General features: G+C 35.8%; 1 long non-coding RNA gene across 2 annotated transcripts; it reads left to right on the top strand.

The window, feature by feature from the left end:
- The first annotated feature begins 22,326 nt into the window (after positions 1-22,326).
- LOC110144427 (uncharacterized) lies at positions 22,327-65,159 on the top strand. 2 transcript variants are annotated; one of them, XR_002315887.2, is made up of 4 exons: positions 22,327-22,843; positions 50,623-50,724; positions 64,333-64,461; positions 64,967-65,159. It is a non-coding gene; the product is annotated as an uncharacterized lncRNA (long non-coding RNA). The 2 variants fall into 2 exon arrangements; XR_002315888.2 differs by lacking the exon at positions 50,623-50,724.
- The last annotated feature ends 6,930 nt before the right edge of the window (positions 65,160-72,089 follow it).

Here is a 72,089-nt window from a genome sequence, read left to right as displayed (position 1 = left end):
TTTGGAAATCATTGCAAGAGCTTATCACAGATGATATTTCTACATATGTATGTATCTATCTATCTAATGTATCTGATATACAAAAACATGTACATGCACATGTGCCATACATGAACAAAAATAAAAATGAAGCTGAAATATCAGGACAACTTTATTCTCAGCTTATGTACAAGAATACTTTCCCATCACAGGTAACCAAGGTGGGAAATAAGTATAAACAGAAAAGGGAGCAACTTGTCCTTATGTGTTCTATACACTGAGTTAAAGTGTTATTTGAACATAAGCTGTGTCATTTCCCTTTTACCATGGATTTCATATAGCAAGTTTAACATGATTGTGAAAATAAACACTGTACAATGATTTTTACCATCTGGATTTACCTGAAGGAATGGATGAATTAACTTACATGTAAGTTGAGAATTGTATGGGGCCTCTGCCATTTAGAGAATAAATATTTAGTTCTTTACCTAATAAATACTTATAAATTGCCTATTAAATGCAAGCCTGTCAATAGGCATTAGGGATAAAATGATGAAAAAAAAATATATGTGGACTTATTCTTAAGGAATTTATTACTTTGTAGGAGAAACAGGCATTAATAAGCATAAAAATAAGTGCTAGCAAGAAACACATAGAACAGTGTAAGAGAAAAAGAGAATCCAGCCAAATTTGGAGGAATATGGATAGCTTCAAAAAAGAAGTGACTGAGATAAAATGAGAATAAGTCAGTTAGTGAGGTGAAGCATGGGAGGAAGATCATGGCAGACAGAGTGCTCAAAATTTCTGGAAAACAAAAAGAGTACAGTACACAAAGAGACTGAGCGTAACTCATTACACTCATGAATGAGTTAACTCATTAACTCCATTACGGCTGGAGTTAAGAGAGAAAAAGCGATACTGATGTGTGCTGACACTTAGGAAAGTACAGAGACGCGACCCAATGGGATCTTGTGGGTCACAATCAGACTTGCATGTAGATGGAATGCAATGGGTTAATGCTATGGATCAAGCTATTTCATTCATACCTTGTTTTCTCTGAAATGTATAATTAATATGGTAACCAATTCAATTAGCTTTAATGAAGTTCTGTCATTGTTCTTATTGATATTATTATTGCTGCAAATTCCTCTACAATCTGCTGGATTGTCCTTGCAGTTAATTCTGTTGTTAGTGGCTATCAAGACCACTTGTTCTACTGATTTTCATCTTGGGACATACTGCCTAACATATGGTCTGTTTAAAAAAAAAGTGCAACTTTAGCAAACATACACATTTTAAAAATATGATGCTTTCCTTCATCTCCAGGATCTGTTGAAATGTAAATTTTCAACTTTAAGTGTTAATATGATTTTAAAGTTTCATGTGAAAAGTAAAAAATTAAATACTTCTCAGATTTAAAAATATATATATTTATAGGTCCCTTTTATAATTATATTCTGGCTCAAGAATTAGGACATTTCATCGGTGATTTGCCTATGGAAGTCTGGTGTAAACACTTTTCCTGACTTTTCCTTTCTCTTCTTTCCAGTCTCTTTAACAGGACCAATGTTTGTTAACTGTTACAGGCAACATCAGTTATAGTATATGATCTAGGATTTGGCTTTTGAAAGCTCTCAGGCTTTGCTGTAGACAATTCTAGAATTTGTCCATCTCACTAAATACAGTTTTTAGGAAAAAGAAATACTATGAATGATATCAATAAGTAATGCTTTGTCTCACTTTTTGACTGAAGGAAAAAAATCTTAAAACATGTGATTTCATTAGAGTAATTAGTAACTCTAATATAGTGTCATTATTTCCATTTTATAGTCCAGAATGTTGAAGGTCAGAGGCAAAGCTCTTTGCCAAAGGACCTCCAATAGTTGACCTATGGTGAAATCCTTTTGTCTCTGTTCCATTTCTCATTTTCCTTCCATCGCTCTATTACTCTTCATATATACATTAAGCCTGTAATATTAAATTTGTAGATGAGTACATTATACATTTAGTCACACATGGAATTATATATTTGGCAAACTGGAGACATTATCCCCCAACTTTCAGTATCAGGATCTGTGGCAGCAGAAAGTATCCAAGGAATTGAGCTCATCATTTCCAAGTAATACCTTTCCGCTTTGACATCTCTCCCTGTGTTTTCAATTATCTTCTCAATTTATGGATATTCTGAGCCTGAGTACTCATGATTTTTTTTTTCAAAAGCTGAAATTATATTATTTTCCTCCAAGCATCCTTTCTTCTTTATTCCATCTTAGTTTTAATAATGGACCTATTCTTCGTGTCACTGAAGATGTCAGCCTCTGTGATTTTTGAGATTCTTTCTTAATTACCTTTGACTTACAGAATGGATTAATCCAATCGCTCTCTCTCTCTCTCTTTTTTTTTCTGACAAAGTTTCCTGATGCTGTCTCTACCTCTTTCCTTTCTGAAGAGCTATCTGCAGATAGATATTCAGCTTGCATATATCTATGTTCTCAGGAAAAGACAACATCAGAATCTCCAACATGCCGACTCTTAGTTTGCCTTGTAATGGTCACACTTTCCCATCTCATTGTAAAGGTTGGGATGAAGTAATTGAAACAGTTAACCAATTTAATTTATGGTCAGAATGTTGTCATAAAATGAGAAATCTTATGTAAGGGGATTTTTCTGGCTACTTTAAATATATTCCTTTTACACCAACATTTTTGTATTAACTACTTGCAGTCTAAATTTACCCAAGACAATGAGATATCTGCATTTTACAGACTCCTTTATCCTACCTTCTGCTGATATCCTATAGTTCTAGCCACTCATTCTGTAGTTTTCGACATTAAATTCTAGGTATCTCCAGAAACATTTAACATAGTTTTGATGCTGCTCGAGTGGATGCTGCATTCTTCCTTGAAGTCTATTGGAAAGTGCCATATCTCCTGCCCCTGGGACTGCTTTTCACTGGCTGTCCCCTGACCCTGCACCATTGGACTCCAACATTTTTGCCACATGGTGACACCACTATGCTATTACCCCTAGAGCCCAAAATGGGCTTTGCCTTCTCCCCTTTCTGTAGCCCCAGTCCCTGCTGGGGAGGGGGTAGGGGTAGATCCCACTGGTTATTCTATTCTGGTGTTTTTGAGTATTAAAATCTTTACTGATGCTCTTCCAGGGCCTCACTGATGGCTGGCTGCACGTTCATTGTGCCAAAGCCCCAAGACAGCCTACAACAGAGAGGGGAACCCTAAAACAATGATATTTGCATTGAGAGTTCTATATGGCTTCGCTGAAATAACTTCTTCAAGTTTTATTTATTTTGCTTATTTTGTTTTGTTGCATCTTAATTCCAGGCCATTGATTTAATCACTTCCATCACTAAGTCCTCCTCAAATTTATTCATCCCTTCATCTCCATTACTCACTTCCATTCCCTCTTCACAGTTAATAATTCTAATGTATATAATGCATATTCTTTTGATCTTGTAACTATGTCTTTGAAATGTATATTGTTATTTTGAACAAATGTCATTTTGGACCATATAGTCCAACTATTTATTTTTTCCTAGTCACTATGCTTTCACGTTTGCTGTATGTACATCTAGTCTGTTGTTTCTGACTGTTGCATGGTACCCCAGCATGTGTAAACACAGCATTTTGCCTATCCACTGCCAGTGGCAGATATACAGACTGTAGCCAACTCATCACCATCCCAACTAACACTGCTTTACAGGATGGATCACATCCCCTTGGGGTCCTGTGTGGGGATTTATTTGCGCCAGCTTCCTAGTGGTTCAGATAGTAAAGAATCTGCCTCTAGTGCAGGAGACCAGGGTTCAATCCCTGGGTCAGGAAGATCCCCTGGAGAAGGGAATGGCAACTCAGGCCAGTATTCTAACCTGGAGAATCCCATGGACAGAGGAGATGCTGGGCTACAATCCATGAGGTCACAGAGAGTCAGACATGACTGAGCAGTTAACACTCTCACCTAGAATTGCTGGACAATATACACACTTAACTTTAAGTATATGCTTCCAGATTGTCCTTTAGATTAGCAGTTCTAGTCTGCATTCCTGCCACCACATGAGGCTTTCTCTCTACATCCACACTAACACTTGGAATTATCTGGCAAAGTACAGATGTTTACCAATCTTTCTGCCTCTCCTCTTTATAGGCATAAGGTAGTGCTGTACTTTCACACTCCTTCAAGTTAGATGTGGCTAAGCAGTTTGCAGTGAGCAATGGAATATACAAAGAAGTGACATGAGTGGTATCTAGGTTGCCACGTGAAGCTTATTGCTGAGTCGGCGTGCTGTACCTGGCTACATCTTTCTTTGCTTACTGCTCCGTTATAAGAGCTCTCTTTTAGTGTGTTAACACGTGGGATTCTTCTAGCATTCCTCAGACATAACCAAATATCCTTGAACCTCTATCTTTGACTCAGACCTGGCTCAAGACGAGAACCTTGTTAGAGATGTCTACCACAGCCCACATTTTTCTGCCTTTTTAGAGGACAGAATTTATTGAGTATTTTCTTGATAGCTTAGTCCATCATTTACAATGTCAAATACTACAAAATATTGTTTTGGAAAATGTGCTTAAGAACTCCTGACACATACAGGTCAATGTTACATTAAGCTAAAAGAGCCAAGAATATGATGCTACTTGGAATCTTGCACTTACTTCGCTATAATTTTCTTTTCCCTTTCATCCTGTCATTCTGCAGGTTCCTGCAGCTATCCTAACAGGCATCCTGTTAGTATCCTTGCGCCTTCGGATGCTCTCGTTTCCTCCATGAAAGCAGTAGCAATAGCTGTTATCACTTCTGCACACTCACTGCATGACTTTCTTACAGTATGTGCTTAGTTTACCTTTTTGTATTTGCTATTTTGAATCTAATATGATTGCAGAGTATGAGAAGTGAGATTATTATAACAGCCTGAAACAACTGTAAATATTTTTTGAGGGAGGGACTGAGGGATCACCTATGGATAAAGTGAAGCAGTTTAATGTTAGTATTTAATGAGCTAATTTTAGTTCATTAAGGATACTTGTACTACATTTTTTTTAAATTCATGTATAGTTGACATATTATATTTGCTTCAAGTGTAAATCATAATGATCAGTATTTGCATGTATTACTAAGCGATCACCATAATAATCTAATCAACATCAGTTACCATTCATAGTTACAATTTTTTTTCCTTGGGATAAGAACATATAATATCTACTCTCTTAGGAATTTTCAAGTAGGCAATACAGTGTTATAAACTGTAGTCATCATTCCATACATTACATTCCCAGGACTTAATTTATAATTGGAAATTTGTACCATTTGATTCTAGTTTTTTAAATTACTGATTCTCAAATCTGTTTCATTAGTTGAGGTTATATAACAAATGTTCTTTGAAATAACTATAATTATGTTAAACTTTTTAAAATGTTCGCTAAGTCAAAAGACCAACACTTTTGAGGTACTGAGTATAAAACGCCTTCAGGGAGGACATGGGAATTTTTTTTCTCATCCTGGGTTTTCCCATTTATAACATAAAATATTTACATTAGATTATCTTTTAGTCCCTTCTTCCTCAGCCATGTGATATTGCTTCAACATCTCTATGTCAAAAGCTTTTAATTTTTTTTGACAGCCTAAAGTTAAATATTTATGAACATGTTTAAAATATCCAGACACCTAACTTTTAGTTTTATAGATAAAATATCCAAATAAGTTGGTACCTAGGGTCTACTTGGGCGGGGGGAAATAAGTCTTTATTCTAGAAAAAAAATTGGTTTTACAGAGCACACAGCTGAATGCATTTTAATGTACAAGCAAAAAATATTTTAAGATAATACTTGTTTACCTATTTGGGAAACACTACTAATTTCATATTCTTAGAACTATGAATCATTATTTCAAACGTTGGTCCTTTTCAAAGTCTCACTAGTGTGTTTCTATCTCAAAATGCATTCTTTTGTTTTTTAACAATTTCAAATCAGGCATCAGGAGACCAGCTAAAGGGTCGGAGGTACTATATGAAGCCAAAAATGTTTTATTTTTAAAAGTGCATCTTTCCCTGTTTGACCTCATATGGGGCAGTGCTCAGTGGAGGAGCAAGGTAAGATGACATTAGTCAGGAGCAGGTGACTGAATTTGCTCAGATCTGACAATAGTGTGTGGGTCATCTGTGCACCCTCCTGAGCCCTGAGAATGGGGAAGAACTTGTGCCAATGACAGCCAGTGACATATACAGTATGGCTTTCAAGGTGAGACGTGTGCTCGCAATAGTAGTCTATTCTGACCTTTAAGGGATAAACAAGGACTCACAATGGACTGAGGAATTTAACCAAGGCCAAAGAATTCAAAATGAGCCAAGACTAGAACTCACATTTTGCTTCCCTCTCAGAGTTTCTTTCTCCACAGCACACTCCCTCTGGGTTATATCTTATATAACTTTTTTTTTTTTTTTACTTTCTAGAATAATTTTATATTTGCTGCTTCCTCAGACTCATTTCAAAACAGTTTTTTTTTTAAAACCTATATTCATCTAAAATGAATTCAGAAAGAAAGAAGCCTCGTTCAGAGAGAATTCTTTAAGGGACATTGTTTAATACCACCCATACTAATATTTGACTAGAAATTTCCATAGCTCTAGTCTGTTATATATTTATAATAATAACCAGAAGTGTTTGCTAACTGTTATATATTTATAATAATAAGCAAAGGTGTTTGTCACCTTAGTGCTTATGCAGGCAACAAAAGGATCCATTAAGAAAAATGAACTCTATATGAGGGACACTATATGGGGATCTAAATGAACACTACAATGAGGAGCATATGTAGTTTACAATATGTTGCTCTTGTTCAGTCTCTCAGTAGTGTCTGACTGCGACTGCATGGACTGCCGCATGCCAGGCTTCTCTGTCCTTCATCATCTTCCAGAGCTTGCTCAAACTCATGTTCATGGAGGCAGTGATGCCATCCAACCATCTCATCCTCTGTCATTCCCTTCTCCTCTTTTACAATACAGAATGTTCTAAAATACATGCCTGGTTTTCTGAGACCATTCTCCAAGTCTTCTTCAATAAACAGAGGAAGATAACACGTGACCAGATTGGCCATCAATATTTTCATTTAAGTTGAGAAGATCTTTCATGTGAATGAAGCTTTCTTTGTCTCAACTCAGAGTAACTCTTACCAAGTCTAATTTTTCTTTTTAATGCCTAGTCTCAAAGTACCTACTTTAAATGCAAAATTTATATGTTTTGCTGTCTGCTGGAAGTTTCACTTCCTTCCAATATATTCTGCAAAATGTTGCAAAGACTGTGAGGCTTCAGCTTTCTGTTTCCCTGAGAATCCTGAGTCTGTTTCCTTTGCTGGCTGCATTCTCTTGTAGGTTTACTACTTCTGATGAGAATGCTATTTTAAAGTTAATTTGCTTGGAAGAGTTCCCTCCAAAAATGAATCCCCTCACTGTGCAAAACATAGCCACCATAATACTTCCTCTATAGTACAGTAGCAGTAGTTCAGAAGCAGCTCCAGGAAACTGATGGTTTAATCATTCCTTATCCAATATCAGGTGAGTTACACTAATATAATTGTTTTTCTTTCAGATGGACTCGTAACATAACACTGTGTTTCAGTAGCTGCTTCTAAGGCAGTGTCTATGCAACATACATTTGATTAAAGAGTAGAAAAATTATCATAAAACAAAAAGTCATCAGCTTTATGTTTTGGAATTATGTATGAGTTTATATACTTTCCTAAGTAATAAAAGGTTAGATAAAAAATATACATGGTGATGATTAATTTAAGATAATTGGATTTAGTGAGCATAATATGACCAAAAGGACTCAATTCAACAATCATTCTTCAAGTGTGTACTAAGTGCAAGGCATCCCTGGAGACACAGTGATAAACAAAATCCATTTTTTTTCCCCTAATGAATCTAAAGCTAGAAAGGATAGAAAGTTATGTATGTAAAAAAAGCAAACAAAGGTACTAGCCATGGCCTAGCTTCTGCTTACTGCTGTGTTTTGAACTTCCTTGGACAGTCAGAATGAATCAACAGAAATTTTTTGCACCACTTCTCTTGAGGAACTGGGACTGAAGCGGAAGGAAGGAGCCAACTTGGGCTCTCACATTGAATTAGGTGGTGATGAAGTGGGCTGGGCTGGCATAGAAGCCTGCACTCTATTTCAAAGATTCGTCTCCCTGACTGGCCCCTTGGACTTTAAGATAAAATCTCATACATGACCATTTTACTTTTTAAGAGTCTATTATATTCAAATAATTTCATACACATTCTACTGAATCCTCTCAATGCAGGGAAGTCTTTCAGATTTTGGTTCTACAGTGGTTCTCAAACTATGTAAGAAAAATGAAATAAGTTGTCTGACACACTAATGTACTAGATTTAAAAGATAAACAGACCACTTGTAACCAAAACACAGAATAACTTTAAATATCTCTAATACTGTTCAAATATATATGCTTGTTTCTTGTGAAAGTATCTTCGTTACTTACTGTCAAAAGGCTATCACTTTAGCTATATGGAGACAGGAAGTATATTATGAAGGATTCTATGATGTGTATTGATAAGTCACCTACTTTTGTGCTTACATGGAAAAGTGTGACCTGGGAATAGGGATATTTTCCTGTTTGGACCACAAATGATTTGGGAAAATCAATGCTGTTTTGGCATGGGAATAACTTAAAGCTTTGGAGGAGTCAAAAAAGGATCCAAAAAAGAATATGGCCAGGACCACATGATAGTGAAAATGACAATTTGTGGGTCAGAAAATCTTCTGGAATTCCTAAGATAAAACTGGAGAAGAAAAAAGAACAAGATGGCAGAGGAGTAGGTGGATGCGGAGTACGTCTCTCTCCACAGATACATCATAAACATACCTTCAGACAGAGAAGTGCATGCAGAACACCAGGTGAGAGTGGACAGGAGTATCTGACCAGTGGAAAAGAATATATAGAATCACACAAAACTCGAGATCAAGCCCTGAGTCTTTGGAGTGGAAGCACTGACTCCAAGATCCTAGACTATCAGAGAACTAACCCTGGGGAGTATCAAACAGTGAGCACTCACACAAAGGAAACCACCTGAATACAAGACCTGGTATCACCCAACCACCAGTAGCACCCTGTGCAGGACGCCTCAACTAAACAACAAACAAAACAAAAATACAAACCCAATCATCAACAGACAGGATTACTACCCCACTCAGCCTTGCCCATCAGAGGAAAAACAAACGAAAACTCAGCACAAATCTCACCCTGTAAGACACTTACATAGACCACTGGACCAACCTTAGGAGGGCAGAAACCAAAAGGAAGAAAGAATTCAACCCTGAAGCTTGGGAAAAGGAGACCTAAAACACAATAAGTTAAAAAAATAATGAAAAGGCAGAGAAATACTACATAAATAAAGGAACACACTAGAAACACAGAAGTCCAAATAAATGAACAGGAAATAGGCAAAATACTTGAAAAAGAATTCAGAAAAATGATAGTAAAGATGACCAAAAACCTTGAAAACAAAATGGAGAAATGCAAGAATCAATTAACAAAGACCTAGAAGAATTAACAAGTAAACATACAAACAATACAATTACTGAAATTAAACATACTCTAGAAGGAATCAATAGAAGAATATCTGAAGCAGAAGAACAAATCAGTGAGCTAGAAGATAAAATGGTGGAAATAACTTCTGAAGAGCAGAGTAAAGTAAAAAGAATGAAAAGAACTGAGGATAGACTCAGAGACCTCTGGGCCAATCTCAAACACACCAATATTCAAATTATAGGGGTCCCAGAAGAAGAAGAGAAAAAGAAAGGGTATGAGAAAATTTGTGAAGAGATTAGCACTGAAAATTTCTCCAACATGGAAAAGGAAATAGTCAATAAAGTCCAAGAGGCTCAAAGAGTCCCATATAGGATAAACCCCGAGGAGAAACACACCAAGACACATGCTAATTAAACTAACAAAGACTAGACACAAAGAAAGAATATTAAAAGCAACAAAGGAAAAACAACAAGTAACATACAAGGGAAAACCACATACACTTAACAGCTGATCTTTCAGCAGAAACACTGCAGGCCAGAAGGGAATGGCAAGAAATATTTAAAGTACTGAAAGGAAAAAATCTACAACCAAGATTACTGTACCCGGCAAGATCTCTTTCAAAATTGATGGAGAGGTAAGAAAAGCTTTTCAGACAAGCAAAAGTTAAGAGAATTCAGTACCACCAAACCAGCTTTACACCAAACATTAAAGAGAATTATATAATCAAGAAATAAAAGAGAATAAAAAAGATCTACAAAATCAACCCCAAACAATTAAGAACATGGGAATAGGAAGATATATATCAATAATTACTTTAAATGTAAGTGGATTAAATGTTCCACCCAAAGACACAGACTGGCTGAATGGATACAAAAACAAGACCCATATATATGCTGTCTACAAGAACCCACTTCAGACCTAAAGACACACATAGACTGAAAGTGAGAGGATGGAAAAATATGTTCCATGAAAATGGGAAGCAAAGGAAAGCTGGAGTAGCAATCCTCATATCAGACAAAACAGACCTTAAAGAAGATTACAAGAGGTAAGGAAGGACATAATAATGATCATATATAATCATAATAATGATCATACATAATGATGAAGGGATCAATCCAAGAGGAAGACATAACAGTTTTAAATATCTATGCACCCAGCATAGGAGCACCTCAATACATAAGACAAACACTAACAGACAAAAAAGGAAAAATTGACAGTAACACAATAATAGTAGGAAACTTTAACACCTCACTCACCCCAATGGTCAGATCATCAAAACAGAAAATTAATAAGGAAACACAAGTCTTAAATGATACATTAGATGAGATGGATCTTATTGAAAACTTCAGGACATTCCATCAAAATACAGAAGAATACACCTTCTTCTCAAGTGCACGTGGAACATTCTCTAGGATAGACCATGTCAAACCTCAGGAAATTTAAGAAAATTGAAATCATATCAAACATCTTCTCTGATCACAATGCTATGAAACTAGATATCAATTACAAGAAAAAAAACTGCAAGAAACACAAGCACATGAAGATTAAACAACATGTTTCTAAATAACCAACAGGTTACTGAAGAAATCAAAAGGGAAATCAAAAAATTGCTAGAAACAAATGACAATAAAAACATGACAACTCAAAATCTATGGGATTCAGTAAAAGCAGATCTAAGAGGGAAGTTTATAGCAATACAATCCTACCTTAAGAAACAAAAAAAACATCAAATAGACAACTTTACACCTAAAACAACTGGAAAAAAAAAAACCAAAAATTAGTAGAAGGAAAGAAATCATAAAGATCCGAGTAAAAATAAATGAAAAAGAAATGAAAGAAACAATAGTAAAGATTAATAAAACTAAAAACTAGTTCTTTGAGAAGACAGACAAAATTGACAAGCCTTTAGCCAGACTTATCCAGGAAAAAAGAGAGAAGAATCAAATCAACAAAATTAGAAATGAAAAAGGAGAGGTTACAACAGACAAGGCAGACAAAAGATTGTAAGAGACTATTATGAACAACTACATGGCAATAAAATGGATAACCTGGAAGAAATGGACAGATTCTTAGAAAAGTTCAATCTTTCAAAATTGAACCAGGAAGAAATGGAAATTATGAACAACCCAATTACAAGCACTGAAATCAAAGCCATGATCAAAAATCTCCCAAAAAACAAAAGCCCAGGGCCAGATGGCTTCACAGAATTCTATCAAACATTCAGAGAAGAGCTAATGCCTATACTTCTAAAACTCTTCCAAAAAATTGCAGAGGAAGGAACACTTCCAAACTCATTCTACGAGGCCACCATCACTCTGATACCAAAAACCAGACAAAAACAACACAAAAAAAGAAAACTATAAGCCAATATCACTGATGAACACAGATGCAAAAATTCTCAACAAAATTTTAGCAAACAGAATTCAGCAACATATCAAAAAGCTCATACACTGTGATCAAGCTGGATTTATTCCAGGGATGCAAGGATTCTTCAATATACACAAATCAATCAATGTGATACACCATATTAACAAATTGAAAGATAAAAATCAATGATCATCTCAACAGATGCAGAAAAAGCCTTTGACAAAATTCAGCACCTATTTATGATTAAAACTCTTCAAAAAATAGGCATAGAAGGAATCTACCTCAACATAGTAAAGCCCATATATGATAAGTCTACAGCAAACATTATTCTCAATGGTGAAAAACTGAAAGCATTCCTCCTAAGACCAGGAACAAGACAAGGGTGTCCACTTTCACCACTATTATTCAACATAGTTTTGGAAGTCCCAGCTACAGCAATCAGAGAAGAAAAAGAAATAAAAGGAATCCAGATCAGAAAAGAAGAAGTAAAGCTCTCACTGTTTGTAGGTTGACATGATACTGTACATAGAAAACCCTAAAGATAGTATTAGAAAATTACTACAGCTAATCAGTAAATTTATCAAAGTTACAGGATAGAAAATCAATATACTGAAGTCACTTGCATTTCTATATATTAACAATGAAAAATCAGAAAAAGAATTAAGGAATCAACCCCATTAACCATTGCAACAAAAAGAATTAAATATCTAGGAATAAACTTACCTAAGGAGACAAAAGAACTGTACACAGAGAATTATAAGACTCTAATGAAAAAAATCAAAGATGACATAAACAGATGGAGAGACATTCCATGTTCTTGGGTAGGAAGAATCAATATTGTGAAAATGACTATATTACCAAATGCAAACCACAGATTCAGTGTGATCTCTATCAAATTACCAATGGTATTTTTCACAGAACTAGAACAAAAAATGTCACAATTCATAAACAAACACAAAAGACCCTGAATATCCAAAGCAGTCTTGAGAAAGAATGGAGCTGGAGGAGTCAACCTGCCTGGCTTCAGACTATACCACAAAGCTACAGTCATCAGGACAGTATGGTGCTGGCACAAAAGCAGAAACATAGACCAATGGAACAAGACAGAAAGCCCAGAAATAAGCCCAGGCATCTATTGGTACCTTATTTTTTACAAAGGTGGCAAGAATATACAATGGGGTAAAGACAGCCTCTTCAATAAGTGGCGCTGGGAAAACTGGACTGCTACATGTAAAAGAATGAAATTAGAACACTTCCTAACACCATACACAAAGATAAACTCAAAATGGATTAAAGACCTAAATGTAAGACCAGAAACTATAAAACTCTTAGAGGAAAACATAAGCAGAATACTCGATGACATGAATCAAAGCAAGAGCCTCTATGACCCACCTCCTAGAGTAATGTAAATAAAAATAAAAGTAAAAAAGTGGGACCTGATTAAACTTAATACCTTCTGCACAGCAAAGGAAACCATAAGCAAAGTGAAAAGATAACCCTCAGAATGTGAGAAAATAATAGCAAATGAAACAACTGACAAAGGATTAATTTCCAAAATATACAAGCAGTTCATACAACTCAATGCCAGAAAAACAAACGACCCAATCAAAAAGTGGGGAAAAGATCTAAACAAACATTTCTCCAAAGAAGACATACAGATGGCTAACAAACACATGAAAAGATGCTCAACATTGCTCATTATTAAAGAAAGGCAAATCAAGCCCATGATGAGATATCCCCTCACACCGGTCAGAATGGCCATCATCAAAAAGTCAACAAACAATAAACACTGGAGAGAGTGTGGAGAAAAGGGAATGCTCTTGCACTGTTGGTGGGAATATAAATTGGTACAGCCACTATGGAAGACAGTATGGAGATTCCTGAAAAATCTAGGAGTAAAACCACCGTATCCCAGCAATCCCACTCCTAGGCATATATACGCTGAGGAAACCAAAATTGAAAAAGACACATGCATCCCATTGTTCATTGCAGCACTATTTACAATAGCTCGAACATGGAAGCAACCTTCATGTCCATCAACAGATGAATAGATGAAGAAGCTGTGGTACCTATACACGATGGAATATTGCTCAGCCATAAAAAGGAATGCATTTGAGTCAGTTCTGATGAGGTGGATGAACCTAGAACCTATTGTACAGAGTGAAGTGAGTCAGAAAGAGAAAGATAAATATCATATTCTAACACATATATACAGAATCTAGAAGAATGGTACTGAAGAACTCATTTACAGGGCAGCAATGGAGAAACAGACATAGAGAATATACTTATGAACACTGAGAGAGGGGAGGAGAGGGTGAGATGTATGGAAAAAGTAACATGGAAATTTACATAACCATATGTAGTATAGGTATGCAACAGGAATTTGCTGTATGTCTCAGGAAACTCAAATAGGGGCTCTGTATCAACCTAGAGGGGTGGGATGGGGAGGGAGCTGGGAGAGAGGGGACATATGTATACCTATGGCTGATTCATGTTGAAGTTTGACAGAAAACAACAAAATTCTGCAAAGCAATTATCCTTCAATAAAAAAATAAATTAAAAAAAAAACTAGAGAAGACTGAAGGGATCACAACAGTCTGCTAGCTAGAAAATGGCTAATGTGATTATTTTCACTATTAGAGTGGTACCTTTTATATGCATAGGCTGTGAAGCCTTGTAAGAACTGCTTTATGTATCCAAAAGATTAAAGGTAAAATCCATAAGAGTAAGGTCCCAGCCTGCATGTTTATAACCACTTATCCAAAAGATACAAGGATATCTGGGGAAAGAAATATTTCCATTTAGGTTCTATACTAAGTATGTGGAAAACTGTAGTGGGGATAATATTAGAATGAACAGATGAAGACAGAACATGGAGAACAGTAAATGTCAGTGTAAGGAGTTGAGCTTTATTCTGAAGTAACTAGTTATCCTTGAAGGTGTTGAACTGGAAGGTGATGGTAGAGAGCTGGTTTCCTTCCATCTACCACTTCTAGAGAATATATCTTGCTTCATTCTGCATTGAAATGTAAATAAATGCACAGAAGATGGAACTGAGTATTTCAGTCATGATGTATGTACTACCTTGAGGGACTTTTTTTTTTTTTTTAACCTTAGTCATAGGTACGGGAAGAGCTAATGTCAATTATCTTACTTCATCCTGGTGAACAGAATGGAGCTTTAAAAGAGAACCAAGACAGTGCCAAAGAATGCTCAAACTACTGCACAATTGCACTCATCTCACACGCTAGTAAAGTTATGCTCAAAATTCTCCAAGCCAGGCTTCAGCAATATGTGAACCGTGAACTTCCAGATGTTCAAGGTGGTTTTAGAAAAGGCAGAGGAACCAGGAATCAAATTGCCAACATCCGATGGATCATCAAAAAAGCAGAGGAGTTCTAAAAAAACATCTATTTCTGCTTTACTGACTATGCCAAAGCCTTTGACTGTGTGGATCACAATAAACTGGAAAATTCTTCAAGAGATGGGAATACCAGACCACCTGACCTGCCTCTTGAGAAACCTGTATGCTGGTCAGGAAGCAACAGTTAGAACAGGACATGGAACAACAGACTGGTTCCAAATAGGAAAAGGAGTACGTCAAGGCTGTATATTGTCACCCTGCTTATTGAACTTATATGCAGAGTACATCATGAGAAACGATGAGCTGGAGGAAGCACAAGCTGGAATCAAGATTGCTGGGAGAAATAGCAATAACGTCAGAGATGCAGATGACACCACCCTTATGGCAGAAAGTGAAGAAGAACTAAAGAGCATCTTGATGAAAGTGAAAGAAGAGAGTGAAAATTTGGCTTAAAACTCAACATTCAGAAAACTAAGATCACAGCATCTGGTCCCATCACTTCATGGCAAATAGATGGGGAAACAGTGGAAACAGTGGCTGACTATTTTTCTGGGCTCCCAAATCACTGCAGATGGTGATTGCAGCCATGAAATTAAAAGATGCTTATGCCTTGGAAGGAAAGTTATGACCAACCTCAACAGCATATTGAAAAGCAGAGACATTACTTTGTGAACAAAGGTCCGTCTAGTCAAGGCTATGGTCCTTCCAGTGGTCATGTATGGATGTGAGAGTTGAACTATAAAGAAAGCTGAGTGCCAAAGAATTGATGCTTCTGAACTGTGGTGTTGGAGAAGACTCTTGAGAGTTCCTTAGACTGCAAGGAGACCCAACCAGTCATCCTAAAGGAAATCAGTCCTGGGTGTTCATTGGAAGGACTGATGTTGAAGCTGAAACTCCAATACTTTGGCCACCTGATGTGAAGAGTTGACTCACTGGAAAAGACCCTGATGCTGGGAAAGATTGAGGGCAGGAGGAGAAGGGGATGACAGAGGATGAGATGGTTGGATGGCATCACCGACTCAATGGACATGGGTTTGAGTAGACTCTGGGAGTTGGTGATGGACAGGGAGGCCTGGCGTGCTGTGGATCATGGGGTCGCAAAGAGTCGGACACGACTGAGTGACTGAACTGAACTGAAACATATCCTCTACAGTCCAAAGGGCTTCGAATTCCCACATACGTTCTAGGTATGTGGCCCTGAAGTCTGGAATTTTGCTAAATGATAGAATGTCCATAAACTCCTTGTGACTCTGTGGACTGTGGCCCACCAGGTTCCTCTGTCTATGGAATTCTCCAGACGAGAATACTGGAGTGGAGCGCCATGCCCTCCTCCAGGGGATATTCCCAATCCGGAGAGTGAACCCACGGTTCCTGCATTGGCAGGTAAGTTCTTTATCACTAGTGCCACCTGAGAAGCCCCAAAGAAGGATGAACACCAAAGAACTGAGGCTTTCAAACTGCAGCGCTAGAAAAGACTCTTGAGAGTCCCTTGGATTGCATGGAGATCAACCTGTCAATCTTAAAAAGGAAATCAACTCTGAATATTCATTGGAAGGACTGATGCTGAAGCTGGAGCTCCAATACTTTGGCCACCTAATGCGAAGAGACAACTCATCTGAAAAGACCCTGATGCTGGGAAGAGGAGAAGGGGTTGACAGAGGATGAGATGGTTGGATGGCTTATCACCAACTCAATGGACATGAGTTTGAGCAAACTCCACAAGATAGTGAAGGACAGGGAAGCCTGGTGTGCTGCAGTTCATGGGGTAGCAAGGAGCTGGACATGACTTAGAGACTGAACAACAGCAACAAATGTAGCCAATCAACAACTGCAGAGAACAATCGCAAAGCAGCCTCAGTAGGTACAGAAACTGTACCTTTGCAGCTTCCAGGCTCAAAATGATTTGTTTTGAAAATTTTCAAATATAGAAATATTAAATACAACCATCATCCAAGATCCCATTTTGCATCAGTTGACTTTGTTGACATATTGTATCTATATTCAACCCTCTTGTGTTTAAAACAAAAATGGATTGCTTATTCTAGATTTTTCTCTCCTAGTTTGTTTTATGTATTTATTTAAAATCTGAATGTGTATTAATTACGTTACATGTATATGAAAGTGCATCAACTTTGTGTCAGAACAGTCAACTTAACTGTGAAAATTAGGCATGTTAAACACTAGGTTATGTTGGTTAAGGCACATTAACTGGGGAAGAAAATGATTGTTCATGTTCAGCCTTTCCATGTGAATTTGAGTACCTATGAGCTGTGGGTCTCTGGGAAACTTATTTAATTTATCTAGGCTCTAGAACATCTCTTATAAGACTGAGATAAAAATGCAAGAAAAACAGATTTTCATGATGAATAAATAAAATATGGAAACCCCTCATATAGCCTCTAGACAAATTAGTTGTCATTTTGTTCCCTTTCTATTCTACATCAGATAGTTGTTTTAAATAATATTTTTAAAAAGAATGTTATTGGAGTCTTTTCTTACCAACATTTATACATTGTGTTGTTTATACTTTGCTATCATCAAAACGAGAGGCAATTTAAATCATTTAAAATTTAAATTTAAAATCAGGAAACACTACTAGAGATTTCCTAAATTAACATATGGAATACATTTCATCAGAAAGATAAGAAAATGAGTGGTATGAATTAATAACTGAAATTCTTCACCATAGCTTTCATAACCATACACTAAGAAAAACCCACTTATCCATGTTTAGTTCACATTTTATAATATCAAGCATTTTTTGCTCCAACCAAATAAGACCACTCAATAATTCCTATATAACTCATTTACCTTTTTTTTTCTATCTGAACTACTTTTTCCTCTTCTCCAAACCTTCAATAGAAGCTTAGGTAAAATGCTAACCTTCTTCATACACACTGCAAAGTCTCAGGTCTAGATATTTTATTTTCTTTCTTCCCCTCCTCTAAGTCAGTCTTTAAGAACCACTAGCAATATTTTCCTACTCAACCCTATTTGTTCACCTGTCTTAGCCTCTCTTTTCCCCAACAGTGGCTAACACACAGATTGGGCCACTAACTCTGTCTCCTCTGAAACACGCAGTATAGTTTCTTCTCTTTTTCATTGTTCATCATGTATTACTAAAGTTGTACTAAATAGAAATATGATACAAAATTATTCTCTTAAATTTCTTGACAACTAAAAGGAAAAATATGGTTAAATAATTTAACTGTCCATTAAATAAAGCACATAAAGTTATTTGGAATAATTATATATTTTACTCAGATTTCTAGGATAAATGTATCTCATAGATCATAATATAAAGTTTTCCACATGATAATTGGACAAGTGAAAACAGTTTCCCAAAAGATTTTTAAAAATCTTTGTTAAAACTAGACATCCAAAAAAAAAAAAAAAACTAGACATCCACAAGCAAAAAAATAAATCTAGACACGGACCTTATTCTCTTCACAAAATTTATGAATTCATGAACTGCAGACCTAAATGTAAAATGAAAAACTATAAAACTCCTAGAAGATAACATAGGAGAAAACCTAGATGACCACGTGTATAGTGATGACTTTTTAGATATAACACCAAAGTCATGATCCCAGAAAGAAATAATTAATAAGCTGGATTTCATTAAAATTAAAAACTTCTATTCTGCTAAAGATATTGTCAAGAGAATGAGAAAACAAGTCACAGACTGAGAGAAAATATTTACAAAAGATACAATTGATACAAGACTATGATCCAAAATATATAAAGAACTCTTAGAACTCAACTATAACAAAAAACAACCTGATTGAAAAAGGGGCTAAAGATCTTAACAAACACCTCACCAAGATATACAGACAGAAAATACACATAAAGATGCTCCAAACTGTATGTCATCATATGGGTATATTGAAGTTATGTGTATACTAAAGTGAAGTGAAAGTCGCTCAGTCACATCCGACTCTTTGAGACTCCATGGACTGTAGCCCACCAGGTTCCTCTATCCATAGGATTTCCTAAGCAAGAATATTGGAATGGGTTGCCATTTCTTCCTACAATATGTCATCAAGGAAATTCAAATAAAAACAATGAGATACCACTATGTACCTATTAGAATGGTTAAACCCAGAACACTGATAGCACCAAATGCTGGTGAGGATTTAAGGCAACAAGAGCTCTCATTCGTCGCTGGTGAGAATGCAAAATCATACAGCCATTTTGGAAGACAGTTTGGTGTTTTCTTATAAAACTAAATATACACTTACTATATGATCCAATTAACAGAGTTTCTTGATATTTACCCAAAGGAGTTGAAAACTTATGTTCATACAAAAACCTGCATGTGGATATTTCTAGCAGATTTATTATTAATTGCCAAAACTTGGAAGCTACTGTTTTTCACTAGCCAAATAAATAAACCAACTGGTATATCCAGACAATGGAATATCATTCAGCTCTTAAAAAAAAAAAAAAATGACCAAGTCATAAAAGGACATGGAGGAACCTTAAATGCCTAAGGGCAAGAAGTCAGCTTGAAAAAGTTACATATGATTACAAATGTAACACTCACTGTGGGATGTTGAAAATAGAGGAGGATATGTGTGAGGGGAGGAGGAATATAGAGAATCTCTCTACCTTACCTTCAATTGCTATAAACCTAAACAACACATATATATATGGGGAAGCTACTGACAATAACAAAGAATCTTTGTTAAGATAATTTTTTTTTATATTACTCATACTCCAATTTTAACTTCAGGAAAATGAATGACATTATTCAGCAATATTGTGTGCTGATTTTAGTTCTTAACATAGGTCAGAGCTTGGAGAATATTTAAGAGTAGCTGGTTATCTTGTCTCTTTATATCATCTCATGTTCAAGTAAATTTTGACAAGACCTGGTGATTTGCAGACAATTTGTGGTGTGACTCTGAAGAGTGCCCAGAGCACAGATATCTGTGTTGCTGATTAAAGAACACTACAGGCATCTTACATACCAGATGTGCAGATGGCAGACTTTATAAAATCTTCTGGAATGTCTGGAGTCTGTTTTGCATTCTCACCCAGATAGAAAGCCATATAATTTCCAGAAAGCATAATGATGGGACACAGGAAGAAAGGTATGTGTGTGGGCAGAGTAAGAGGATATGGGGACAAAGCAGGAAAGGGGAGTAAAAGGGGACATTCAAGTCTGCTCAAACAATTTGTAAAACACTCATTAGCTAGCTGAGCATTTTATGCTTCAAAGTATGGAAGCAAAGATTATATTTTGAAATACTGCTTTTATGATACAATGAAAAAGAATGCAAATTAGCAACTTACTGCTTTGACCTTAAAACTACCACAGAGTCACCCTGAAGTAACAGGATAGCTGCTTTTGAAACAAATGAAAACAACAACAAAAATCTCTTTTATTAGTAATAGGCAAATGCATTTAATTGGACTGAATATTTTAGCAAGAATGAAGACCTACAATCCATGGACTCTCTTTTCTTTTCTCCTTTCCCAGTACTACATGTTATACCAGATGCCTTAAAATTAGTAGAACCCCTGAAGACACAAATCTTCCTTTGCTCCGTCCTTCCTTTCTTCTTTCCTTCGTACCTACTACACTGGGCATGATGTAGTTCTTTTGTGAGCAAAGTCCCACACAACCCTCCTTCTCTTATTGGAGCTTATCATTTAACTTCTTTTATAGTACTTATCCGTTTGCATTATTGTTAAGAGGTTTGTCCTAGCCCACTAGCTCGGCAAAGAATAATAGAGCAGATGTGGGTATCCATTTTATGGCAACAAAATCAATACATATGACTGAGCCCTCCTCACCCTAATCCCTTCCATTCCCACCAGCTACTTATAAACATCTAGAGGACCACAGGAGTCACTAACATTCTTTGTTACTCCAGTTGCTGAGCCCTCCCACCCACTATGATCCATTCTCTTAAGCTAACCCCAACTGCTGAGGGAATCAGCAGCATTGAAACACAAACCGCTTTGGGAAGATTATTTTATTTATTGCTGTATTTAAACATAAGTTTCCTGAGGAATTCCCTGGAGGTCCAGGGGTTAGGACTCTGCACTATCACTTCTGCACTATTCCTGCTGAAGTTTCCTAACTAATCAGAAAAGCCATTAGCTTAACCACCCAGTTCTCAAACACAAGCAGAATTTGATTACACATCTCAACAGTTCACTATCACTGCCCATCCTCCCCAGAAAACATGCCAGGTGCACACCAAAGGCAGTCTCTTCTGCCCTTGAGAAGGCATAAGATATTATATCTTAGTATATAAATTGTTACAGTTCTTCCTGATTCTTGTTCTGATACCCCAACCTCTTCCGATGAATTGCATGATCTGTGCCACCACCTCAAACCTTTTAGAGGACCTACATTCTGCTGCCTTCTCTGAAAGGCCACCTACATATCCCAAATTTTGTACATTTTCCCTGCTTTAGGCATCATAAAATTTCTACAAAAGAGTTCAAAATCTCTGGCATAATCTTAAGAAAGAAGCTAGCAGGAGATGGACTCAGAAATTGGTGTCCCTTAATCAGGGGCTTTCTAATTAATGAGGGGGAAGTATTTGTTAACACCCGCACTCATAACAACATTATTTTCAGGGAGAAACTTGGTTTGTTGGGGAAAATAACTTTTAAGCACTTGAGATAAATGTCTGTTTCTAGTAATTACTGAATAATTCAAAACAATCCTCCTGTTGAGGAAACACTAGAAAACCTGGGGGGGGGGGTGGGGTAGGGGAATGAACAAAACAATCTATGTGAAGGTTTAGAAGAACTAAACAGTTAGTGATAGGTGGTGAGAAAGGGTTCCACAACCAGTATGTATCCGAAAGCGAATTCAGGAGTCCTGAGTCAAAAATTTAATTCTTACACAGGCTTTTTGCCTGCCAGCCTGAAAGGAAAGAACAACGTGACGTTTCTACTTCTTCTCTCAACCAGGCATCACAGATAGGGACCAAGGAGGGCTGACTTTGGTAAGAATTCTTACCGTTTGCTGGCGTCTGTCCGTCTCCCCAGGACTCTGCTGGTTCTGGAGCCAGTGGGGTGTGCCAACGGGTCTCATTCTGGTCCTGAGAAACTGAAGAGGAGGAAAAATTTTTTTCCTCTACGCTTTACAGTGAGCGCTTAGGTGAGACCCCTCTTCTCTGAGGCGTCCCCTGAATAAGGATAAACTAACCTACGTGAAAAGATCTCCGTTGTGGCCGCTGTCATTCAGGATTATCTTTGGTAAAGTTAACATGCTTGTTCGGCCTTAAAACAAAACTGTATTCACCTCTTGCTGGGCCTAGACTGGCTTAAGTCGGAACCAGTTTGACCGGGAACCAATCTGGTTTCTACCCGTGCGTGGTCCAAGCCTCCACCCGGTCGGCTTTCTAAGTAGGACCCCATAAAACCTCAGACCCTGTTGGGTGACTACGTTGGACCACGGCTAACTCCCCGTCGTTTCCAGAACCAGTGAGGAAAGAAATTCTTAAATAAAGCCTAAAAGCTCTTCAGACAACAGGCGCGGAGACTCTGACTGACTGACCCACCAGTTCCTAAGGCGACAGAGGCCCTAAGTTCAGGGCTCAGCAGGTACCAAGTCTGGTTGCTGGTCACTCATAGAAATGTCAAGTTCTCCTTCCTTACCAGCTTACTGTTATAACAGAACTGTTAAAAGCTAAACTGAGACATACTACGATTTTTAAGAGTTTATTTGAACAAAGATCGATTCCAATCGGGCATCATCTAGTCGAGCAGTTAGAAAGGAGCTCCGGGGAGCTATTCAAAATGAAAGACTTTTATAGACAGAAGGGAGCAGGAAAGAAAAAAAATAAACTAGGCTGAGAAGCGGTGAGTTAATGAGAAGTTACTTTCCTTCAGCGATTGACAACGGTCTGTCAGGCAGATGACCCCGCTAGTGCTGATCAGGAGATTCTGACTGGTTTAAGGTTCCATTTCTGAGAGAACCGAAACTTTAAATAATTAAGTTAAATCTACTTTGGTGACATGGTGCTTAGCATAAGCAACTCCATTTTGGGCCTATTGTCTTGTTTTTAACAAGATTTCTAAAACTTAACACTGTATGATATTGGGCCCACAATTACAGTTGACCAAAGCAAGAAGAAAAAAAAATCTGGAAACACAGCCACACATTTTCAGGCACTTGATTTGTTACAAAGCTAACATTCCCTGTCTCTTTTCATTAAACGTTGCTGAAGCCTTTAGATATCTCTGTTTTTAAAAATTAGCACTTAAAGCATTCACAAAAATTTAGGTATATTTAGATTTCTGAATATGAAAGGCACAATAATAATGCTTCTAGAAAAAAGACCTAAGATATTAATTTAAAGGCCTTGAAGAGAAAATTTCTTAAACAAGATACTATGATATTGTGATTCATAATAAGAAATATATATTTGGTCTTCCTCTAGTCCCTGGCAGGTAGGTCCTTAAACCTGGTGCCACAGAATTGTCTGGTATGAGAACCCCTATCCCCACCCATACACACACATCTGGTGACCAAAGTACAGCAGCATTCAAAGTATTGTGTACAGTGCAAAGAAAAATAATAGTATGTGTTTTTACAGATATAAAAAGAATAACAAAAGAAAATATTTTCAATTGTTCATCAAAAGTAAAGGTTTCAGCTTAGTAAAGGTACTATTTAGAAAGCAAAACAGTTAACTCAAGAGCAGGAAAAAATATTGAAAAATATATAGCTTTCAAAGATCATGTATTTGGGAATCACACAGGAATGTGAGAAAGATAACCAATATGCAAGTCTGCAAGTCTTGAGCAAATACTTTAGGAGAGAAGATAGTAAAATAAACAGATAAAAGGGAGCTCAATTTCTTCAGTAATCAAGCAATTGCAAGTTAAAACCATAATGAAATATTGCTACAAACTCACCAGAAAGACTAAATTTGAAGTATAACAATTCTAAATATTGACAAAAGTAGAGCTACTTAGAACAAGCAGAAATTTGAGAGACATGTTCTTTGTTACCTCTTGCCAAAGGCAAAAATGATACTGGCTCAAAAATATCAATTTGTTTTTGAGTTTAATGACTAAGCTATAATCTTTTAAGTTTTCTAACAGATATCTTTTTCAATGGACAGATTGTTCCATAAGCATAATTGGTTACGGACAGGTTGTTCCATAACCACCCATAACACAGAATATTCCATAACCATAATTGATATTTTCAAACTGGTGCTGGGGAAGACTCTTGAGAGTTCCTTGGACAGCAAGGATATCAAACCAGTCAATCCTAAAGGAAATCAACCCTAAATATTCATTGGAAGGACTGATGCTGAAGCTGGAGCTCCAATACTTCAGGCTACCCGATGTGAAGAGCTGATTCCTTGGAAAAGACCCTGATGCTGGGGAAGATTGAGGGCAGGAGGAGAAGGGGGTGACAGAGGATGAGATGGTTGGATGGCATTGTTGATTCAGTGGACATCTACTCAGTGATTAAAGCTGTTTCTAGTTTTCCAAAGCATCACTGATGATGGGGCTAGCAGTTATTTCCAGTGTCAAATATCAGTGATATCAGAGACCAGCAATAGAGTCTCTGCTGAGAGATGTCAGCAGTAGTGTTTGAGCAAACTCTTGAAGATAGTGAAGGAGAGGGAAGCCTGGCATGCTGCAGTCTGTGGGGTTCCAAAGAGTTGACATGACTTAGTGACTGAGCAACAATAGTGATTTCATCTAAATTCTGTACAAGTCTTATGAACAACTGTAGGTTTTTTAAATTTTTTTTTCATTTATTTTTATTAGTTGGAGGCTAATTACTTTACAATATTGTAGTGGTTTTTGTCATACATTGACATGAATTAGCCATGGATTTACATGTATTCCCCATCCCAATCCCCCCTCCCACCTCCCTCTCGACCCGATCCCTTTTGCTCTTCCCAGTGCACCAGGTCCGAGCACTTGTCTCATCCATCCAACCTGGGCTGGTGATCTGTTTCACCCTAGATAATATACATGTTTTGATGCTGTTCTCTTGAAACATCCCACCCTCGCCTTCTCCCACAGAGTCCAAAAGTCTGTTCTATACATCTGTGTCTCTTTTTCTGTTTTGCATATAGGGTTATCGTTACCATCTTTCTAAATTCCACATATGTGTGTTTTGATTATTTTTGTTCATTCGCTTCTTTCTAGTTCCCATCAGACTTTGCAAAACTAGAGGCAGGATTTCCAGATTGCTCCATAATGGTTTAAGTCTGACAATTTGTTGTTATATAGTTAGATTAAAGGCATATCCCCAAAACACAGTTTGTACAGAGTAGAGAAATTTTGACTTAACCTTCCTATCCTCACAATCTCATCAGTCAACAGTATTCAACAATCAGAATATTGAATGTTATTTAATTTTCTTCCTTAATATGGGTGCAAGTAAAGGAAAATGAATTATTCAATCATCAATGATACTAATTTTTGATTAGGGGCATAAATGAGGTTTCCCCTAGACTTATCCTATAGATGGCCATTCAGCATTATTACATATCTACTAGTTCAGCTTGATAATATTTACTAATTGGCTGTTTGTGTGGTTTTAAAGATAATAAAGAGGGCAATATCATCCTTTTTTTCTAGGAAGCCAAGTAAAAATAAAAGAAGAATAAGAGATGGAAATATAAATGATATCTCAAATGAAACTAGAGAAAGATCTAACTTATTCAGTAATTATATAAAATGTTATATAAAATCTTATTAAAATTGTTATCAAGTGACTTATATGCTCCAAATACTGACTGGGATATATAGCAGTAAACAAGAAAAAGTTGCAAAATATGTGAAAGGGCTAAATGTAGTAACTATCATAAAGAAAAATAGGAGACTATCCAGAAGTAATGTACATGGCTGAAGACTTCAGAAAAAGCTGCCCCATTCACCAAATTAAATAGCCGAAAGCTAGACTTGGGGGAATCTGACAACTCGTGGTTTGGACCCAGCTTAACTTGAAAACTTAAAGAACAAAGGAAGATTGAGCTAAACCCAGGATTATGCACAGACAAATTATATCTGGCAGAAACCACATTTCAGAAAGGCAAAATGGAGGAGAGGAATGATGCGTGCTGAGCATCCTTGCAGCACCAGTCTTAGTTGGCTCAGAGAATCAAAAACTAAATAATTTACACATGCAATCCTATGGAGAACTATTGATGGCCCGCAGACATGATGGTGGCTGTCCCACAACACAAACTATCTGAAAGTAGTTGGTTTGGGAAGGTAGTACCTGTTTGATAAAAGCAAGTCATAGTTATTAAGAACAATTTAGAATATCTTAGGAATGGTTTGCCATAGTGGTTAAAGCCATTTCTAGTTTTCTAAAGCAGCACTGATGATGTGGCTAGCAGTTATTTCCAGTGTCACATATCAATGATGTCAGGGAGACCAGCATTAGTATCTCTGCTGAGACATGTCAGCAGTAGTGTCTTCATGGAAGCAGTTCTACATGTGATTTTTGAAGCTGTTCCTAGCAGTATATCCCCCATCCCTACTCCTCTGTCCCACCAGGTTCTGGGAGCCATCCATGGGCTTTAACACATTCTGTTTCTCTTAAATTAGACAGAAATAGGCTTTGGCTGGGATTTTGGAGTAAGTATGGTCAAGTGAAGTCCAATTCTTAACCTATTTATGCTTGTACCTGTGGAGTAAATGTGACTGGAAGAAGATACACACACATACAAACTGCTTGGTCACACTTGAAATTTATCACCTCAGTTATCCCACTAATTTTGGGAATAGTTCTGATTGTTTTATAGTAGATAAATTATAGTTTATTTAAATAATTTCACATTTTTGGACCTACAGATGGTTTCATTTTTTACTGGTCGAAAAATTGCTATTATAGATTATCCAGGTAGCCAAATCTCGGTCACATTCATAATTATTTCCTTTGAGCAATTTATTTTCTAGAAGTGAAGTTCTGATTCCAATCATGAAGGAGTGACTTGTATTGGACTAACGTTTCTGCTGTTACAATTATTAATGCTGAACAAGATGTAAAATACAACTGTTTGAAGGCACTGGAATACAACCAAAGTAGTTAGAGACAGGAGGGACTGCAATCATTTTAAGATGAAAAGAACACAAGATTTCCATATTTAGCTGGCTTATCTTCTGAGGGTAGTAGTTAGAAAATTTCTGCCATAAGAGGCAATAGAGCCAAAGCAGGAAACAAGAATCTTAAAGGACTAAGGAGACAGAAATCAGAATTTAAGATTGTGAGAGAGAATACAAATAGAGTGGCAGTATCTCAGATTATCTCAATTTGGAGACATCAGAGAAGTAGAAAATCTTCTACTGGTTCTCTTCAGGATGTTGATGGATTCCTAATTATACATGCAGGAAAACCTAAGGAAAACACTAGCTGAAAGAAAAAAAAAAAAAGCAGATTTCCATATCTACCTACTTCTAAGGAATAAGATTGAACTTCAAGTTCCACCAAATCAGAAGAACTTACTAAATACCCAGGGCTTTTCTCTGAGTTACCAGAAAAGCCTTGACAGAATAACAAGGACGAAATGGAAACATACTAATCTTTAAAAAAAAAACAAAAAAAAACGAAAATCAGCTCCTGAAAGGATGAAAGTCATCTTCTGATACTCTATCTGCCTTCCATCAAAAAAAAAAATTGTCTTTGGAAGAAGATATGTTATTCATACACTGTATAATTTTAATTACTATTTCCAATAAGAAATTAAAAATTAAAAGCATGCTAAAAATAGCACCAATTGAAAACAAACAAAAAATTGAAATAGACCCATGGGTGAATCAGATACTGAAATTATCAGATATTTAAAAATAACATAATTGATATAATTCAAGAAAATAGGGAGAAGAATGGGAAACTTCAGTAAACACCTAGAGTACTCCCCATACACATACAACCTATCAAATGGAAATCTACATCTGAAAAATATAATGACTAAGATGAAAATTTTACTGGTGTAGTTTATTAGCATTAGGAATAGCACCACCCCCTCCCCAAAAAAAGAGAAAAGAATGAATAAATCAGATCATAGGGAGGTAGAAAATATTCAGAGCAATGCACAGGGAGAAAAAACTCAGCAAAACGTGTTTGAGACATGTAGGGCAGAGGGAAAATGTTTAACAGGTCTAATCAGAGAGACAGTAATTGAAGAAATAGTGGCTTAGAATGTCCTAGACATGCCTAGATATCAAGTCACAGATTCAAGAAGGTCTACAAGCCCCACAGAGTATAACCAGAAAGAAAATTACCCTTAGATACTTCCTAGTTAAGCTACTGAGAACCAAAGATAAAGTGAAATCTTTATAGAGTAGAAAAGTATAAACTTCCAGTGAAAAGATCAGTAATTACTCAGAATGTAATATACAACATGATAATTAACACTGCTGTATGTTATATATGAAAGTTCTTAAGGACATAAATCTTAAGAGTTCTCATCACAATTTTTTTTATATTTCTTTAATTTTGTATCTATATGAGATGATGGATGTTCACTAAAATTATTATGATAATCATTTCATGGTACATGTGAGTCAGACTATGTGGTACACCTTATACAGTGCTGTATGTCAATTATATCTCAATAAAATGAGAAGAAACAAAAAACAAGAGTTAAATCTTAAGCGGTGTCAAGAGGGGGGGGGATGTTTAAGAAATACAATTACAGAGTCGAACATTTTGAGATTTTTAAATAATTAGATGTGGACTCTTAATCTGTTCTCCAGAAAATTTGCACCTTTCCCACACAGACTTGTAATTACTGTCACAAATCTTGATAGGGCTTTGGCATTCCAAGTAGTGGAATATTTAAACCTCTTTAACCTGTTGTGGTTTCTGAATGGTGAATGAAGCTGCTGGACATTTTGGAGAGAGTCAGCCTTTCTGAAACTATTTATGAACTTTGGTCTGTTTTTATTTTGGATTAAAATACAGTTTTTAATACGGATATTACTAAGATAGTGTTCCCATGCATACGTATGCCAAAGTTTGCCTACACATATGTACATAAGGTGGATATTGTATAGGTTTTATACTTTTCCAACATTCACTCTTTTCCATATCAGATAACAAAATCACAGGGGTTCTTCTTAGTGTTTGCATTACTTATATATTGTTTTTTTGAAAAAAATTTGAGTTACACTCCCTCATAGAATATTTTATACATTACAGCTAATTTCCTAAGTAATTTTGATTTTATTGCAGTTCTTGGTTTCATAGCATGCGTTCAGGTGTCCTTGAAAGAAGTACTTTCATCTCTGTGGGTTTAAATGCCCTCCTTGGCTTCTATGGGCAGCAATTATGGTGTCTCGTATCATCTGGTCTCTTTATATGGTGATCCCTATGAAGCTGAGATGCAAAGATTCTACCCCAGTGATTTAGGTCTGGCCTCATTCCAAACCTTAATTGATGGAGACTTTTTCCTGTATTTACTATTCAGCATAGTGCAAAGCCTTTCTCATGAAATGGTTGCAGGCAATGAAAATGCCTAGTTATTGTGAGCCTCACAGCAAAGCAGAATTGCCTTCTAGACCAGACCTGAGGCTCAGTGCCTTGCCCACCACTGTCTCTTACCAAGTAATTTCCTAAAATACAAATTAGACTGCTTTTGAAAATATGAAACTCTATTACATATATATAAAGTGTGAAGACAGGGAGCAAAATATTATGTGCACACATTAGAATTGTAAACAAAAAAATTAATAAAAGCATATGAAGAAAGCCTGGAAGGAACTCCACCAAAATAATAATAATGGTAGTTTGAGTACAGTAATAATAGGTAATTGTTTTACTTTTTACCATTTTACATATTTCCTAGATTGTAGTTATATTACTTTTATAATTAAACAATAAATTTCCTTTAAAAATGATGTTAAAATAGCTTCTCTGATAAAGATTTTGACAACCTACATTTATAATCTCCTCTCTTTAGCAATAGACCTAGGATTATAATACTGAAATGTCATAATTAAGATCATAACATGTTAATAACCCAACTGGAGTTCTTAACATTATGGTTTGCTTATTTTGTAGTACACTTCTTTTTAGTACCTGTACAATTCAAACCTTCTAATTACATTTTGCATCACTGTCAGGCAAAGTAATTGCAACCCAGGTTTTGTATATGTGTTTTTCTTAAGCTTCATTTATAATAGCAATCCAAATGTACTGGGAGCACTGCATTTAACCAAGTAGAAAGACAAAGCAGTAAATGTGATTTCAATCTAAGTCATCAAGAGTGGAATTTTCCAGTCACTTTTTTAATCTTCTAGATAACTTAACTGCCAAAATTAGGATTAATTCATCGAAAGTAGGTAAAAATGTCACATACTCTCTAGCAAATCTTCTAGACTGCAAATTGGGAACATATGAAAATCAAAAATTAATATGAAATGTTCTCCTTGCACATGTCTTCTTCCCAGGGGCACTGGTGGTGAAGAACCTGCCTTCTAGTGCAAGAAACATAAAAGCCTCAGATTCGATTCCTGGGTCAGGCAGATCCCCTGGAGGAGGGCATGGCAGCTCACTCCAGTGTTCTTGCCTGCGATATCCCATGGGCAGAGGAGCCTGGTGGGCTACAGTCCATGGGGTCGCAAAGACTCAGACACAACTGAGGCGACTTAACATAAAACATGAAATATTTTTCTTGCATGTCTTTTTAAAAATTTTTTTTCCATTTATTTTTATTAGTTGGAGGCTAATTACTTTACAGTATTGTAGGGGTTTTTGCCATACATTGACATGAATCAGCCATGGATTTACATGTGTTTCCCATCCGATTCCCTCTCCCACCTCCCTCCCCATCCCATCCCTCTGGGTCTTCCCAGTGCAGCAGCCCTGAGCACTTGTCTCATTCATCCAACCTGGGCTGGTCATCTGTTTCACCCTTGATAGTATACTTGTTTCAATGCTGTTCTCTCTGAACATCCCACCCTCGCCTTCAGAGTCTAAAAGTCTGTTCTGTACATCTGTGTCTCTTTTTCTGTTTTGCATATAGGGTTATCATTACCATCTTTTAAAATTCCATATATATGCGTTAGTATACTGTATTGGTCTTTATCTTTCTGGCTTACTTCACTCTGTATAATGGGCTCCAGTTTCATCCATCTCATTAGAACTGATTCAAATGAATTCTTTTTAATGGCTGAGTAATATTCCATGGTGTATATGTACCACAGCTTCCTCATCCATTCATCTGCTGATGGGCATCTAGGTTGCTTCCATGTCCTGGCTATTATAAACAGTGCTGCAATAAACATTGGGGTACATGTGTCTCTTTCAGATCTGGTTTCCTTGGTGTGTATGCCCAGGAGTGGGATTGCTGTGTCATATGGCAGTTCTATTTCCAGTTTTTTAAGGAATCTCCACACTGTTCTCCATAGTGGCTGTATTAGTTTGCATTTCCACCAACAGTGTAAGAGGGTTCCCTTTTATCCACACCCTCTCCAGCATTTATTGTTTGTAGACTTTTGGATAGCAGCCATTCTGACTGGTGTGTAATGGTACCTCATTGTGGTTTTGATTTGCATTTCTCTGATAATGAGTGATGTTGAGCATCTTTTCATGTGTTTGTTAGCCATCTGTTTGTCTTCTTTGGAGAAATGTCTGTTTAGTTCTTTGGCCCATTTTTTGATTGGGTCATTTATTTTTCTGGAATTGAGCTGCAGGAGTTGCTTGTATGTTTTTGAGATTAATCCTTTGTCTGTTTCTTCATTTGCTATTATTTTCTCCCATTCTGAAAGTTGTCTTTTCACCTTGCTTATAGTTTCCTTTGTTGTTGCACATGTCTTATTTGAGTACAAAACAGGTGTATACATAGAATTAAAGATTTTGTATGCATTTAATCTTTGTTCTTCCAAATATTGTCCTCTTATATTAACTCTATTTAATTTGAATTACTATAGACGATATCCATAGCACTTTGTTAGCATGACTTTTATTTTTACCCACATTACTAAAAATAACCCAGTTATCTTTAAGCCGAAATAAATTTATTGAGAAATAAATTGCACATTAATGTTCCTTTCTTAAAGGTACTGAAATCAGGAACCATGGAAACAGCTCCCATTGAAACATGATAACTGTATGGTTACATCATGGCTGACTTCTTTCTATGTCTTCCTGTGGTAAAGTCTGTTTCCCTACGTGGCAGACATGCCAGTTTCCAAGCTGACTTTGAATCCCATGATATGCATTTCAAATGAAGATTTTTCTTGCCTGCATGACTATGGCCAAGGAGCATCCTGTTTTGTGCTATTTGCTCACTGTCACAAATCTTGTGACACTTCACTAAACAAAGTTGAGCAGTTAATGTCAAGCTGAGTATCAGAGCAGTTTCATATGACTCCAACCTCATGCTATGCCTTGGAAGAGAATGTGAATTAACTTTTGCTGCTCTAGGTTTTTACAATCATGAACTATTTCACGTAGAGTCAAAAGGAAATTCTAATCCAGTGGCTTTAGAGTTGAACTCCCTTTTCAAATATCAATCTTATGTAGCTGCCCAAAACATAAAATGATATAAGTAGAACTCCTCCATTGATTGAGTGAGAGGCTCCTGTGAAGCCCCTACAATTCACTTGTCTTATCCCTTCTTTCTCTGTGGGAGCTGTTGAACATCTCAGCAGAACACAAGAGCCCTCAGAACAGATTGCAAACCACAAATCTAATTCCAGTCTCTCTCAAGTTACCCACAAATCAACAAAAGCCTAAGAGATGAAGTTACTTATCCAAAGCTATAGAACACAAAGTCTTGCACACGTTAGGTCTTAAAATATAAATTACATGTTAGTTGTTATATTAGCAAAAGAGGCAAACCTAAAATATATGGAACTTTTTTTCTCACCAAAATTCCTGTTGTTTAATAGGTTTGGCCTTTTTTTTATTTTCATTTGTCTGGAAGTTCTTCATTTGTCTGTAAGTGTTAAAGTATAAAAGGAAAGTGTTCATTACGAAAATCAACCCCAAAAAGTCTAGGGGTAGGTCAAGGTTGTATAAAAAAATATGGAAGAGATCTCAGAATGTTATCCTGAGGGAACAACAAAATATTCAGATACTCAGTTCAAGTACCACTACTGCACAGATCTGGTGGGACCCAGCTGTTACTGGTACCATGAATGCTTCATTTTGTACAGAGAGGTATTTACAGAGAAGTAATTTCCTAAGAGCAAGAGCTCTGGTCAACTCGGATTGAGTTGAAGGCATGGTATATCTTCAGCGTAGAGGATCTGTTCAATAAAACACAGAGTATAATTGAGGTTCATAATGTCACAGAAATCATAAGGCGCAGGTTGCTCTAGGACTCCTAGATATTCTGATTGCTTAAAATGTGTACTGTGATGTAATATTCTCACTATATATTAGGTAAAATATTTTGTTTAGTCAAAGGGCTGATATTTTGCATCAGAAGAAAGCACTTTCCCTCCCTACACTTTATTCAGGTGCCCCATAACTCAAGAGTTATATCAGTATTTCAAGAAATACAAAATAAATTATCACAGTATCAAACAGTTATGTTTATTACAACAGCCATGAGAGGTCTGTATAGAATGCAATGAGACTTTTGCTGGTTCTCAGAATTTCATATGAAGTCTGAAAGCTGAGACAGTGAAGGGCAGGTTTTGTTACTTCTCTAAAAAAAAAAAGCAACAGACTCATCTCCACTTGGCCAGACTGGTCCAACTGTCATCATTCCCAACAGTTAGTGCAAGGAAAGTTTATGGAGACTTGCTGAAGAGCAAAATCAATGAAGAGATTAAATAGGTATATATATGACTATCACATTCTCTCTTCCCTCGAGTAAAGTAAAGTTACCTCCCAGTGAACACTCAGAGATTGAAATGTCTGTAGAAGAGACACACTAACAGAATCCCAATTCCTTGCCAAATGCTTGTTAGCTGCACAAATGCATAGGTTTGCTCATGCTATTATGGAACAGATACCTCCTGCTTGGCAAGTGTTCCCTGCAGTTTCTGCACGCAGAGAATGGTGCTTGTCTCTTGCCCAGAGAATTCCAAATGCTGGAGGTTGCCTTGAGCAGGTCTCATTGCAGAGCAAGAAGAAAGCATGCAGCGAACTGGCCTCACTCACAGAGCATGTCAGGGCCAGGTGGTATGCATTTTCATGTTGATCCCTTGGGATACCCAGAAAAGTAACCAGTCTTGAATATTTTTGAAAGGACTCAGGTGTCTGCCAAGAGGAAAAATGGACCATTTTTCTATACTGCCATGGGAGTGGAAGGCCTTTGTAGTCATCCAAAGGGTTTAGAACCTGTGCCATGAGATCATGTGGTGCAGAGATACACAGTAAGGGAGTAGAAACTTTGCTATTTTTCTGTGCACCCCTCCCTAGCTCCTGACCACAGAATAGTTAGAAGCAAAGTGAGGAGGAAGTAAAAGAAAGTTCTATTTGAAGTCAGCCGGGAGAGAAAAGAATAGAGTGATTTACTCTATTTAAGATAGATTGTTTAGTAGACTAGTTATATCTTTCTAAATTTGTTTTACAGTAGAGGAAACTGGAAACCACAAAGTTAATTGGCCCAAAGGCACAGAAGTTGCAGGTGACAAAACAGTAGCCTTTAATGCCTTGAGAGAATGCCACCTTCCTTTTATAGAGAGTTTGCAAAGAAATCGAGCATAATATTTACATAATACTCTGTGCTACCTTTCTCTTTGGCATTTTCAACTTAGATCCTAGAAAGATTCGATTGAAAAACTGTGAATGAGCATTCTGGGACTACCTAGTAGTACTGGAGCTTCCCTGGTCGCTCTGATGGTAAAGAATCTGCCTGCAATGTGGGAGATCTGGGTTCGATCCCTGGGTCAGGAACATCCCCTGGAGAAGGGAGTAGCAACTGACTCCAGTATTCTTGCCTGGAGAATTCCATGGATAGAGGAGCCTGACAAGCTGCAGTTCATGGGGTCGGAAAGAATCGGACATAACTGAGCGACTAACACACACACACAAGTGAATAAGTTGCTTCATTTACCTAAGCCTCCTTTTTTCTCATTTACAAAATGCAGAGTTTGGACCAACTGAGCTCTAAATTCCATTTTAGATTTTATAACACAATCATAGCTCAAAAAGACAGAGAGGAGGAAAGAGGAGAGGAGAAGAAGGGAGGGGAAAGGAGGAAAGGAGCATGATGTGAAAGAGTAAGATTCTGTATTCGTTGTATTAGACAAAATTTTCTACTTTAAATTTGTACTTTTCAGAAGAGTCAGAGAATTCAATTAGAAATCAAAAAGTGGCTTTATATTCTCCCCCTCCTCTTTCCCATCACTTCTTTTAGAGTAATTTCTAAGATGATTTCAAAATAAAAAAGAAAACATAGTTTTAAGAGATGGAAGCATTTTATCCTCTCTGAAATGCTTTCAGTTGTAGGTAGTAAAGAAAATTCTGCAACCTCTAAAAGCTGCCCAGTGACTGAATTCTCAGGAGAAATGATGGGATGGAGGTTTGTTTTGTTTGTTTGTTTTTTAAACATGACGGGAATGAGACTGGGGAATTGTAACTTCAGATGGGTTTGTTGCTGCAGCTTTCAATCCTGTCACAATTGGTGTCATGAAGATGAATAAAGTTGGTGCCATCTTCTGTTTTCATTATCATCCAAGGGGCTGGGATCGGAAAGGATTCGTTTTGTGCCACCGTCATTTCTCATTACTGTCTTTGTCATGAGAGTGAATTATAACAGCCCTCCGATGCCAGCAATGGCTTTGCTCTCGTCACAGACTTTCATTCTTGGGACAAAGACGGTAATAAGAATGGAATGTCGTGTGAAAACAGAGCTCACTTTCATGACAGTTGGAAATTGGTGATGAAAATAGAAAATGGCAGAAAAAAATTAATCCTTTTTTTGTGGCAAAAATGGTCCTGCAAACAACATTGTGCACCAAAGGTATCCCTCACTGTTTCAATGACAAAGCAAAGCAAAGGCAAACAATTAACAGCTTTTGGAGCAAATGAGGGATTCTGAGGCATCCATCTTGCTTGGTGCTTTGGAAATCTCTCTCTTAATCCTGAATAATGTAACATCCATTTAGCTCCAAAAGTAATGTGATAGGCAATTAGGAGGCTCTCTGTTCTCCCTTCAGTGATGTGGGTATCTCTATTACATACTGCCAGAAAAGCATTACCAAATTTATGGAAGACATTAGAATTTCTATATATGATACTTTACACACACACACACTCACACTCACACACACGCACATATATGTCTCTGTGTATGTGTTCATATATATGCAATTCTAGAAAAGTATTTAGCTGACTCAAAAATAGTGGTGATGAAAGGAAAAACTTCCACTTTCTATTTTATAAATTCCAATATTGATTGATTTTTTTAAGCCAGGGCATTTACCACAGAAAATTGCAGAAATGTTAGCCCTCTCTCCCACCAAAATAAAGGTAATACCACTGAATCACCTTTACTACTGGAGTCTAATGTCACCTCTTGATCCATATTCTCTAATTTTAAAATGGCAAGGGGGAAAATACTATTTATATATATATATATATATATATATATATATATATATATTTTTTTTTAAAGGGATTAATTGCTTTCTTTATAGATTCTTTTTCCCACCATATTCCAACTATGATGTTTCACTTTTACACTCAGAGGTTGTATCTTTACAGAAGGAGAGTTAGAGCAAGCTGATGGTGGCAAGAACTTGTGAAATGATCCTTTCATTAGATTTCATTTAAAGCATTCTATTTAAGTTTATCATTTGCCAATATACATAACATATTCAATATTTTCCATTTTCAACACATGGCATTGTTGGGAGGGAAAATAAGCCTTTTAATATGCACATTGAGCACAGACCCTTTTATAAGTTGGTTATTGAGTACAGAAACATTTATTCTGTGCATATTAGTGCCTAGCATAATTGAAGGTTGCTAAATGTTGACAGAGTTGCCTATAGTATATGTACTAGCCAGGAAAAGTCAAAATGAGAGACCACTTGTATTGATAGGAAAAGAAGGCAATTATGCTGTAAAATATCACCTGAGTTCACTTGATTTCTTTTACTTTGAAGTGGTTCTTGGCAAAGGCACATTTTAAAGCCCAAAATGTTTTACAGTTTAACAGGCAGAAGAGAAGGGAATAAAATGGTAATTGTTAGGGAAAAAGGGGGGAGAAAAGATTCTTCTAAACTAGTAGAATCTTAACATAGAAAATATGCTGGAATAATTTTATATAGCTCTCCCAAGTCATTGACAGAGTAGTCTCAATTAAAAATCTAAAAAGTAGATTACCCTAAAGCTTTCTCTAGAGTGTTTTGTGTAACTGAAAAGATTGAAAGTGTAGAACTCTTCAAAACCATATAAGGAAAGCTCATTTTAGAGCAAGGTTACTAACCATCATAGAAGACCCATGAGTCATTTGTTCTTTGTTTTGTTTCTGGTTTTTATGCTTTTGACTTCTCTACTGTATTTTTTTTTTTAAGTATAATTGACTTACAATGTTATTTTAGCTTCAGGTGTACAAAATAGTTATATGTAAAGTTATTATAACACATTGGCTATATTCTCTGTGCTATATATTATGCCCTTGTATCTAGGAGAGATATCTTCACTGCCATGCTCATTGCAGCATTATTCACAACAAGCAAAGAATGGAGGCAACCTAAGTGTCTGTTGACAGATGGCTAGATAAAGAAATGTATACACAGTTGGCCCTTGAACAACATGCATTTGAACTGTGCAGGTTCACTTATACAAGGTTTTTTTTTTTTTTTTTCAATTAATACCACAGTACAACAGCATCCATGGTTTGTGGAATCCACTGATGTGGAACCACAGATATGAAGGACTGGCAGTAATGTTACACTCTGATTTTTTACTGCACGGAGTTGGTGCCTCTATGCCAGAATTGTTCAACTGTCAATTGTATACACAATGAAATATTTTTAGCCTTAAAAAGGAAGGAAATCCTGCCCTTTGCAACAACATAGATGGACCTGGGGCTTCCCTGGTGACATAGATGTTAAAGAATTTGCCTGTGATGTGGGACACCCAGGTTCAATCCCTGGGTTGGGAAGATCCCCTGGAGGAGGGCATGGTAACTCGCTCCGGTATTCTTGCCTGGAGAATTCCCAGGGGCAGAGGAGTCTGGTGGGCTACAGTCCACAGAGTTGCAAAGAGCCGGACACGACTGAGGAGCTAAGCACTGCCCTGGATGAACCTGTATAGCACTGTGCCAACTCATACATGCCAGACAGAAACAGATATTGCATGGGATCTCTTACCTGTGGAATCTAAAAAGGAGTTGAACTAGAAACAGTACAATTATGGTTACCAGGAACAGAAGGGAGATAAGGAGAGACTGGAAAAGGGTTTCAAGTTTCAGTTATAAGATAAATAAGGTCTGAGGCCTAACATATAGCATGGTGACTATAGTTGAGAATTTATTTTTCTTTAGTCCCTAAGTCATGTCTGACTCTTTTATGACCCCCTACCCCGCCCCAGACTGTAGCCCACCAGGCTCCTCTGTACATGGGATTCTCTAGGCAAGAATACTGGAGTGGATTGTCATTTCCTTCTCCAGGTGATGTTCCTGACCCACAGATAGAATCTGTATCTCCTGCATTGGCAGGTAGATTCTATACCACTGGGCCACCAGGGTAGCCTGCAACTGAGAATACTGTAGTATAATTAAAACTTGCTGAAAGTGAAACTTAAGCATTCTCACTGAAAGAAAAAAAATGTTAATAACTCAATCCTAGGACTTCTTTCAAAATATATATATATATCAAATGATCATGCTGTAAACTTTAAGTATCTTACAATATCTGTTTGTCATTTATACCTCAATAAAGCTGAAAAGAAAATAAATTGGTTTAGAATCCTAAATGCTTTTTGGTAATCTGATTATTTAATCCTGAAAATACAATGTTTACAACAAAAAGAACTTTCCCCTTAAAAATCATCACTTTATTTACTTTTTTTAATTTCTTTTTTCTTTTTCTTTTTTCATTTACTTTTATTAGTTGGAGGCTAATTACTTTACAATATTGTAGTGGTTTTTGCCATACACTGACATGAATCAGCCATGGATTTACATGTGTTCCCCATCCAATCCCCCCTCCCGCCTCCCTGCCATCCCATCCCTCTGGGTTTTCCCAGTGCACCAGACCTGAGCACTTGTCTCATGCATCCAACCTGGGCTGGTCATCTGTTTCACCCTTGATAATATACTTGTTTTAATGCTATTCTCTCTGAACATCCCACCCTCGCCTTCTCCCACAGAGTCTAAAAGTCTGTTCTGTACATCTGTGTCTCTTTTTCTGTTTTGCATATAGGGTTATCGTTACCATCTTTTAAAATTCCATATATATGCGTTAGTATACTGTATTGGTCTTTATCTTTCTGGCTTACTTCACTCTGTATAATGGGCTCCAGTTTCATCCATCTCATTAGAATTGATTCAAATGAATTCTTTTTAATGGCTGAGTAATATCCCATGGTGTATATGTACCACAGCTTCCTTATCCATTCATCTGCTGAAGGGCATCTAGGTTGCTTCCATGTCCTGGCTATTATAAACAGTGCTGCAATGAACATTGGGGTACACATGTCTCTTTCAGATCTGGTTTCCTCGGTGTGTATGCCCAGGAATGGGATTGCTGGGTCATATGGCAGTTCTATTTCCAGTTTTTTTTAAAGAATCTTCACGCTGTTCTCCATAGTGGCTGTACTAGTTTGCATTTCCACCAACAGTGTAAGAGGGTTCCCTTTTATCCACACCATCCTCAGCATTTATTGCTTGTAGGCTTTTGGATAGCAGCCATTCTGACTGGCATGTAATGATACCTCATTGTGGTTTTGATTTGCATTTCTCTGATAATGAGTGATGCTGAGCATCTTTTCATGTGTTTGTTAGCCATCTGTGTGTCTTCTTTGGAGAAATGTCTGTTTAGATCTTTGGCCCATTTTTTGATTGGGTCATTTATTTTTCTGGAATTGAGCTGCAGGAGTTGCTTGTATATTTTTGAGATCAATCCTTTGTCGGTTGTTTTGTTTGCTATTATTTTCTCCCATTCTGAGGGCTATCTTTTCACCTTGTTTATCCTTAGCAAAATTCTAGCAAACAGAATCCAACAACATATCAAAAAGATCATACATCATGACCAAGTGGGCTTTATCCTAGGAATGCAATGATTCTTCATTATCCACACATCAGTCAGTGTAATACACCACATTAACAAATTGAAAGATAAAAACCATATGATTATCTCAATAGATGCAGAAAAAGGCTTGAGAAAATTCAACATCCATTTATGATAAAAACACTCCAGAAAGCAGGCATAGAAGGAACATACCTCAACATAATAAAAGCTATATATATGACAAACCCACAGCAAACATTATCCTCAATGGTGAAAAATTGAAAGCATTTCACTTAAAGTCAGGAACAAGACAAGGGTGCCCACTCTCACCGCTACTATTCAACGTAGCTTTGGAAGTGTTGGCCACAGCAATCAGAGCAGAAAAAGAAATGAAAGGAATCCAGATAGGAAAAGAAGAAGTAAAATTCTCACTGTTTGCAGATGACATGGTCCTTTACATAGAAAACCCTAAAGACTCTACCAGAAAATTACTAGACCTAATCAATGAATACAGTAATGTTGCAGGATGTAAAATTAACACACAGAAATCCCTTGCATTCCTATACACTAACAATGAGAAAACAGAAAGAGAAATTAAGGAAACAATACCATTCACCATTGCAACAAAAAGAATAAAATACTTAGGAGTATATCTACATAAAGAAATGAAAGACCTATATATAGAAAACTATAAAACACTGATGAAAGAAATCAAAGAGGACACAAATAGATGGAGAAATATACCTTGTTTATGGATTGGAAGAATCAATATTGTCAAAATGACTATAAAACCCAAAGCAGTCTACAGATGCAATGCAATCCCTATCAAGCCACCAATGGTATTTTTCACAGAACTAGAACAAATAATTTCACAATTTGTATGGAAATACAAAAAACCTCAAATAGCCAAAGCAATCTTGAGAAAGAAGAATGGAACTGGAGGAATCAACCTGCCTGACTTCAGGCTCTACTACAAAGCCACAGTCATCAAGACAGTATGGTACTGGCACAAGACAGACATATAGATCAATGAGACAGAGTAGAAAGCCCAGAGATAAATCCGTGTACCTATGGACACCTCATCTTCAACAAAGGAGGCAAAGATATACAATGGAAAAAAGACAACCTCTTTAACAAGTGGTGCTGGGAAAACTGGTCAACCACTTGTAAAAGAATGAAACTAGAACACTTTCTAACACCATACACAAAAATAAACTCAAAATGGATTAAAGATCTAAATGTAAGACCAGAAACTATAAAACTCCTAGAGGAGAACATAGGCAAAACACTCTCTGACATAAATTACAGCAGGATCCTCTATGATCCACCTCCCAGAATATTGGAAATAAAAGCAAAAATAAACAAATGGGACCTAATTAAACTTAAAAACTTTTGCACAACAAAGTAAATCATCTGTTTATATTTAAGCTCAAAATGACGTTTAAGTTGCATGTATACGTACTTACTACATCAACAGTTTTTAATCATTTTTAATCATCAGTATGTCAATTTATATCAAATCAATGCTGCAATCAATACAGCCATCAGATGTTTTTATTCATGATAAAATTGCTTTTAATGCAATGGAGTGCTTTTGTGTTTATTGTGTGTTGGCTAATTTTTTTGTATGGTTCATTTGTATAGCCTTAGACTTATTATTTAACCTTAGACTTACTATTTAAATTCACAACAGAAAAAAAGAGCTGAGGAAAATATTTCACCCAGGTGATTGGTGACTGAAACTCAGTTCATGGAATGTTGGTTTGTGAATGGATACCTCAGATGCAGAACAGACATTGAGAGTAGGTTAAAGCACAAAAAGGAATCAATAAAAATGGGAGACCATTTACATAAGATTTTATTTCTAATTCCATACTTTCAACTATATCAACTGTAGGGGATGGGAAGTACATATATATTTGGTCAGCCATTATTTAACAGAATAACTTAAATAAAATTGAATATGACTTCCCAATTTCTTTAATTTATATTGCATCATGACTTTTTAATTGTCTTTGGCAAGCTTCACATTTATTTAAATTCTAAATCAAGATGTTGACTAAATCTTAATTGCTCACTGGTTGTTAGATCTTAAGTTAACTTATACACTATCACCATTTAAATAATGATGTAGTAAACATCTTTATGGGTATAATTTTTTAATATCTTATTTTCTTTGGATGCTAGAATGGAGTTGTATGGGTGAAATGTAGGCACATATTTAAGACTCTTGACACATAATGCCAAATTGTTTCCCGAAAAGCTTCTGGCAATTATAACTAAAATCTGTAAACTCAGCAGCATTATAATGTTGATTTCCTTTTTTTTTAATTTATCTTTTTCATTATTGTTAATTGAAACATAGTTGGTATACAGAAAAATTTGCTTTTTGTAGTTGTACACTTTGATGACTTTGACAAATGTATACTGTATCCACAATAGCAATCAAATTATATAATAGATATTTCTGTACTCTATGAAGTTATACTGTAAATCTCTGTAGTAAGGTAGGTTTCATCTATCTTCATCCCCTACAAACCACTAATTTGATTTGTTGGTATACTTTTGCTTTTTCGAATATATCATATAAATGGAAATATAGGGTATGTGACCTTTTTTGACTAACTTCTTTTACTGAGTTTAATCCTGAGAACATCATGTTGTTGATGCATCATTAGTTTATTCATTTTTTGCTTAGTAGTGTTCTATGAAAGGATGAACCACAATTTATGCATGCATTCACCAGTTAATAGAATTTAAATTGTTCACAGTTTCTTTGTAATTATGAATGTTCAGATACAAGTATTTGTGTGGAGATATTTTCAACACATGTAAAAAAATACCTTGAAATGGGACAGTTGGTTCACATGGTAAGTATATATGCAACTGTGTACCTCAGTGCCAAATTGTTTATTAAATGGGCTATACCATTTTCCATTCCCTTTGAATCCTTACCAGTTATATATATATATATATATTGGTAAGGTTGGTAGGGTGAAGATTTTAGCCAATCTGGTAGTACAATGTAGCAATATCTTGTTGTGCTTTTAATTTTCCCAATGATTAACAATACCAAACATCTTTTCATACATTTAATATATAAAATTTCTTTGTGTGTGTATGAAGCCTCCATTTAAACATTCATCCATTTATATTGAATTGTGTGTCATATGAATATTGTGCTTTAAGAGTTCTTTTGAGAGTAGAAAGTTTTAGTTTTGAAGCATAAATTCTCGACTTTTGTTTTGTGGTTTGTACTTTTGTGTGCTAGATGAGAATATTTGCCTACTCCAGATCACAAAGATTTTCTCCTATATTTTTTCCTATGTTTATATTTCTAAGTTTCACATATAGGTTTCATGATCCCTTCATGTTAAACTTTTCTTTGTTAACACATGTATGAAAAGAAGAAATGAAATCTTTTTTCTCCCACTAGCACACAATTTGTTGAAAAGAGTAGACTTTCTAGAATTCCCTTGAAACACTACATCTGTCAAAAATAAATTGACTATAGAAATATTGGTCTATTTTTAGACTCTCTATTTTGTTCCATCAGTCAATATCACTAAAACCACATTCTCTTGATTACTGAATATTTATAGTAAGCCTTGAAATCAGGCTTACTATAGCCTGATTTATGTGTCTTTCAGATTTGTTCTTCTGACTCAAAATTTGTTGGACTATGTAGGCCATTGCCTTTCCACATAAATTATAGAATAATTTTCCCAATTTCCAAAACTGTTTTCTTAGATTGTGATTAGTATTTTTTGAACCTATATATCAATTTAGGAGAAAGTGACAACAATGTTGAGATTTCCAATCCAAAAACATAATATAGCTCTCAATTTATTGGATCATTTTGTTTCTCTTGTCAGTTTTTTTATTCTCAGCATAAAATTCTTGCACATATTAGATTAGTTGGCTCTAGATGTTTCATGTTTCCTTTTTTGTGCTATTATAAATAATGAAGTTTTTAAAATGTGTATCAATATCCAAATTTTAAGTATTAGTATATAAAAATATAATTGATTCTTATAAGTTGACTGTGCATCCAGTGACATTTCTAAACTCATTTACAGATTCTATGAGGTATTTTGTAGATTCTTTGAAATTGTATTCATAGATAACTGTGATTTTATGAAGGTAATTATACCCATGTTTATTCCTTGCAAGTCTGTAATGCACTGGTTATGACCTCCTCTACAATGTTGCATAGAAGTGGTGAGATTGGATGTCTTATTATTTACTTCATTATGGCAAAAGTACTATTATTTTTCATTTAAATATGCTGTCAGTTATGAGTTTTGTTAAGTGTACTCTACCAAGTTAAGGAAGCTCCCTTCTATTGTTAGATTGCTGAGAGATTTTTACTTTAAATAGATGTGACTTTTTTATTTTAAGTAGATGTCGCTGATTCTTATACCATTCTTTTTTGTTATTGTTTCTAAATTAGACTTGCTAGGAGTTTCTTAAAGAATTTTGCATCTATTTTAAGGTGGAAGTAATGGGTAATGCTGTTTGTTTGTTTGTTTTTAATACTGTTTTTGTATTGGTCTGTTTTTGCTCTTCTCAGGTTTTGGTACCAACAGGTCTCATAAAATGAGTTGGAAAATGTTCTCTCACTTCTGTATTCTAAAGGAATTTATTCTAAAAGAGTAATTATTTAAATGTTTCATAAAATTTATACATGCTGCCACTTGGGCCTGAAATTTACTTTGGGGGAAGATTTTAAGTTCAAAATTAATACTACTGTATAGATATCAGTCTGTTTTAATTGTCTCCTTCTTCATGAGTGATATTCAATTGTTTATTTCCAGAAAATTATCCACTTTATCTAAGTCTTAAAGTGAATCATCATAATGTTGTTCATAATATTCTACCATTATCCTTTTAAGATCTGTAATTATGTTCTCTTTTATTCTTGATATTTGTGATTTTACCTACTTTCTTTTTTCCTCAGTGCTTTGGGTAAAACTTTATCAATTTGATTGAACTTCTGAAAGAACAAGTTTTTAGATTCATTGATTTTATTATTTTTAATGGAAATACAGTTCCTGTTCAACACTAGACAAGTTACATGTATACAGCACAGTGATTCACAAACTTTATAGGTTATACTTCACTTATGCGTGCTGTGTATGCATGCTTATTCACTTCAGTTGTCTGACTGCGACTCCATGGACCTTAGCTCACCAGGCTCCCCTGTCCATGGGATTCTCCAGGAAGAATACTGGAGTGGATTGCATGCCCTCCTTCAGGGGACGTTCCCCATACAGGTATCGAACTTGCATCTCCTGCATTTCAGGTGGATTCTTTACCATTGAGCCACCAGGTAAGCCCCATTTTGCTTATACTCATTACAAAATATTGGCTGTATTCTTCTTGTTGTACCACACTTCTGTGTAGCTTATTTATACATAGTGGTCTGTACCTCCTTTTCCCCATTGGTAACCACCAGTTTGTTCTCCATATCTGTGAGTCTTTCTTTTCTGTTATATTCACTAGTTGTATCTTTTAGATTCCATGTGTAAATGATGCCATACAGCATTTATCTTGCTTTGTCTGACTCATTTCACTCAGTATAATATCTTCTGAATCCTTCCATGTTGCTACAAATGGCAACATTTTATTCTTTTTTGTGGCTGAGTAGTGTTCCATTATGTATGTATGCACCACATCTTCTTTATCTATCCATCTGTTGATGGACACTTGGGTGGCTTTCTTACCTTAGAATTTGTAAATAATGCTGCCATGGACATTGGGGTGCACACATTTTTGAGTTAGTGTTTTTGGTTTTTTGTATATATACACCAGTGGAATTGCTGGGTCAAAGGACAGTCCTATTTTTAGTTTTTTGGGAGACTTCTATACCATTTTCCACAGTGGCTGTACAAATTTACATTCCCATCAACAATATACAAGGATTCCCATTTCTTCACATTCTCACCAATGTTGTTATTTGTGTTCTTTTCAATGACAGCCATTTTGACAGGTGTGAGCTGGTATCTCATTGTGGTTTTGGTTCATTTCCCTAATGATTAGGGATGCTGAGCATCTTTTCATGTGCCTGTTGCCCTCCTGCATTTCCTGTCTCAAAATAAGTCTATTGAGTTACACTGCCTATATTTTAATCGGGTTGTGTTTTTCATATTGAGTTGTATGAGCAGTTTATTTATATTAAATATTAATCCCTCATCAGTCATATCACTTGCAAATCTTTTCTCCCATTCAATAGCTTGCCTTTTCATTTTATTGATGGTTTTATTTGCCATGCAAAAGCTCTTAAGTTTAATTATGTCTCATTGTTTATTTTGTTTTTGTTTCCTGTGCAATGGAAGATAGATCCCCAAAAATATTGCTGCAATTTATGTCAATGATTTTTCTGCCTGTGCTTCCCTCTAGGAATTTTATAGTACCTGGTCTTACATTTAGGTCTTTAGTTCATTTGATTTTATTTAGCTATATGATGTTAGAGAATGTTATAATTTCATTCTTTTAAATGTAGTTGTCCAGTTTTCCCATCACGATTTATTGAAGACTGTCCTATTCTCATGATATATTCTTATCTCATGATATATTCTTATCTCATGATATATTCTTATCTTATGACAAATAATCTTTGTCATAGATTAATTGACCATAAGTGTGTGGATTTATTTCTGGGCTTTCTGTCCTGTTCTACCTATCAATCTATGATCTGTTTCTGTACCAGTACTATCCTATTTTGTAATACAGTCTGAAGTCAGGGAGCATGATTCCTTCAGCTCTTTTCTTCTTTCTTGAGATTGTTTTGGCTATTCAGGGTCTTAAGTGTTTTCATACAAACTTAACTTTTTGTTCTAGTTCATGAGACGTGTCATCGATATTTTGATAGGGATTGCATTAAATTTACTTATATTCTTTATTATTTTCTTCTATTTTCATTGGTTTTAATTTTTCTCTTATTTTTGTATTTTTTAATGTAATGGCTTAATTTACTGATTTGAGATTTTTTTACTATAATTTTTGTTATAAGTGTCTCCAGGTACTACTTCAGCTTTGTCCCCAAAATTCAGTATATTGTAGTTTCATTTTATTCCATTGCAAAATATTTTATCATTCCCCACTTTGAATCACTAGTTATTTTGAATTATATTTTTTACATCTAAATATTTCAGGGTTTTCCACATTTTTTATACTATCAGTATCTATTTTGACTCCATTGTATCTGGATAAATACTTTTGTTTGATTTGTGTACTTGTTTGTTTTATGAGTCATAGTATGATCTATATTGGTGAATATTCTCTGCATATGTTAAAATAATGTTTGTTCTGTTGCTTTGGGGTCCAATGTTCTATAAATGACATTACAAAAAAGTGTTTGATAGTGCTTTTCTTTTACATCCTCTATATCCTTAATTTTTTTCTATCTTCTTGTTATATTATTAGAAATAAATTTTATAGTCTCTAATTATGATGGTTGGTTTGTCGTCTTCTCCTTTTAGATCTGTCAGTTTCTGTTTCGTGTGTGTGTGTGTGTGTGTGTGTGTGTGTGTGTGTGTGTTTGCATGCTAAATCGCCTCAGTTGTGTCCAACTCTTTGTCATCCTGTGGGCTGTAGACCACCATGTTCCTCTGTTCGTGGGATTTTCCAGGCAAGAATACTGGAGTGGGTTGCCATGCCCTCCTCCAGGGGATCTTCCTGACCCTGGGATCAAACCCACAACTCATGTCTCCTGCATTAGCAGGCAGGTTCTTTACCACTAGTGCCACCTGGGAAGCTGTTCTGTTTCATATATTTTGATAATCTGCAAGTGAATATATGGTTAGGATTGTTATATCTTCTTGACGAATTGATTCCTTTATCAGCAGAAGGCACTAATTTCAGATATTCTGGCAGAAGACACAAGACCTTGGAATCAGAGATAAAACTTTTTATTATTCACAGCACAGGAAATAGTATCAACTCTTCCTTTCCCCTAACTCTTATGAATGCAAGACAAAGTGTAAACTCAGGCAGATGCTGTACCCACAATGGGTTTGTGTTGAGTTGAGAAACCCTGACCTTGGGAAATCCCAATCCTATAAAGAAGGCTGCTAGGAGACCTGCCCAACCTTTTCCCTGGAGGACATTATCTTTATTATCCTAGACAGCAAACAAATCTGCCTTATGCCCTGGAGATGAAGGCAGACACAATTTTTAAAAGGATTATCCATAATAAATGAAATCAAAAGATGTGAGGATATATTAGAGACGCATGGAAAATTGTTTTCCAACTATATCTCATCTTATGCTTGAAGATCTTTCTATATTCTGTTTTGCGTATTATATAGTCACTTGCCTTTCCTTTCAATCAGTATTTGCTTGGTGTATATTTTTCCATATTTTACTTTTAACCTATCAGTATTTTTATGTTTAAGATGGGCTTTATGTGGGAGGCATTTTATCTCAATTTTTTTATCCAGACTGCCATGCTCTACCTTTTAGTTGAGGAGTTTAGGCCATATTTTAAATGTAACTGCTAAATAAATTTAAATCTACTAACTTGTTATTATTTTATATTTATACTATCTCTTCTGTTACTTTTTCCTCTATTTTGTTATTTTTCTGTGGTTTAGGATATATTCTACCTTTAAATTATATTCTCTCACTGCAAATTATATTATTCCATTTCACTTTATTTTACAACTGTATACTTTCACATCTTTCCACTTCCTTACTTCCATCCATTTTGCTATTTTTGTGCTATATTTTGCTTCTATATATGTTAAACAACCCATAATATTTTGCTACTATTTTTTAAGAGATATTTAGCTCTTTAATAAAATAAGAAAAATAACTTACACAATTTAGTTTATATGATTTCTAGGATTAATTATATAAGTTCAAATTTTCATATGTATTCTAATTTTCTTCTGCCTGACATTCACGCTTTAACATTTTTTGTAGTATAGGTATGTTGGCAATGAGTTCTGTAAGCTTTTGTTTGTTTGAAAAAGTCTTTGTCTGTATGGTTACTTTTCTTCTACTTACCTTAAGGTTAATTTACTCTTGTCTTTACACACACACACACCCACACACAGACTAAACCCAAAGCCTGTGTACAATACACTAGTGAAACACTTTTTAAACACTTCATACATAGTGTGGTAGGAGCAGTGGGAGGCATAAAATCGAAGTGTGTAGCAGCATTCTGAAATTGAAATCAGCAGCAGAGTGATCCTAGGTAATGCAATATGGCTTAAAAACCAGGCATCAGTAGTTTTAATTTCCATATAGACTCTGTTAAGAAATGCTACACCAACATTCTTTTGGTATAGAGAATGATATCATGTGGGAAAACATGGACAATGATGGCTCTGACTCAGAAATTGATTAAAAAGACAAATTCTGAATAGAAAGACATTTTAGGAGTACTTTAATGAGTATCATTTGCTAATTTATGTAGATAAAAGATAAATATGGTCAAAATTATGTTTAAATGTCTAAAAACGCTCTTTTATTACATGAAGTTTAAAAGTCTAAGTGATAAGAAGTCATTGTGTCACTTGACTGGCTGAATTTTTTCTTTCTTTTATATACAGAAAATTAGATGGCAATAATAAGCAATGGTATGAGAATCACTAAAATATGATCATTGATAAATGTTTTGTTTATTTGAAATAATTTTAACAATTAGCTTTTAAACTCACTTCTATTTTTTTGTGTGAATTCTTTTTCTTCTAAACTGTTTATTGCAATTTAAAAATGTGTTAATTCCCTCATCATGTAGATATTTATTACAGTTTTTAAATATGTTGTTTAACCTATAATCATCTAGGTATTTTTCCTGTGTAACAAAACAAAATTCCTTCATTAATTCCAACAAACATTAAACAAATCAGAGATCAGCAAAACAGGAAAAAAGAAAGAAAGAGAGTAAGACAGGCTGACATTTGTTCTTTAGAGCAGATTTCATTATTTTGACATTGCTATAGAAATTATATTTATCAATTATTCAAAACATTGATATCAACGTATAAAAATTATAAGAATAGATGATTATGGCTTTAACAGAAAAAGTAACTTCATAGATAAACTTCTGATGTAAGTATCATTGCACTGTGCTCCCAAACTGTGATAAAGACTTTCATGGTCAGGATTGAAACTTTGGACATTATTTATTTTCATTTAGCAATTTGCTCCCTCTTTACCATTTTTTTTTTAAGAAAAAGATTTCTTTCTCTAACTTGTCACAGTTATTCTTTTGATTTTTTTTTATTGCCACTCTTGTCCAGAATTGTGGAGGCGGAAAGGCGGTATTGGAATGGCCTTGTCTATGGAGCCAGGATGGGGAGTTGGTTTCTAATTTCTGTCACTTACCAGCTGAGTGACCTTTGGTAATCACCTAACTTCTCTGTTCTGATTTCTTCAGGTGTAAGATAGGGATTAAGATAATCATTATATCTATAGCTAACATTTATAGAATATTTCTTATTCAAGTAATGTATTAGGAACTTTATACATACCATTCCATATAATCTTCACAAGAAACCTCTGGAGACAATATTATTATTATCTCCATTTTATACTAACAAGGCCACAATAGAGTAAAATGAAATAGCACTTACTATGGATGGAAAGTAGGCACTCAGTATGATATGATAATGATGATAATGTCGAAGATAATGACAAGTGGTAACTGTGACAACAATGACAAATGTAAAACTTCTATGTATTAGCATTATGCCATTATCTTAAATAAATATGCTTTAAACTATTGGACATAGTATCACAGTTTATTTCGTAAATATTTATTGACACCCTTTTATGGCCAGACTCTGAAAAATATAAAGGTATATAGTGCTATTTTCAAGGAGTCTCTAGATTAGCAGAAAAGGGAAAATATGATCAAAAGAGGAAAATATTAAAGGAAGGAATGACGAGGAGCAAAGGAAAGAAAGAAGAAAATAGGAGAAAGTGAAGGAATGATAGAATGAGAAGAGAAAGGAAGGCAGGGTAATCTTATAGGAAATGCAGTTTGCTTTATTTGGATTGCACAATAGGAGGTATAGTCCAGTCTCTAATACATGCCATGCATCAGCGCCCAAGTGCAGAATCAGCTGCTGGGAAGACACATGTAAACACAACAGCGCATTTTTCTTCAGCATGTGTTGTGATGCACACCGCCTGTCAAACCGGAATCTGGTTTTATGCAAAGACAGCGGCCGGATCACGGTTCCTAAGTCAGTGTGCCATCCATTAAAAGAAACACTGTAGCACATGTATGTACCATTGGTATTACGAAATGATGTTAAATTATAGAATCATGTGAGGACAAGATGGGTTTCTTTTTCATTCACGCTGTGATCAGTTTTTCTTTTTTTCTTTTTTCAAGCATGCCTATCTAAGGATTATGGGAGGGTGGAGAAGGATATGGAGAGACAGACAAGTGGGAGGGGAAAGGGGCAGAAACATTATAGTAGTTTCCAGCTGCTTCAAAACTCTTGGAAAGAGGTTTGGTATAAATTATATCAAGAAGATAGGGGTGTTCAATAGCTTTAGATACATTTTTTTCTGCCCATCCAGTTAATATGTCAAAATGTTCTGCTTTGACAGAAAAGCTTTGCCGCATCACAAAGGGGCATCTTAATCCCATCACTCCCTCGTCACCCTCCAAGAAAGGAGCATTATGTAAGCATCTGATTTGCATCAGGGGGCAGCCTTGATTTCAGAGAAAGCTGTTTGCAATTCAATAAGCTTCATGCACTATGTGGCCTTTTATATGATTCCTCACAGTGTGGTTGATCATGATCTAATACTTTTTTTTCCCTTAATGTAGAACACCGAGGCAGTGCTGCAAAATCACTCTTGGTCTCTGAAAGTCAGAGGATATATGAAGGTTGAGAGAGATGAGCCTTGATATTTTATGACCTCTGACCTGGATTAAGACAGTTTGCAAAAGGCACTAGGTTAGGTAAAGGAGAGGCTGAATTGATGGCCTAGAAATAAAGACTGGACAGTGTGAAAAGTGAGGGAGGGAGAAAAATAGAAAGATAAAAAGCGAGAGGAAGAGAGACAGAAAAAGAGAGAAAAAGAGAGAAAACAAAGAAAAAATGGAAGTTGCTTGGGAGACTGGATCACAGGGTAGGAAAAACATTTGCAACCCTTGAAAAGGTCATAAGTTCATATGAAATTCATCAAATGCTCTGCTCATTTCCCTAATTCATTCCTCTTAGCTTTTTGAGTGTTCTGGTTATGCCACAGCATCTTACAAAACCTAAGGTTTTCTTTCCATTTCCCACTTTGAGTAGTTAAATAACAACCATCCTCTTTATCGTCTTTTAAATCTTAATTCTATTTTCAACAGAGCTGAGTTGTTAAACAGTTAATAATTTAGCAATATTTCCTGCTTTGCCTGAATTCCTCTTTGACAGAAAACATTTGAGATAACCTGTGTCTTAATGTGATAGACATGGCTATGGGTCACTAACTTGGACTTTCCAAATGAGATGGCCTTGGTGTTGGAAGCAATCTTAGTACACAGATATTTCTGTGAATGTGATTTATTGAGAGAATATGAATATGAGAATAAAGAAGCAGAAGTAGCAAAAATAACAACTGTCAATAACAAGGACCTCAGAAACAGGGTCCATGGATTTTGTAGCAACCACCACAGAGTCTGGTACATAACATTACACAGAAAAGATGCTCCATGTTATTGTTATTCATCCAAGACCATGAACTGATTGCCCTGGTGAAAACAAGAACAGAACACAATTTCTAATCTCAAATTGCTTCAGGTCAAGCAGAAGTGACACAGGAAATCAGTAGAAGAAACATGAGTATCTCGAACACATTATCCTCACATAACTTTTGTGTTCCTGATTTGTTCAAAATGACATGCAATATTTTGAAGATACAAAGATTATTATATGAAGTGAAGTTTCTTGACACTGACATTTTTTTTTTATGTTTTTTTTTTCATTTATTTTTATTAGTTGGAGGCTAATTACATCATTACAGTAGTTTTTGTCATACACTGAAATGAATTAGCCATGGATTTACATGTATTCCCCATCCCGGTCCCCCCTCCCACCTCCCTCTCCACCCGATCCCTCTGGGTCTTCCCAGTGCACCATGCCCGAGCACTTGTCTCATGCACCCAACCTGGGCTGGTGATCTGTTTCACCCTAGCTAATATACATGTTTCAATGTTGTTCTCTTGAAACATCCCACCCTCGCCTTCTCCCAGAGTCCACAAGTCTGTTCTATACATCTGAGTCTCTTTTTCTGTTTTGCATATAGGGTTATCGTTACCATCTTTCTAAATTCCATATATATGTCGACACTGACATTTTGAGCCAGATAATTTTCTCTGTGATGTAGGCTGTTCTCTTATGTATTGTGGGATGATTAGTAGCATCCTCGACCTCTTATGTGCTAAATGCCAGTAGCAGCCCACCCCCATTTGTAACAACTGAAAATATCCCCTGACATTGTCAAATGTTCCCTGGGGAGACAAAATGTCCTTAGTTGAGAAACACTGCCAGGGAGCATTCAGGTTTTTTGGAGTTTTTTTTCTTCTCAATTACTCTTTGGATTTTTTTCCATTTTATGTTGTATATGTAGTAAATGTGGCAAGTTTATGGACTTCCCCTGAAAACCATTCTGTCCTTTCTCTTGGTAATGGGTGTACACGTCCACTCCATTAAAGACTACCTATACCAGATTCCATTGCAGATTGATGTGCACTTGTGGCAAAGCTTAGTAATGAACTTACGGGGAGTGGTACTTCAAAAGCACTGCGTTAAAATAAAGAGTGAATTCTTTTATATTTTTCCTTTGCCTTTTACTGTGAGCTAGATCACAGAGATGATCTAGCTCCAGCAGTGCAAGAAAGGCAACATCCCGCAGGACAGGAAAACAAGAGGATGGAATAACTTGGTCAGTGACAATTTCCCTGAATTTCTTTGTGGAACAAAACAATGTCAATGCACATTAGTATTTTATACACATGCTCACACACATGTGATCAATGTGCAACATTTTGGTCAGGCAAAACATTTATGAAGAGGGAACATATAAGTAGGTGTCATGTACCTATGAGAATACAGGTATAAAAAGCTATAGGACCTTAATTTAATGGTGTAATTAAGTCTGCCAATGTGACTTCTGGGCCTTAAATGATGAATAAGAGTTTATCAGAAGGATTAATGAACCAATGAAAGACTGTTCTCTAGTTTCACAACTTGAAAGGCTCTCTCCAGAAAGAGCTAGTGGTAGCTCTACAGAAAGCAGCAATGATCAGCCACATCACTGATGGATATTCTCTTTTAGTCAGATCACTTAGCTACACTCCCACCTCACACCAAGAAGACCACCAGACTTCTGGAAGTGACGAGTGCTTTAGTACAGACAACTGACTCACCTGTACCCTGTGTGTTTTGATTAAAAGAACTCTAGGTTTTTGTTTTTTTTTTTCTTTTCTGCATATAGAGTCTGTGAAAAAATACTTGAACAGAATTTAATGGTGCTTTTAATGATTCATCTAAGTGTTCTTCCTCTGTTTTCTAATGATTACAATTATATAGCACATGGATTGCCCTCTCCTCTGAATTGAATGCTGCCTTCTCAAACTGCCAACCAGGAAACAAAGTTACATTTGATTATATACTTATGAAAAACGACATGATGATTCAAATCAGTTTTCTGAAGTTAAACTTACAGTCTCATGAAATCAATATGCATGATGTCAGCTTATTTGCATTACTGAAAAAATTAACTACCTGAAAAAGCAATTGAAACATCCTAACATTACTTTTTTTGGGATGGGGGGGAATTTTTATTCCCTCATACGAGAAAAGGCCATATCACATTTTAAAATTTTTTATTGGAATATGGTTTATTTAAAATGTTTTATTAGTTTCAGGTGTAAGGCAAAGTGAGTCTGTTATACATATATCTGCTCTTTTTAAATTCTTTTCTCATATAGATCATTGCAGAACATTGAATAGAATTCCCTATGCTATACAGTAGGTCCTTATTAGTTATCTATTTTATATATAGTAGTGATTTTATGTCAATCCCAATTGTCTGTCACAATTGTTCAGTTGCCCAGTCGTCTCCAACTTTACGACCCCATGGACTACAGCACTCTAGGTCTCTGTGTCCCTCACCATCTCCCAGAGTTTGCCCAAGTTCATGTTCATTGCATCGATGATGCCATCCAGCCATCTCATCCTCTGACGCCCTCTTCTCCTACTGCCATCAATCTTACCCAGTATCAGGGACTTTTTCAATGAGCTGGCTATTCACATGAGATGACCGAAATACTGAAGCTTCAGTTGTCACAATTACATCTCACTATAAATGAATTCCAACATTCCTTATGCTAAACTAGAGAAATTTCTCACAAAGCCTTATCATGCTTACCTTTTACCAAATTTTTCAAATATAATTATGTTTTCCCAGTAAGCTGTACTCTAAGCTCCTCTTGTACTTGACCTTATATAATATCCTGATGAATCTGGATATCAACTTTTCTTATTTATTTCTTTATTGTACACTACTGGGTCTCTTTAAAAGAAAAAAAAATTGTGAGATGTTTGATTGCCCCCCTCTTTAAAAACATTATTCTCTGTCCTTTTCTCTTGTTTGATAGTTGCAAAAGATACTCTCTTCGTTTAGTCTTCTCTTCTAGCAGCAATTCAATACTGTTCATTTTTTCTTTTCAAGAGGCTATGTACTTCTGTTGAATTCACATTTAACTCTTTCATGGATATTGTAATGAAGCATTTGCACTCCAGAGAGTTTACTTGTAAAAATATATCTAATTTTTTTTTAATTTAATTTAAAAATCTGCCAAGATATCCCATAAGCCCTAATAATGCAATTTTGATGCTAACTATCCAAAATCTAGCACAGAATTCTCAGATTAAAGAAACAGTCCCCATGGAACTCCCCTTATGTCAGCTATCAGCCAAATTTAGGGGTACCCAGGCCCTCTTATACTTCTGATCAACTGGCTACCAGTTTGGAGATTTCCACTAACACCTCAGATTCAGTAATTCATTGAAAAAAATAATTCACAGAATTTAGGAAAATGCTATGTGTTTTTACATATGATTACACTTTTATCATAGCAAATGGATACAAATGTGAACCAGCCAAAGAGAGAGGCACAGGGTGAAGCCTGAGAAGGTCTCAAATGTGAAACTTCTGTACTGAAAGTGGAAAACAAAGTGGTGATAAAGGTATAGGTTGTTTATCTTTGTGATCGCATGGCTGACTGGGAGTTCCAACTTTCTGTTGCTACCCAGCAACTTGAAAGAATATTGTACCACACATGGCTAGCCTGGGAAAAGATCAAAATTCAAAGTACAATTTCTATGGGATGTGTATTGCTTTCAAACTACCGTAAAATTGAAAAATCTAAGTCGAACCATCAGAAGTCAGGGAGTTGAACATTTGAATATTAGACCTTGAAGGGATTTCAGATATTCTCTACTCCTATGTTACTTTTCTTTAGAAACAAATAGGTTAAGAGAATTAAGTGCTTTTCCCAAGGTAGAAAAGAAAATTAACTCTCAAATGGGAATGAAATTTAAATTTCCCAGCTTTTCCCATCATGCACCTTGAGTATTCCTTTGGAGCCTGCCCCAACTCATCATTTAGGGCCCACCCCCTGGAGATTCTCCAGCCTTCCCTCTTCCTTTCTCTATCACTTGGGAGACTTCATGACATTAAACTCTCTTCTTTCCCAGCTGTTTCCCTCTGCCTCTCCCCCTCATCACTGAAACTCCAGTGGGGTAAAAGCTGAACTGCAAATTCTCTTCCCTATACATTCAGATTTCTGCAAACTGCAGGGGCAGAAATGTGCTAATCATTCATTTTTGGCTCTTCTAGGTATCATGATAGCTTAATTCTGTTTCTTAAAATTGTCCTTCTCCATTGGTATGAATGAAGGGGATTTCAGAAAGGAGACACTTGGCTATTCTGTGTACATAGGTAGATTTTTCTGCCACAGAGGGCAGAATCTGAACAAATACAAAGAAACTCTTCTTTGCAGATCAAGTGTGCTGCTTAATGTGATAGAGGAATCAGAATAACAGAAGCGCCTGCTGACTGATCCTCTTATGGTGCATCTCCTATTCTCCTCCCAGGATAACCTTTCTAAAATGCAAACCTTACCTGAAACATGGGGCTGACAATGTGTCAGTGCTCTCCATAGCCTTCAGTCCCCTTAGTTTTGCATGTAATGGCTTCCTTCATCTGGCTTCAGCCTGTCTTCAATCTAATCTCCAGCCTTTCAGCCAATATCCTATTGTACCTCCCCAACCATATGATGCTATTCCAATGCTATTCCATTCCTTCCACATACTGTTCCCTCTGGCCGAAATGCACTCCTGCTAATCCTTCTGGGCCTCTTTAATGCATATGGGTGAATCCTTGAAAAACCAGCCTAAAAATGACCTTTCTTTGAATATTTAATACTCAGATTTGATTAAAGTGCCCCTGTTCCAGTCTCTTTTAACAATCTCTAGAAAGCCCTGAGTTAGCACTTTTCATGCGATAATCTTTATAATGAGTAATCTGTCTTTCTCTCAAATGGATTATGAATTCCCAAAAGGCAAGGACTATGTGTGCTTGATTTTGTATCCTCAGAATGTGGCATATAGCATGAGCTAAATTAAGGTTTGATGAATGAATGAACATGAATGAACAATGTATATCATTGTCATCCCTATCCACCTTCATCTTTCCTAGAGCACATTGGAAAAGGTTTTTAAAATGTGAAATAATATCCACATCAGATTTTGGAGGAATCAGTATCTTCAATAAAATTGTGTGTGTGTGTGTGTGTGTGTGTGTATAAACTCTCTCTCCCTTCCCCTCCTCTTTGCTTTAAATTCCTCAGTGTTCACAAGATGCTATTTCAAAATTACATTTCACATTATGAATTTTTTTCCAAGAGAATATGTTATGATCTTTGTTTCCAATATAAATAGTAGCATTTCAGGGCTGTGGTGAAAGGTAAATGTTAGAAATCTTTATTCTTTGCAGTGCTAAATATTTCAAAAGAACTGAAAGAACGATATCCCCAGCTGCATCCACAATCGCCACAGCCACTATTATATTTTGACAAAACACACATGGAATTTGGCAGTGTCTTTTACAAATATCACAAGATTGTTTTTCCCAACTTAAAGGCCAGTGTTCTCTCCTGGCTTCTGTTGTCAGGGCATTGTCTTCTACCCATAACACATTTCATAATTTACTCAATCTCATACAGTTCACAGAATGTGTAAGCAAAAGTCAAAGTTCATAGCATTGTAAATTCTCCAAAATCAAAGGTAAGCATCTATTGACAAAACTGTGGGACAGCTTACAGGCCTCTTGTGTCCTAAAATTCACCATTGTTACTTAGTCCTCACTTCCACAATTAGAGAGCTCTTTGGTTGGGATTTTATTTAGAAGAATATAAATAATGGATGAGTTAGTTGAAATGAGTAAGGTATTATGTAATATCTAGCTCTTCCAAAAGTGACATTTCAAAAGCAAGAGCTTATACTCATAATTTTTCATGGCATAAAACATTTCTACATGTGCATGGCTTGATTTTTAAAGTATAGACCATAAAACTTGACATTTAATAGTACAGCAGAATGCAGTTATTTGTATCCACTATTCTTGTTTTGCTTACCAGATGTTGGCATCAAAAAAGATTAATGATATTTAAATTGTTTATCTTCAGATTAATATTTATACTGTTTTTTGAAGGTTTGGGCTTCCATTTTTGTATACACACATGTATGTTTTCTGATTTTGCTTCTCTAGTGGACCTCTGGAGTTCCTATAATGATGCTGACAAAATTTACTTAGGCTCTTGTAAAATTAGCACAATGGGAAAAATAAAGTAAGATGCAAATAAGTTGCATGAAACATTCCATGGAATTAATGAGAGCTGAGAAAGAGCGCTAGTTTCCCTCAGGCAGATCTATGGATCCAAGAACTGTTCTATTTTCCTTGATTAATTAAGTAGAATTGAACCATTGTGGGGGGGGGGTGTTGAGGGGAGGGAAGCAGGCTAAAAGTAGGCTCAGTAGTACAATTTTTAGATAGTTAAAATATTAAACTAAAACAACAATAAAAATATTTTATCTGTTAAAATTAAGATCTCAAATTTTAAAATACTGTACCTAATAATCTCTTGGCTTAAATATATGTACAAGCATGATAGCTAAGCAGTAAATGTATCATGCTTATGTAGAATATCCTTGTCTCAGGGAAACTTACCAAAGCAAAATAATACATATTTTTAGACTTCTATTCTGTTTTGCTGTATAGTCTAAAAGAAATGATACAGTTTGCAAGATGAACTCAAAGCTCACTATGAAAGTTTGCAAATTCTAATTACAACCCTGACCCCTGACGCTTGGGACACATCTCTATAAATGACTGGGGATTCATCATTCTCTATTAAATTCATTTTTTCTTGATAACTAAATCATTACTATTTACATAGTCTATTGAACAATTAAGTAATATAAGACTAAGTATGACAGCAATTTATTATTAACATTAATATTATGTTGGTAGAGGTAATGCATTCTCATTTTTTTCCTCATTAGGCCCTTTTGTTTCTCTCTCACTCTTTAAACTCTACTCTGACAACTCAGTTGAATTAAAGGAAGGGAAGAGAATGTGTTCAAAGGATACTTGAACAAAGTCTTTTCCTGTTTATGTTTATGCCTCAAAGGCATTTAGAACAGGCATTGGCTAATTTGCAGAATTTGCAGTAACTTAATTCAAATATCTTATGGATCCTAAGGGTGGGCTCAAAAAAGGCTATAAATGGCAATAAGCAGTAAAACGAGCTCTGTAGTTTACTGTTGGTAGAGTGTTTCGGTAAAAAGTCTCCTCTTCCTGTGAATGTTCTGATGTAAAAGGTTACAGACCACAGTGAAACTGTAGAGGTCAGTGAAGTTAGGGACAGTGAGTTCTGCCAGTGATTTCCTGTGTGGTCTCCAGGAAAGATATTTACACTCTCAGGGTTTCCACCTTTCCATGTATGGAAGAGAAATAATAACACTTAAATATTTCTTAGTGCATTACTGTAATTAATTCTTCTGAAATGCTTTGAAATAAGCATCAAAGAGATTCATTTTTGTGCTTCAGCTTTGATTTTATTTGTCTGTGAGGGAGAATACAGTTTGCATGGAAGGAAAAAATTCTTGATAATAAAAATGGTAAAATTTTATTCATTATATTAAGTTCATTCTACATGATTTCATTAAGATGATTACAGAAACTGGAAAGTTCTTTTCTGATCCATGTGAATGTCCACAGAGATGGGGTCCTCCCTCCTGGAAGTAACAACTACCCCAAACTAAGCTTTTGGGCATTACAAACACAAGATTATATAATGATGTGTCTTTTGGAAGTTTTCAGGTTAAAGGACTTTTCTGCTACCATCGAGGGTTAACAACATTATTCAGTTGACTAAAATGGGTTTGTCAGTTAAGATATTTTCAATACAGAGTAACAACAATAACAAACAAACAAAAAAAACCCATACTGGCTACAAGAGTGGAGGACATGCATTTTCTTTTTCAATGGCAAAGATCAGACATCATAGGTAGTAGTAATCACTTTTCACTAGGTTATGCTATAGAAAGAATTCCAAAATCTCAGTAGTTTGTAGTAAATGTTTCTCTGAAGGAAGCTAGTGCTCTACAAAGTTCTACTTTACCTTCATAAGCAGGCCGAAGGAGCAGCCCCCACCTAGGATATCTCATAGAATAATTCAAAGAAATGGTGGAACTATCTATTGGCTTCTAAAACTTCTTCTAATAAATCACATGCTCTTTTCAGCTCATAGAGAAGGTTGCATGGTAATGACTGATGTTAAGGCAGTGGTAAGTATAGTTCTTAGAAGGATATTCAATGAATATTCTGAAATACTAATGCTACCTGCCACTTGGAATACAGGTCAGATACAGTTTAATCAGGGGCCAACTCCATTTCCCTGAGTCACTACCCTCCCTCATTTACTACCTCATGGTAGTAAACTGATGATCACTCTATGTCTCATGTCCAGAAACTATACATCAAAACAAGAGAATGTCTCCTTTTCTAACCATCATAAAAAAGGTTGGGGTTTCATTTTCATTGGGCCCACTTGAGTCAGATGCTCAACCCAGAAGACATCACTGTGGCCAGGAAAAGTCAAATATTGTCTGAGACCTAGGGTCATGATGAGCCATTGACTAACCCCAACCCTTAGACTAACAGACTGCTCCCTGTATCAGAGTTTAATGTTGATCCTATTCAAACCACACTGTGGCAGGGGCAGAACAAACGCAAGGAGCCAACCCTAGATCTACAGATCCCAATCCATCTGTTTACTGGTTAACTTTCCTGTCACTGCCTCACGAACTTCCATTGCCCTTTCTGCCCTTGAATTCTGTGATATGACCCCATATATGGTACTATTGTAACACCTTAAGTTTAATTTAGTTTGGAAAGGATTTCTATTGCTTGCATCTCAAAATGTCTTACATGGTAAAAAAAAAAAAAAAAAAATTCACAAAAAGTTGTTACATAAAAGAGGATTCAATAAAACTTTTAAAAAAATTAACTTTGGTTTTGAATCCAAATCTTTCACTTCCTAACTATGAGACTTTAAGTAAGTTATTAAATTTGCTAGGCATATTTTCCTATCTTTTAAAAGAGAATAATAGATGTATAAGTCTTTGGGCAAAAATTCAGTGAACTCAGGTACATGTGTAAAGGTCTTGCCTAGTGTAGAGTAATGACTAATTAATGTGAGTTGTTTTATGAAGTGTTATAAGAATTTAGAGATGGTAGAGAGCACAGCTTGAAGGATTAGAAAATCTTTGTGGGGCTTGTGGCATTTAAGCTTGATTTTAACATCTGTAAAGAATTTCCCCATGAGGAATCTTGAGAAGATAATTGATAAGCATCCAAGGCCCACTGACTTGTGTCCAGCAAAGGTGCAGAGGCAGGATATACGAAGTGTGCTCAGAAAATAGGAAATAGGCAAGTAAAGTTCTCATTCAAAACTCACTCCTTATTTCACCTCTGTTTCCATCTGCAAACCTGAAACAGTCCTTTTGCCCATTTCAGCCAGGTTTTTACACCTGTGATCAGGTTAAGCTCCAGCATTCTCCTCCAGTGGCATTTCCTGTCTCTGTGCTCACACTATTCATAAATGATTGCTTATTCAAGCAGGGTATTTTCAATATTTTTACACACACTTTCATGCTGTTATTCATCTTACTTTTACATGAACATTTCATAATTTCTAACATACTCCAGGCATAAATAAATATATACCTTTATTTAAATTGTGCATAATTATACTTTCTGCTGACCTTGGTGTGTGTGTGTGGGGGGGGGGAGGACTTTCCAAATGGAAGTAATTTTATCCCAAAATGAGCAATTAATAATGTATATTATGTATATTACACAGAATAGTCCTCATTTAGAGAATGACACAAAATTCATTTTTTTCTAATTAAATTGTGCTTTGTTCAAAAGTGTGTGCATTATTTATTGCTGGGCCTGATTTCAAGAAGGAAAAATTTAAATACTCTTAGTAATGCAGAACTAGTTTTGGTTTTCTTTACTTGGTTCTGTCCTTATGTTTAACATGAGCTGAAAACATTAGGGAGCTACCTAATTCCACAGACTCCTTCATCATCAAAATATCAAATTCAATGCTTCTGAACTCCCTAATATAGAATATGTCATTTCAGTTGCCTGTTCTCAGAGTCTCCTTTTTTTCTGACCTTTGTAATAAATTTTTTATTTTTCTGTTTGAAATATTGAAATACTTTTCTCATGGCTTGCTAGTGATCTGAAAGGCTTTGAATAGTGAATAAAATATGTTGAGCTTCTAATGAGAAAAACTGGTAACAATTTTTGAAAATAGGCATGATAATGACACATAAAAATAAGGGGAAATAGAGGCAAAACAAACGAAAGAGGTAAATTACTTTGATTCAAAATATTGCATCTGACATTCTTAAGTTGGATTTTTTTGTCACCATTCTTAGTTTATGTGTTTGTGTGCTTATTGGCACATTTTAACCACCATTAAGCATCATTTTATTACAGTTGCTATGTCAGTCAGTGGAGAACAAAGAGAATTTCCAGTCCAATTCTAGTAAAACTGAGAGCAGGACTTTGAAAGGCAGTCCCCAGAGAGAGGGGTATACTTAAGTCTCATCTTTACATAGGTGAATACTTCAGACATTCTTATGCCCTGATAAAAAAACATTCTTGGAGTTATTTTATGCCAAGGAATATCCATTTTTTGTCCTCAGAGTATGACAATTTTGAATAAAAAGCAAAGATTTTTAATCAGACTACTTAGTTACACTATACCAATCTGATATAAAATAATGTCCAGAAATCATTTAAATCCAAATAAACAAGAAGTTCAGGCCACCTGCCCAGTCTTGGAAAATTCTGTTTTGCATTGCAATGACCTCAAGGTTAATTGGTTTTAATCTCAGTTTGGATCCCATCACTAGGAATCACCAAAAACAAAATATCAAAATAAATGGATGTAAAGAAAACTTTTAGTACTGGGCACACTGAATGATCTTTGACTATATAAAGAAATGGAAAACCACAGATTTATGGCATTTTACTTGTTTAGCTTAAGACTGGAATGGGAGAGGGTGATAGCAATGTTTGGTTCCAAATATAAATTTCAATCCCCTTCCAAGAAATAGCTGAAAAAATAAGTAGTCATATACAATGTTAACTTATATTTGTACTTAGCAAACTAAAAGTAATTAAAATATCTACAGGAATCCCAAAATGATATGGTCTTAGGAGAAAAATACTTTTTAATAAAACGTTGTAAAAATCACTACAAGAAAAAAATTAAAAAATAAAATCACTAAAAGAACTCAAAGGTTTACGTATAAAAAAAACATTTTCTTGTCTTAGAGTCCTTTGTTCCTCCACAGAATATTATCGTTATTGTTGCTGCTCCACAGTACAAATGGCTGAGAATACACAGAATCCTCCCCGCCAGGCAGTTTTTCACCTCACCCGGAGCTCTTCTGAACTCCTTTGAAGACAAAATGGGGTACCAGGTAAACAATTGCTCTGTGAATAGTCATGCGCTAGGCATGTGTCACTTGCTTTGCTTCATGGTAGGTCACTGCTAGGTATTTCCTGAAAGCCATCTTGAAGCAAGTTCTATTTATACTGTGATTTTGCCTCCAGACAGCTCTTGTGATGATTTTAAGAATTTCAGTTTTACAGTCAAGTAAATATCCCCTTAAGCATATAATTATTTTAGTAGTCAGTTTGTACTTGTTTGCATATTTTTTTTCCTTATTGAATTGGTCAGTTTTGCAAATGCTGCCCTAGAAATAGATACACCATAGTTTTGAATATAGGTAAAAGTAAATTCTTTGGTTGGATGTCCAGAAAACTTATTGTGGATGTCTAACACTTAATTGTCAGCAGCACTGAAAACTCATTTCGTGGGGGAAACTCCCATTATAGCAACCTCTCCACTCCTGTTTTGTGAGGAGTTGCTTAGAAGAATCATTTCTTGGACATCTTATGGTGCATGTTTTTCCCTTTCAACAGGTTACCTTTTTCCCTGGAACTCATCCAAGCTCTTTCCTACCCACTCACAGTAATACTATGCATCCCCCTCCACCCCACTGTCTGGCATTTCACTACTCAGAGAAAGCTTAATGCCATCTGCAAACTGGGAAATTCAATTTAGAGAAGCTGAGAAAATGTGAAATATAATTGATCTTAGCATATTTCCAGTAGAACCCAGCTCTTAACCATTTTATATCTATTTGAATAAATGCTGTGGAAAACTGAATTAATACAGCTCTTGTGTTTACTTGTTTTTTTTACATTACAGCATCAAGCTTTATGCATTTTGAATTGCTTAGTTTTTCAAAATAATTTCAGTATATTTAATTCTTTTATTCCATATGTTAAAGACTTATTATGAGCTAGGATCAACGTTAAATGTTCTATTTTAACCCTACAACAACCACGGAGGTAACTATTAACTATATTTTACTATATTAACTAGGTAGCTATTTAACTATATTTTACTATTGAGGAAGTAGCTTAGAAATACTCTTGTTTCTTCCCCTGGTACACAAAGCTAATAAAAGAGATACAGCAGCAATATAAATCAGTTTCCTGAGTACTTATCAATTACAAATTAGCATGACTGTAAGTACATTTTGAAATCAGTTCATCTAAAGTAGTCTTTTCAAATATTTTAGCAGTGAAATATTTTTTTTAAAAAATAAATCTAATGCAAAGGAGACTGACTGCATTTTATCATGTAATATTTATTCTTCTTTTGACAATAATAATGCATATACATTGTAAACATTCAAATAGCAGGGAAACACATAACATAGAAACCAGTGAAGATTCTCTTTGACAACCATAAAACTTTCTGATAGTAATTTAGGTGATTGCTGAGGTCCGATCAGCCTTGACATTCAATTTATTTTTGAAATTTACTCGGTTGTTTAGGAATAGAACATCTTGACACTTACAGACCAGCAGGAGGGTATGACCTTGTGTGTGTGTGGGTGTGTGTGTGCGCACGCGCATGTGTGTGTATACAGGCATACATACCAGTCACAAAAACAAAAAATCAGCACCACTATAGCCATCTTAATCAAGGACACATGTCTACAAGTTCAAATATAGTCCCCGTGATGATAAGAAAGCTTTTATGTTAGGCATGCACAAAAATGAACTCACCCGGCAGCAAAAGTCAGTGTGCTGGTGGTCTGCAATGTGTTGAAATTTAGTATATGACACATTTAATGTGTGTCTTAACAATTTATTACACTCAAAATGTTAAATTGGAATCAAATGTCAATAAACCTTTCAAGACACCTTTAAGAACTAAGGTTCAATAGAAAACAGTGTGAAAATCACCTCTCAAAACAGCACATCCACAACTAACCCCCTTTATTTAAGAACTATAATCCTTTTGAAACTCTGCCGAAGCTGTAGATCTTCACATCAGATAGCTGGCAAGCATCAGGGAGTTAAATACACAAAAACACAGTCTCACACTCACACTTCTCTAAACAATCTGCAGCCAATACACACCCTAAAGAATGTCTATGTGACACACATCAAAAATATTTTGATGCTGGCATTGTAGAGAAATAATGGAAATTCTTAAGCCAATGGGCTCATAATGGTTCATACCAAAGGTAAAATTATCATTTGGGACAAACAATTTGTATGAAAAAAAAAAGAATATGGTTAAAACTGGAAGTAAATAACACGTAACACTTGTGGTAAGGTTATAGTTGGTGTTCAACATTTTAATCCTTGGTTATGGTACCTAAGGATGTCAATCTTACAACTTTTCCTTGAATATATTTTCTTAGTGGAAGAGAATGCTCAATTAGCAATATTACCTTTAACCTTCATCCATATGCAAATTAGTTATTTTAAGGGGGGTCCAATCATGAAAATCATAAACTTAGATTCAGTGGCAAGAAGATTTTCCTATAAATTTGATTGTTTGTTTTTATTCTTCATGTGGCTTGAATTCAAAACTATGACTAAGCCCTTGAACTAAGCCTCTAAGTTGTTTTGCCATTTGATTAAGTAAGTTCTGGCTAAGAAGCTACATTTGTGCAGATGATAGAAGAGGCATGCTAAAATATAAAAGAGAGACCAATTTCTTCATATTTTTTAATATTGGCCTTAGAGCAGTTGAGGGATTTAATTATCTTCTCTTGAATCCTGTTGTGTGTGTGTGTTTTTCTTGTTAGACTTAGCTCAGCTTTCATTATAAATTTCTATGACTGCACAAGATAAACTGAAAAACTAAAAAACACCAGGCACATAAGGAACTAATTTAACATGGGTCCCAGTTAAGAGTGAAGGAAGGTCTTGGTTCTGTGCCACATACAAAATTGAGGGGCAGCAACACAAAATTGCTTTTGTACTATTTAATACACCATCTAAAATAGTCCCTTCCAGGGGTGGTTTTCAACGTGGGTCCTCTGGCTCCATAAAAGTCCTCCACAGCGATCTGTATAACAATACCCAATACAAGTAACAAAGGGAAAAAATGGGTGAAAAGAGGACTCTCACTATAGAAAAAGTAACATTAAAAAAAATAATAAACATTTTAAAACACCATAATGAGGTTTTCTTTTTTCTGTCTTTTTTTTTTTTTTAGCATTATTAAGTTATCTGGGTAGGAGGTCTGTAGATTCTTTACTGTTTAAATGTAGTCTATAAAACAAAAGATTTGGGGTAAATGCTAATAGTTTTATTTACACATAACAATGGAAGAGGGAAATATAGATCCATAAACACTTAGATAAAATTTTCAATTTCAGATTGTTTCTGAATTGAGAATTTTTCACATTTTGATGACACAATAATAACAAGACATGTGACAGATATCATGTCAATCACTAGGAGTCTTATCTGGGTTAATGCCCAGTAATTAAACATGCTAGCATCTACACAGAAAAATGTATGAACTTTCCTGTTAAATAGAATAAGATCATAAATAACTTCATTTCCATCATTCCAGGGCAAGTCTTGACAGCAAATCTGTTTTTCAGTGTTATCTGTATTTTAGAATTGTAGTTAAGGGATTATGCACCTCTATTGCCTAATAGAGTTAGAACTGGACATGAAACAGCAGACTGGTTCCAAAATGGGAAAGGAGTACTTCAAGGCTGTATATTGTCACCCTGCTTACTTAACTTATATGCAGAGTACATCATGAGAAATGCTGGACTGGATGAAGCACAAGCTGGAATCAAGATTTCTGGGAGAAATATCAATAACCTCAGATATGCAGATGACACCATCCTTATGGCAGAAAGCAAAGAAGAACTAAAGAGCCTCTTGATGAAAGTGAAAGAGGAGAGTGAAAGAGTTGGCTTAAAGCTCAACATTCAGAAAACTAAGATCATGGCCTCTGGTCCCATCACTTCATGGCAAATAGATGGGGAAATAATGGAAACAGTGAGAGACTTTATTTTGAGGGGTTCCAAAATCACTGCAGATGGTGACTGCAGCCATGAAATTAAAAGATGCTTACGCCTTGGAAGAAAAGTTATGACCAGCTTAGACAGCATATTAAAAAGCAGAGATATTAATTTGCCAACAAAAGTCCATCTAGTCAAAGCTATTACTTTCCCAGTAGTCATGTAAGGATGTGAGAGTTGGACCACAAAGAAAGCTGAGCACCAAAGAATAGATGCTTTTGAACTGTGGTGTTGGAGAAGACTCTTGAGAGTCCCTTGGACTGCAAGGAGATCCAACCTGTCAGTCCTAAAAGAAATCAGTCCTGAATATTCATTGGAAGGACTGATGCTGAGGCTGGAACTCCAATACTTTGGCCACCTCATGGGAAGAACTGACTCTTCAGAAAAGACCCTGATGCTGGGAAAGATTAAAGGTGGGAGGAAAAGGAGATGACAGAGGATGAGATGGTTGGATGGCATCACTGACTCGATGGACATGAGTTTGAGTAAGCTGCGGGAGTTGGTACTGGACAGGAAAGCCTGGTGTACTGCAGTCCATGGGGTCACAGAGTCGGACGTGACTGAGCAGCTGAAATGGGCTGAACTCATTGCCTAATAACACTAAGATGGCACAACAGTTCATGCTCCCACCAGCATTTATAGATGATTTCTTGGCAGGTCTAAATCATCTTTACATGTCCAGCATGACATCTAAATAGTGAGTGTTAATTTTTTAATTGAATTATTTAAGCAAAAGATCACCTTCAAGAAGTAGAGATAAATAACAGTCTCTGGACAATGTTCAGTGAGCAGTCATTTGGAAATAAATTGAAAAAATAAAAATATGAAGTTTTCTCACATGCTGTAATTTGGTTTCAGTTTAGGTAGAAGGCTAAAATTAAGAAAGATCTGCATTTCCCAAGGCATTGGGACCCCCAAATATTTAAATACTTAAATGACTAAGCTCTCTGCAATGAGTTATAGGTCAATCACAGAGTTAGTCCAATTTAGGAGTTTAAAAAGCCAAAAAGAAAACGTTTTCCATACCTTTACAGTGACCGTGCTGGGAGCTTAGTGAGAGTTCAGGATATAGGATTCTTCTAGCAGAGAACTTTGCAAAGTTTCACCATAAATATAAACCTCATCAGCTGAAATCTGATTATTATTTTTCCTAAAGAATATAATAGTGTTTTTCCTATCCCACATCATCATTAAACAACAGCAACCCTTTCTAATTAGCTTTGAAAGGTATTTATCCAAACAGCATCAGATCTGAACCATGCCAAAAGTTATCAAAATATATAATACAGTTCCACCCAGAAAAAGTAATTCTTGGAACACATCTCAGATAGGAGGTCTTTCTTGGTCCAACACAAAACAGTTTAGCCATCTAGAGCATTCACCAGTTACTTGTGAAGACAATTATGTTGTCCTGCTCTTTGACTGACTCCAAAGATGCCCCTCTTGTTGGTCCTCGGCTATCAGCACTGCTCAAACCCAAGAGCTGCCAGAATTATTCCTTTAAAAAGTGGGTATTTCCTTTAGAAATGCATTTATCATCAGTTCTGGATCTAGAAAATGCTTCATGAATTTCCTCCAAATATCAAAACTCTTATATTTTAGAAATTATAAATATTTGGGAGAGAAATTGTCAATTCAGAGATTTGCATTTTAGTTTGTCTCCTACTGTTTACAGCTCCTTCCAAGCCACCTTTCACTCTACTGTAGTAACATGTCTAAGCTCTTCATCTGTTTAATCATCTTGGTCTTTTCTCTAGAAACCACCTTTAGTTCCCTTTTACCTTTAATGTGGAGAAGGAAATGGCAACCCACTCCAGTACTCTTGCCTGGAAAATCCCATAGACAGAGGAGAATGGTAGGCTACAGTCCATGGGGTCACAGAGTCAGACATGACTAGTTGACTTCATTTTTACTTTTCACCTTTAATGTAAAAAAAGTTCTTTTGTCTGTTTTTTACTATTATTCTGAAGCTACCTTTCTGGCTTCATGTGTCTTTCTTTACCACCTGCCCCAGGTGTACCATTGGTAAACTTTAGTTTCAACTTTTGTTTAACTTTAGTAAAATCCATGGTGTTTTAAAAACACCAAAACCATGATCTTGTATTGTTACATTGAACATTTCTTGTCTTTTTGTTTTTGATCCATGACACTCCTCAAGTGAATTTGTATATTTACCCTCCAGGATGTAGTTTAAATGTCATCTGAGGGAAACTTCCTAAGGATCCGTTCTGTGCTCTTATAATACTCTTTACATCCTTCTATTATAGAACTTCTTTGTCAATGTCATTTTAAATATTCTGTGATATTTCAGTCTCTTCTTAATCTCTCTGTTCCTTTTCCAGAACATCTCATATTGCCATGCATATTTTTGGTGCTCTGTAAATGTACCTTGATTAAATAAAAATCGGTGAATATTTCATGGATTCGTTAACAAATTTCTCTTGAGGAGGGGTCAGTTCACGACATACTTAACCTGAAAACTCCACTCCAATAATACAAAACCTCATGGATTTTTTAACTGAAAGACTACATACTTTTTGTTTTGCACTCAATGATGATGGCAAAACATCATGTAACCCCTGTGAAAATAACATCATCTGTCTTTATGAGAATATTTGCAGATCTTTGTCAGCAGCAAAGATCCTAAAAATCCTGACACATGATAAAGAACAGTGATGAAGAGTGAGCAAAGTTGTAGTGAATGTCAATGATTAAGGATTATGAGAATACCAAGCACAAGTGCTGAGTTGACTCCCTTCAATATTGCACACAATTTTTAGAATGCATTGTATCTTAAAAACCAGTGACAAAGAAGCCACCCAGGCCTTGTTTCCATAGCAGGGCTGAGCCTGATCTTTTTTATGGTACATTGATCCTGGAGCCGAGGCTCTTTCTCTAGGCCATTTTCTGCTCTCAAGAGAGTAGAATGCAAGCTTTCCCTGAACTGCCATCCCTCCCTGCCCAGGTTCACTGCTCTCTGCCAGTATCACCAAGCAAAGCCCAAGGGAATCCAGCACCTAAAAACAAACCATTTATTTGGTTGCATTTCCTTACAAGGTGATAAGAAGTATTCATCTAACTGAGGTTGTACAAAAGCTGAGAAAAATAGGGTGTTATAAATGAAACACATGGTGGCTAATCCAAGTAACTGGAGGAACTGATTTGTCTGCCTTCCCATGATGACATTACCAGGAGATGTCCTTTCTCTAAATTTCCATTTTAACATTCTTTCTTAAAACTAGGGACATTATACTCTTCTATTGAAATTGATATCACCCAGCATGAAATCCTCTATTAAATCTTCCCCTTTGTGCCTGGAGAAATGAAGTACTTAGCACATCCCCATTTCTCTACATCATTAACCCCCTCCCTTTTTTTTTTTCTGCAACCTTGAAACAAATGGAGTTTTTATAATTTTTGGACTTCTGTTCGTATTTTGAATAATCCTACTTCCTGATAGGATTTATAGAAAAAATACAGGAAATTTTAGAACACCCCAATTATTGACAAATAAGAATTAGGATCTGGATGTTGTGCTCAGTTTTTAGGAATTGGGGTGAAATATTCTAAAATTTTGAAATTTTTACATAAATGTAGATTGTGCTGAATATTCAGGGAGATTTCTCAATATAAAGACTCAAATTCCTCACTGTCTCTGGAATATTGAGATAGTGATTTAATTCCTTATTATG

The sequence above is a fragment of the Odocoileus virginianus genome, chromosome 24, assembly GCF_023699985.2.
Source record: "Odocoileus virginianus isolate 20LAN1187 ecotype Illinois chromosome 24, Ovbor_1.2, whole genome shotgun sequence".
Classification (NCBI taxonomy): Eukaryota; Metazoa; Chordata; class Mammalia; order Artiodactyla; family Cervidae; genus Odocoileus; species Odocoileus virginianus.
This window is presented reverse-complemented; position numbering and strand designations above follow the sequence as displayed.